General features: G+C 34.7%; 3 protein-coding genes and 1 pseudogene across 3 annotated transcripts; 1 reads left to right on the top strand and 3 right to left on the bottom strand.

The window, feature by feature from the left end:
• Window positions 1–32,653: 32,653 nt before the first annotated feature.
• Window positions 32,654–37,219, top strand: LOC120090308 (putative serine/threonine-protein kinase PBL19). Its single transcript, XM_039047884.2, has 4 exons — window positions 32,654–33,564; window positions 34,264–34,524; window positions 36,159–36,281; window positions 36,463–37,219. Exons 1-4 carry the CDS (start codon window positions 33,214–33,216, stop codon window positions 36,931–36,933), a joined length of 1,206 nt encoding a protein of 401 aa, XP_038903812.1. The 5' UTR covers window positions 32,654–33,213; the 3' UTR covers window positions 36,934–37,219.
• A 700-nt stretch (window positions 37,220–37,919) lies between these two features.
• CT-BMY (chloroplast beta-amylase) lies at window positions 37,920–40,740 on the bottom strand. Its single transcript, XM_039047882.2, has 4 exons — window positions 40,031–40,740; window positions 39,697–39,907; window positions 39,383–39,493; window positions 37,920–39,031 (listed from the first exon to the last, which is right to left on the bottom strand). The coding sequence occupies exons 1-4, from the start codon at window positions 40,537–40,539 to the stop codon at window positions 38,246–38,248; spliced, it is 1,617 nt and encodes a 538-aa protein (XP_038903810.1). The 5' UTR covers window positions 40,540–40,740; the 3' UTR covers window positions 37,920–38,245.
• Window positions 40,741–45,446: 4,706 nt separating this feature from the next.
• Window positions 45,447–47,751, bottom strand: LOC120092020 (uncharacterized). The gene has a single exon (XM_039050211.2). The coding sequence runs from the start codon at window positions 47,484–47,486 to the stop codon at window positions 46,116–46,118; it is 1,371 nt and encodes a 456-aa protein (XP_038906139.1). The 5' UTR covers window positions 47,487–47,751; the 3' UTR covers window positions 45,447–46,115.
• A 533-nt stretch (window positions 47,752–48,284) lies between these two features.
• Window positions 48,285–63,533, bottom strand: LOC150032320 (serine/threonine-protein phosphatase 7 long form homolog; annotated as a pseudogene).
• Between the last annotated feature and the right edge of the window lie 8,556 nt (window positions 63,534–72,089).

Genomic DNA, 72,089 nt, shown 5'->3' with positions numbered 1-72,089 from the left:
AAATCCAATAAACTAAAAGATCCATGACTATTATATGAGTACTTGAACTTTATGTGGAGATATAAAAGTGGACCAGGTTCAAGTAAATAGTCAAAATGATCTAAAATATATGAATAAGGTTGGGTGCCTTATTCTGGTAACACTATCGGATGTGGTCCACTCTGTAGTTGTTTCAAGGAGTTGTAAAGTGCTATAGATGATGTGATCCTAATTCGTACATGTTATGACATGAGAAGTGAGGGCGTCACGTGCAATGAGTTTGTACAAGATCGGACCAAGAAATTAGTCACTCTTACTTTATAACGTTGTCTACTGTTTAAGACTGACTAGTTCGAAGCGATGACCTAAGTAACTTGACCTTAATCCTGAGCTAACTATGAACTCCTGTTTATTCGGGATTATCTTTAGATTTGTATAGGTGAGGGTTGGCTCAACAACACTGGCTCAATAAATCTCCATTTCAGGGGTAAGACTGGGTAGATAGTTGGGGACATAGGGTGCAAGATGGAATTTACTCCTACTCGCTTCTAGGGATAGTAGAGAGGTTGTTCCCTTAAGTGCTAACTCCGGGTCTTGAATAAGGGGCCCCAACCTCTCATTGGCCCAAGAGGGACTCAGTTTGATGATCAGATCATAAACCAATTGTTCATTAGAGGATCGGTGGGACTTAAAGAACAAGAGGTAATCTCGGGGGTAAAACAGTCATTTAACCCAGTCGTTATATGAACAACCCGTGAAGGATTATCTTAGTAATCATAGTTATATCGAGTGGATTAAAATTTCTATAGTGAGGGGAATGCAACTCTGAGCTTTAATGAAGTGACTCAGTAGTTAACAAATAGGGGTTAATTCGGTGTAAAGAGTTTAGCCAATTATTCTTGGATCATTAGAGCCCATGATCTGTAGGTCCACGAGGTCCCCCTACTAGCTCGAATAGATTAGCCTTAGAGTAGCGTGATAAAATAATTTGAAACATTCAAATTAGAATTAAGAAAATTAGTAATTATATGTGATATAATTATGCGTTTAAATTTGGAATTAAATAGAAGTGGAAATCAATTAATATTTAAACATGATTTAAATATTAAATTCATGAATTGGGATTCATGATGGAGGAATTTTTGTTAAATCAGTTTAATATTTGATATTAAATTAATTAAATTATTTAATTAATTATTTTTTATTAATTTTATTAGAAAATTAATTTTGTAAAATTAATGAAGTTTTCATTTTTGAAAATAGATTTTGGAAATCAATTTAGAAATAAAAATTGAAAGAATGATGGAAAATGGAAAATCTAAAAAGTTGGATTTCTCCACTTTCATCCTAGTTGCTCACTCATTTTTCAACCATTTTCTTGAGTTAAATTTCCAAGCATGAGCTTCTTTTCATGTAGCAATCTTCATTGCATGATAGTCTTGCAATAAATAGAGAAGATTGAAGTGGAAATCGAGCATGCAACTGATGCAACATATGAGTTTTTGCTGAAAAACTTTATGGTTGAAGGTCTTCTTCCTTGGTACAACAGTATCTTCTTCTCCAAATTCCCTTTATTCAAGCTTATTTTGAGTCACACAACTCAATCTAAGGCACCAAAAGAATAGTAGGGAAGACCTTGAGGTCGTTCATAAGTAGATTTGAAGAAGATTTGTAGCTGGAATCGAGATTCAAGTGGTTCTATAAAGGTATGTTATGAAACCCTCTTATTAGTTTATGAACATGCTTAAGTTATAACCAAAATTAATGAATTAGAATGCTTATTGATCCGTTGCGTGCTCTCTGGCTCTAACAATTCGTATCAGAGCATCATTTAAGCATCCACTTTAGTTTAATTTTGGTGTGGTGGGTGTTTTTTCATGAGATATATGACAATGGTGCACTGATATGGTTTTCTAATATTTGACATTTAAATTCTCTTTAATTCATTTGTTAAATTTGTAATTGACTCTTGATTGATGAGCTTATATGTGTTCTCAAGAATCTATAACTTATTTGGAGTCATTAGAGTTGAAATTAAGTTGTAATTGAAGAAAAAAGTGAAGAAGGCCGAGTTGAAGAAAACTGATCGTGAGCTTCTGTCTAGGCAGCGTTGCAACGCTGCCCTTGAACGTCGCAACGCTGCCCTTGAACGTCGCAACGCTGCTCATATTTGAGCGAGGATTGAGTTTCATCGAGGAGCGAGGATTGAATTTTCAACTAACTAGCTGTCGAGTAAGTGAGTTCTAGTCCGGTTTGACGAGCGAGGAAGCGAATTCTGATCCAATTTGACGAGTGAGCGATCAAGTTTTGAGCTGGTTCGATCGATTTTCTTCTTGGCTAGTTCGGTTTAGTCAATTCTGGTCCGATTCAAGCTGTTCGGGTCCAGTCTGGGGCGGTTCGAGCGATTCGAAATCGTTTTAGAGTCGTTTCTTGTTGTTTTTGTAAGTTGTTATAAAATTTGACTAGACATTTAAAATCCATAACAAAGAACAATTGCATGCTCATAGGTTAACAACTTGTTTTAATAGTTAAAATAGGTCGTTAAACTTGTAAAACTAGGGTTACAAACTCAATCAGTATATAATCCTGTCAAAGGCTGGAGGTATTTAAGTTGACGGTTTACAGAACATCTCCTACCTGGGGATTATGGCCAAATAATTGAGCGTTGTTAATTGATTTTATGAGCAATATATGAGTGATGTAAGGTTTTAAAACTGGTTTATCACCTAGACATCGTAGGTTAAATCCAAATATAAACGTTATATTTGGATAAATACCTAGACTTAGGTTATTTAATTATCCGGAACAAGTATAAGGAAATGTATACCCTCTTTAAACGTTAGAACACTTCAGTGGGAGTTTAATAAGATATATGATATACGATTAGAACACTTCAATGAAAAAATAACGTATATGATATATTAGAACGCTTCAGTGGGAGATTAATAAACATATATGATATGATTATTTTTAGCATTCACTTCCCTAAGAGTTCACGATCAAAATTCATGTTTCACTTCGTGTCATCCTGGGAGTGACCTCCATTCGAAAAGTGTTTACATGAATTGAGATTTTGGTGAATAGGGGAAGTTGTTCACCTTAAAATCAAAAGCGATGTTTTTTATTTTAATTTTTACATTCTCAAGATATTCACACCGAGAGGTCCATGTGGCACTTCGTGTCACCTTGGGAGTGATCTCCATTCAGTAAGTGTTTGCGTGAATTGATCAAGGTGAATGAGGGGAAGCTGTTCAATGGAGAATTAAATATACGATATATTGATTTCAATTCTCATGTCCCTAGACAATTACCACCGTGAGATTCGTGCAACACTTCGTGTCATCCTGGGAGTGACTTCCATTTGGAAAGTGTTCGTCATGAGATTAAGATCAATGCGAATAGGGGAAGTAGTTCATAGTAAGTGGGTGAAGGATATGTGTCAACATATCCTACGGTCTCTTTTGTTGGTTTGGACCGTGAGATTCCTATGTTGCGCCAACTTGTTGTCTTTACGTCGCCCTCGCTAGTCATTTAACGATAGCTATCCCCGCGAAAGGTTTTAACATAGGATTCAAAACAACTCAAACTCCAAAAATGGATAGGATTTCTAAAGTTGGTTTTAACTTTGACTTTCCAAATTCAGAAGCATCATTGGGTTCGGCTTCTGAGGTCTAAAAATAGAGGGTTACGCTTACAAAATTACTAAAGAGTTAGTAATCTTTGACAAAAAACGGTAGTTAAATGAATATCGGAATAGGAGTGATTCTGGAGATGGTATTTAGTCAAGAATATCTTGTTGTAGTATCGTTGCTTGGGTATGTTATTACTTTGCTAAAAATTTGATTGGGTTGAAAAAGCAATTCACTGGTAAAATTTGTTAATATTTTTCAGAATGACAAGTTCATTAGTATAATTGTTGGCATATGATAAACTGATTGGGGATAATTTCGCCACTTGGAAAACAAACCTGAACACTATATTGGTAATAGATGATCTACAGTTCGTTTTAATAGAGGAGTGTCCTCCCATTCCTGGCTCAAATGCAAACCGAACTGTTCGGGATGCATACGGCAGATGGATTAGGGATAATGGCAAAGCTCGTGCCTATATCCTAGCCAACATATCCGATGTCTTGAAGAAGAAACACGAGAGTATAGGTACTACCAAAGAAATTATGGAATCTCTCCGTGGGATGTTTGGACAGTTGTCCTTCTCCCTGAGGCATGATATTATCAGTATCAAATACGTTTACAATTGTCGGATGAAAGAATGAGCATTTGTTAGAGAACATGTCCTGGACATGATGGTCCATTTCAATATGACAGAAGTAAATGGGGCTATCGTTGACAAAAGAAGTCAAGTTGGTTTTATTCTAGAATCTCTTCTGAAGAGTTTTCTGCAGTTTTGCACGAACGCGTTATGAATAAAATAGAATACAACTTGACTATTCTTCTAAATGAGCTACAGGCTTACCAGACTATGATGAGAGCAAAAAGTCTGGAACTGGAAGTAAATGTTGCTACCGCTGAGAAGAGAGAAACGTCCTCCAAAAAGTTTGATGTTGATTTCTCTTCATAGAATAAGAGTATTCTTATGAAGAAGAACAAGGGGAAAGGGAAGAAAAAACCCGCTGGTAGAAAAGGCAAGGCTAACGCTGCAGATAAAGGAAAATGTTTTAACTGCAACGAAGAAGGGCACTAGAAGAGAAACTGCCCTCAGTACCTTACTTTAAAGAGAGCAAAGAAAGCAAAATAGGGAAACTAGTTCTTGAAGATTGCTTGTTGTCCTCAATATTGACCGGCGGGAGTTGTTGCTATCTGAAGATAATCTTATTTACTTTTGTTATTGAAATAAAAGTTATTTTGGCTTGTTGTAAAGAACAAATTGTATACATTTTGGTAAATGTGTTCATTAGCGAAAGTTATGTTTGTTCTATTGCAAAGCAACTTCTGTTAGAACCAACCTAGTTATAAGCAATTTGCAATTATTTAGATATTTAAAACAACTAGAAATCAATAAAAGCAAGTAGTTATTTAATCTAAGTGATAATTTTAGATCACTTAAAAGTTCTAAGTGTACAAAACTTGTTAGGTAAAATAAAACCGAAAATCCAAGTATAGAAAGTTTGAGATTTCTAGGACTATTTGATAGAACATGAAATCTAATGAAAACTTTCTACACCTAGTTGCCTTAATTATTTTTGAACATCATTTCAATTTTAAGGTATTTCTGAAATCCATATGAGATATAGAGAACTCATAAAAGCTATTTATGATATGTAAAAGTTGTTTACATAGTTCATAAATCTGAAAAGATCGATATAAGTGTTAATATCAAACCCTTAATATTTGGAATATTATTCGAGATCATCTTGTATTATTTGTTTCCATAAAAGCTTATATATATCAATAAAGAGTTATTGATTAAAACCTACACTATAAATTCAGACAAGTCAAGTACGCCTTACTTAAAGAGTTGATAGTACCTCGATGTAGTGGGAGGAATGTATGACTTTCTAGCCATTATTAAGAAACAAGAGTTGTAAAAATAAGATGCATTCCCCATATAGTTTAATAATAAGTCTATTGTACACTAACATGTTTACAACGATTCTCTCGGCTAAAGTGTTTGAGAATCTCTTAGTAAGACTAGGAATACTAGGTAAATAACCTAGGGCAAGTGAGAGAAAAACCGGGCATCGGATACCGAAATGTAAACGATGGGTATGTGATGCCTTAGTTTATTGTATGTCTCAATAAAAACTCAAAAACTCATATTGTATATTCAGATATATATGTTACCACTGGAGTTTTAATCAAAGTGGGAATTTGTTGGGTTTTATGTCCTAAAACTCGTGGTTTGTAAACAATAAAACTTATTCTGAAAATTCAATAAGTTATTATTGAATATATGAATTGCTTATTTCATTTTAGAAATAAATCCAATAAACTAAAAGATCCATGACTATTACATGAGTACTTGAACTTTATATGGAGACATAAAAGTGGATCAGATTCGAGTAAATAGTCAAAATGATTTATAGTATATGAATAAGGTTGGGTGCCTTATTCTGGTAACACTATCAGATGCGACCCACTCTATAGTTGTTACAAGGAGTTGTAAAGTGTTACAGACGATGTGATCTTAATTCGTACATGTTATGACATGAGGAGTGGGGGCGTCTTGTGCAATAAGTTTGTACAAGACCAAACCACGAAATTAATCACTCTTACTTTATAACGATATTTACTGTTTAAGACTGATTATTTCAAAGCGATGACCTAGGTAACTTGACCTTAATCCTAAGCTAACTATAAACTCCTGTTTATTTGGGATTATCCTTAGATTTGCATAGGTGAGAGTTGGCTCAACAACGCTAGCTCAATAAATCTCCATTTCAGGGGTAAGACCGGGTAGATAGCTAGGGCCATAGGGTGCAAGATGGAATTTACTCCTACCCGCTTCTAGGAATAATAGAAAGGTTGTCCCTTAAATGCTGACTTCGGACCTTGAATGATTTCGGGTCTTGAACAAGAGGCCCCACCCTCTCATTGGCCCAAGAGGGACTTAGTTTGATAATCGGATCACAAACCAATTGTTCATTAGAGGATCAGTGGGACTTAAGGAACAAGAGGTAATCTCGGGGGGTAAAACAACTATTTGACCCAACCGTTATTACGAACAACTTATGAAGGGTTAACTTACTAATCATGGTTATATCGAGTGGACATAACATATTTATAGTGAATGGAATGTAAATCTAGGCTTTAATGAAATGACCCAATAGTTAACGAATGGGGGTTAATTCAGTGTAAAGAGTTTCGAATGGGGGTTAATTCAGTGTAAAGAGTTTAGCCAATTATTCTCGGATCATTGGAGCCCATGATCTGTAGGTCTACGAGATCCCCCTACTAGCTCGAATGGATTAGCCTTAGAGTAGCGTGATAAGTTAATTTGAAACTTCAAATTGAAATTAAAGGAATTAGTAATTATATGTGATATAATAATGCGTTTAAATTTGGAATTAAACGAAATTGGAGAATTAATTAATATTTAAACATGATTTAAATATTAAATTCATGAATTGAGATTCATGATGAAGGAATTTGTGTTAAATTAATTTAATATTTGATATTAAATTAATTAGAATTAATTAAACTGGTTAATTAATTATTTTTTTAATTAATTTTATTAGAAAATTAATTATTTTTTTATTAATTTTATTAGAAAATTAATTATTGAATTAATTTTGTAAAATTAATAAAGTTTTTATTTTTGAAAATTATTTTGGAAATCAATTTAAAAATCAAAATTGAAAAAAGGATGAAAAATAGAAAATCTAAAAAGTTGGATTTCTTCACTTTCATCCTAGTTGCTCACTCATTTTTCCACCATTTTCTTGAGCCAAATTTCCGAGCATGAACTGCTCTTCATGCAATCTTCATTGCATGATAGTCTTGCAATAAATAGAGAAGATTGAAGTGGAATCGAGCATGCAACTGATGCAACTAGGGGTGTTTATGGGTTGGGTTGAAAGAGTTTTTAGACTCAACCCAATTGTTCGGGTTGTAAATTTCTTCAACCCAAATAACCCTTATTAAAAAAATGAACCCAACCCAACCCAACCATGAAATATTTGGGTTGGGTTGGTTTGGGTTAATCAAGTCATTTACTTAAAATTTTGATCTAAAAAGAAGCAAAACATAAATATGTAAAAATCTAATTTAATTATTTTCATATATTGAATAAGATTAACAACTCAATTTTAATTTATATAGTGAAAAAAGTGCAACTACTTTTAATAGTCGTTGAAGAATAAATTATTAAAAAAATATATTGGAATTAAATAAAACTAAAATCAATATATGTATAAATAATTGTGTTATAAGTAATAAAAAAAATATTTTTTAAAGTTAATAATAAATTCGGATTTGTTTGGGTTATATTAGGTGAACCCATGAGCCAACCCAACCCATAAAATTTTCATTTATTTAAACCCAACCCAACCCAAATGAGTTGATAACCCAACCCAAGCCGCATGAGTTGGGTTGGGTTGATTGGTTTTTTCGGGTCATCGAGTTTTTTGAACACCCCTAGATACAACATATGAGTTTTTGCTGAAAAACTTTATGGTTGAAGAAGGTCTTCTTCTTTGGTGCAGTAGTGTCTTCTTCTCCAAATTCTCTTTATTCAAGCTTATTTTTGTTGAAGTTGATGCCCTAAAGTCTCGTGTCCTGTAGTTTGTAAACTATTTGTACGAACGCTTGTGTTCTATAATATATGATATTTACTTCACATCTTGATTTTGCTCAGTTGTATGTTTTATTTGCTTTACCACAAACCAATAAACATAAAATCCTTGGTTATCTGTATGTAACTTAAGCATGTATGTGGTGACATACAAGTGGATTATGTCTTGAGCGATAACCAAAATGGTCTGTAGTATATAGATATATGAGGGAAACCTTATCCTGGTAACGCTACGGATACAACCCGCTTTGTGGAATGGTCACAAGTGTTGTGACTTGTCACAGATGGTTTGATCCTGATCATTCGTGTAGGGGACATGCGAGTGGGGGCGTCCTATACAAAGAGTTTGTATAAGACCTGACCACGAAGTGTTAACGTCTCGTTATATAATACCGTTCATGACAGAGACTTCATTTTACTAGGATAACCATAGGTAACATGACCTCAATCCTGAGTGAGTTGTGAACTCTTGCCATTGAGGGCGGTCCTTTGATTTATATGGGTGCAAGTGGCCAGGTTGCCGATTCAAACCTACCATTTTGGGGATTCGTCTGATTTGGGAGCTGGGAACTCAGCTACATAAGAAGGAATTCACTCATTCCCCGAAGTTGAACTATGTTGTATTGTTCATTAGAGGAATCAGTGGTACTTAAGGAGTGAGATGTAACTACAGGGACAAAACGGTAAATTGGCCCAGTTGTACTTACAAGCATCTGTGAAGGATCATCGTACTCATGATTGGTTATATCCGATGGACACTGAAATATATCTGTGGTAAGTAGAGTTCAGGTGTTGGTCTTTAGTGGAATGTCTGACAGTTAATGGATTGTGGATTTCGTGACTAAAGAGTTTAGTAAGTTATTCACATACCGTATGAGCTTCGAGCCACAGGTCCATTAGGTCCCTTGGGTTGCTTGGATAAAGTCGAGAATCAGTGTTTGGGTCAGTTTAAAATGTTCAAATTGACAAGAGGGAGTTCGATTATATATGATATAATTGAACTGGTTAATTATATATGATATAATTGGCTAAATGTATGAGATATATTATTTTGGAGGAAATTAGATATAAATATGATTTATATCATTTGAAGGAGAAATTACTATAGTAGATATGTGATATCAAACTATAGGGTAAGAATATAATATGATTATATTTATTTATTATTAAATTGGTTAATTATGAGATAATTGGTCGTATTATTCTTAATCGTGCGTTAGTGGGAGCAGCCGCATTCAGTTATGGTAACCGATGAATAAAATGAAAATTGGTTTCATTTTGCAAAAAGTTAAAAAATTCGCAATCGGTGTGAAAACGTAAATGATTGCCTAGTTTGAGAGCCTATATGATAGTAGCTTATCGTCTAAACGATCGCACAACTTTCCCTAAATGATCACTTAAGTTTCCTAAACGATCGCATAGCATGCGATCTTCTACCTTTTATTAAACGATCACTTAGTAAAACCTACACGAATAAAATGAAAATTGGTTTCATTTTACAAAAAGTTCGAAAATTCGCAATCGGTGTGAAAATGTAAGCGATCTCCTAGTTTGAGAGCCTATACGATAGTAGCTCACCATCTAAATGATCGCACACCGGCGTCTAAACGATCGCACGACTTTCCCTAAACGATCGCTTAGCTTTCCTAAATGATCGCATAGCGTGCCACGTTTTCTAAACGATCGTCTACCTTTTATTAAACGATCACTTAGTAAAACCTATACGATCGTGTAGCTTCATCTAAATGATAAGCATCCCTGCTATACGATAGCTCTTTCTCTCCCATTTGTTTATCATCTACACGACCTGTCTTTTCTCCTACCTCTACCAATTCACCAAAGACCACACTTTGGATTCTCACTCTGAGAATACCAAGGGCTCCAACGGATGGTGTCATCCCTACTATGTACTCATTTGTGACTGTTTGTGTTGCTACCGTTCATGTAGACGATCGTGCTGCCGCAGCCGATTGATTTGTTGGGCGATAGAGCATGTAGAAGTTCTTCCGTTGCTTTGAGTTCGACGTTTGAAGAGAGTCTTCAACTGGTATGAGAACTCTTTCCCTTGTGTTTTATTGTTCAAAGCATGCCATTAATTAGTGTTAATTTGCGTAACTATATGTTGGAATGTATTTGTTGTATATCAGTCACAATGAAATCGGAAAGATCCAAATGCACTCATGGATGCTCTTCTTTAAGAGTTCCTTCAATTTTAAGTCCCACAACTCAATCTAAGGCACCAAGAGAATAGTAGAGAAGGCCTTGAGGTGGTTCACAAGTAGATTTGGAGGAGATTTGTAGCTAGAATCGAGATTCAAGTGGTTCTACAAAGGTATGTTATGAAACCTTCTTATTAGTTTATGAGCATGCTTAATTTATACCCAAAATTAATGAATTAGAATGCTTATTGATCCCATGTGCTTCCGCTACGCACTCTATGACTCTAACATTCTTTTTATGAGTTTTGTTCCTTCTTCTATAGCTTCGATAGAAGCGTGACTCTTTCTGGGTGGAATTTGACCGTCTTATCTTTCAACGAGTCATGAGGATCCACTCTTTGTCGTCATCTTCAACAGGCTCATTTTTTTTCTAGGAGTTCTTCATTTAACTCTTTTATTGGAATCGAACAACTATAGTCTTGAAGGTTTCAAATTGGATCATGCTTTCTCTTTGATCATAAGACGTAGACGGTTTTGGAACACTTGAAGTTGTCACTACTATGGCGTGATTTGTTTGAGCTACTTCATCCAAATCTAGCTCAATCTTCTTTTCACGAGCAAACTTCAGAATTAGCTCTTTCAACATAAAGCACTTCTCATCTGGGTGGCTAACGACTCGATGATACTTGTAGTATTTAGGATCATCTACTTTTCCTGCTTGTTCCGGTCGCTTGCATTCTGGCAACTGAATAAGTTTCTTCTCTAGCAGTTGCTCCAACATGTCTGCAACATCAGAATTAGGGAATGGATAAACCTTCTTTTGTCTTTCTTTAAGAGTTTGGCGATGCTTCTTACCCTCATTGTGTTTTCTTTCAAGTTTTGTTTGTTTTCCTTTAGAAGAAAATTTCATTGGAGTTGCATGAATGACCATAGATTCTTTAGTAGCACTATCCACAATCTTTTCAGTGCCATTGGTTTCATTCTTGTGCTTTATCCCTTCAGGGACTGGAAAATCTTTAGTTCCTCTTTTGGCAATGCACAGCTCCATGTCATGAGTGCATGTTGCCAATTTCTCAAACATATGAGGTCTTATCCCTTATAGAATATAGAAAAACTCCCAGTGCATGCCTTGGGTGCATATCTTCACTGTGGACAACTCTGTGCTCCTATCTTTGCAATCCAGACTTAGAGCTCCCCATCGGTTGATGTAGTCAATGACTAGCTCTTCCTTTCGTTGCTTGGTGTTGTCAGCTCCATCATGTTGATAATACGCCTAGTGCTATAAAAGCGGTTGAGGAAGTCTCTTTCCAACTGTTCTCAACTGTCAATCGCTTCCGATTCTAGATGGGTATACCAATCGAAAGCATTTCCTTTCAAGGTACGAATGAATTGTTTAACTAGTAGGTCTCTTTGGGTTTCTGCATTTTCACAGGTTTTGATGAAATGAGCAATATGTTATTTCAAATTGCCTTTTTCATCAAACTACTGGAACTTTGGAAGTTGGTACCCAGTAGACATTCTCAAGTTGTCAATACTCTTAGTGTATGGCTTAGAGACATAAAAGAAGTCTGAGACGGGCCTCCATACTGAGCTCTGATGGATTAGTGATCATATCCTGCAGTTGCTAGACTGACAAGGAGGCAACAAAATTTGATTGTTGCAATTAGTTTTCCTACAACATGGTTTTCCTTTGTTATTGGCTTTAACAACAAAAGTTTGACTCGACTCAATAGCTTCACGAGCCGACATCTGTTCTCTTAAGGCAGTGATTTCATGATCTCGCTTCTCTACAGCTTTCATTAGGAAATTTATCTTCCTCTCCATCTCTGTCATGCCCGATTTAGCCTTTACATCGACTATCATGACAGACATTGTATCAAAGTGTGGTTCTTTCTCTAACAGATCAAAAGTAGAAGCAGAGTTGTCAAAAAAAGAATTTTCTTTAATGGTGATCCCACCTTTAGGAAATTCCATAAGTTGTTCCTAAATTTTCTCCTTGATGACAGAGCCTTGTTCTTGTTCATGTAGAATCTTTTTTGAGTGACTGCGGGTGACAAGTCCCATGTAGGAGTCGCTTGCAATAGTAGCTTTGGATGAAACTTTATTTGTTGCAATATGTTGATTTTTTTACTTGGATGATGAGAGAGAGATGAGAGGTATAGAGGTCCCGGCGTGCCAATTTGTTTGTATGAGATTTCCTGAGAAATTTATTTTGTAGATTTGAACTTTTGTATTTGTATCAATTTCAATATAACAAGTACAAACTCTAACATAATAATTCTGATTGACTTTTGGGCTTGTTGATTCTTGGATGATCGATCTTTGGTCTTGTTGATCTTCTTGGATGATTAGCCTTTAGACTTGATGATCTTCTTAGATGTCTTTTGGGCTTGATGATCTTCTTAGATGATCGGCCGTTGGGTTTGTTGATTTTCTTGGATGATCGACCTTTGGGCTTGATGATCTTCTTAGAGGATTAGTGTTTGCACGAGGCTTCCGAAGAAACTCATTTCGTGGATTTGAACTTGAGTTGGTGGTTGATGTTGATGTTGATTTGATGCGATGTGGTTCGATCTCTAGTACTTGATCCTCTGATTCTCTTTCAGTTGAAGGTGTGCACTTGACTTGAAGAAGTAGAGCACGTGATGTTCTTGAAGTCAAAGTCTTGGAAGAGTCTTTGCATCTTCAGAAGACTTGTGTCTTCAAGGAGTGTGCAGCTTCAAGAGTTAGGAGTCTTTTGATTGTTGGGAGAGTTCTCCCTAGGCTCTTTAGAATTTAGAGAACTTATCTATGTATAGAGTTATTAGGTGGGCTTCGTAGGCTTGGGCTGGGTTGGTTTTGGGCCTAGCCCTTGGACCCAATTAGTTGGTTTTGGGCTTGATTTGATATTTGGGTCCAATTCAGCCTATTTTTTTTTAGCTTAATTGGACTTTAACCTAAATAATAGTATCAAATTGGATCATAATTTTATCCGATTCAACGGTCATGATGAAAACACATGACGTCATCGTAATTTGTCTTTAACTTTAATTTGGAACACATGTCAACTCCTAATTGGTCCCAAATTTGACGATTTGAAATTTCGCCATTAATTTAGTAAATGACGTGACAATTTGTGATTGATCTAAAATTTCTCCTTCAACAATTAGTTCCCTTTCTTAGTTGAGTTTAATAGAAAGTTAGGTTTTCATAATGAAAGTATGTACCATACTAACTAAGGTTCAAATTCTCCCATTTATTGTTGAACTTAAAACGAAGTTCTAAAATTTTAGTTAGGAAGAAAAATGAAAGGGCTAAAAATTAAAGGTATGTTCGCTAGACAATAATATGTTTTATATATTTTTTTAATTCATTGAGTTCATTGAATATGCATTTGGTAGATGTATTTTTAAAAACTTATTTTGAATTATGTGATCAAATAGTATAAATTCTGAAAACAACATTTTATGTTAATAAATATATTCAAATTTTCAATTTAAAAATTTAAAATACATAATTATAATGAAAAAGATTAAAACTGTATAATAAATATAATATCTCATGTTATAAATGGTAAATTCAATTCAATTTTGTGAAAATAAAAAAAATATATATAATATATTAAAACGAAATGCTAATATAGTTTTGTGAAATATATATATATATATATATGATGTTATAAACTAATAATCGAATAATTATAGTTTATATTCAACTTAAAATCTAATGGGTCTTTTATAGTATATTATAAAATAATATAGCTCTAGAATGTTTAAATTGCACTACAACAAAAGTGTGATTTCATGACATTTAAAAACTTTATTACAATTAAAATTCGTGACAATTATTTTCTATCATTATATCCCTTGTAAAGGTATGAGTACCAACAACAAAACTTTGATTATTGCATTTTTTTTCTCAACAAGAATGCGCTGTTTTTTTTTTTTATTATTATTATTATAATACTTGAAAATAAGATACAAATTTTTTACCATTATATTATATCTCTCCCATCCAAAATTCTATTTCAATTGCAAAGAATTTACAAAGAATTTTCAAGGTAGAAATTTTGTTTGTATCCAAATGAAGCCAAATTTAATAATTAGAGTAAAATTTTGGTATATTTTATTTTCCATGGAGAAAAAGTCTTTATTTTTTAAGATTAAAAAAAAAACAGTCAAGAAAAAGTCTTTTTATTTTTTAAGATTAAAAAAAAACAGTCAAACTTCAATTTCTATTTTAATGACTCAAAATGAAGACTTAAGAAGAGGTTTTTTTTTTTTTTTTGGCGATTTCTTATGGTTCTAAGCATTTTATTTCATATATTTGAACCCTAAATTAATCTAATTAAGATTGTAAATCTGTTTGATTATTTGATTTGATTTTTATTCCAACTGTTTGAATCAAATTTGAATTTTTGTCAAATTAGAAGACTTTTTCCAGTCTAAAAATATAGAAAGGGATTCTATTAAATCTTTAATCAAACTAATATTAAGGGTTGGTTTGAAATTCATTTCGATTAAGACATTTTTGTAAAATCATTTTCAATAAAAATGTTTTTTTTTTATGGACAATTAAAATGTTTTTATATCTATTTTTCAAAATAATATTTTAAATGTCTTTTTGATGTAACATATATTTTCTTTTTAAAATATAGTATAATATTTTTGTAAAATCAGTTTTTTTTTTTTTTTTTTTTGAACTATATTCAAAGGTGATTATATAATTAGTTACCAATATATTTTTTCTTACTAAATATCTTGAAGATTGACGGTTAATCATTAAAAGACATGAATTTCAGAGTTTATTTAAAAATAGCTTTTAAATTGTACTCTAAAAAAATGACTTTAAATTAATTTAACTTTTAATATAATTTTTATTTATAACAGATTTTTTTTACTTTTATTTATAATAAAATCGTCAACTTATTTACAAATATGGAAAAATAGCAAAAGTTTTCCCAGTTCATTGAAAACAAATTTTTTTTTCTATATCTAAAAATATTTCCAACAATTTTACTATTTAAAATAATTTATATTTTTAATGAACTAAAATCATTAATCGATACTGTGATTATACTTTTTTTTTTTTTTAAGAAATATATGATTTTACTTTTAATTTTAAACTTTAATTTAAATTAAAATAATATTTTTCTATCTTTGTATAAAATTTTGCAATAATTTTGTCTTAATATTTAATTATCCTCCTGCTTTATTTTTTTTTTCAAATTTTAATTTAAATAAAAATATTATTTTTCTTTGCAAACGGAAACCCTAAAACTTAATTTTTTTTTTAATTTTTAACGATCATCTTTTTTTTTTTTTTTTTAAAAAAAACACTTTATTTCAAAATTTTATGAATTGATGTGTATTTACAACAAAAGTATGTAAAAATAATAATAAAAAATATTATAAACATCTAAACTCATTGGTGTGCTTTTATAGAAATTTAAAGGTGAAAAAAACTACAAAAACATAAAATAGTCAATCACTCTATTAATCAGTTGGTGAATCTAAATGTATAGAAAAAACTACAAAAGCACGTAAGAAAATACATCAAACTACTTGTAGGTTTTTACAAAATTGAAAAGTGAAAAAAATTCAAAATGAAAACATAAAAAAAAAAAAGAGAGGTGATGTCTTTTTCTAGACCTACAAGAGATACATGAAATAGAAAAATTAAGCTTCATAAAGAATAAGGAAAAAAATATTTGAAAAGATGTTACTATTAACGAAATAAAAAAATACTTAATACTACAACAAAATTTATATTAAAAAATGAGTTAACAGAAAATTTAGATTTCAAATCATAATTTTACTTTATTTTCGATCAAATTATATTAGCGGAAATGAGATTTGTTTTATATATAAAATGTGATTTTCTTTTTCTTTTTAATGTGAATTAGAAATAAAATGTTATTTTTTTAAAACTTGTGAATACCAAAAATAGGAGAAAATGTGATTATTTATTTTTTTATTTTAATTTTAACAAGTGAATGCGAAAAATAGGGGAAATGATGTTTTTTTTTTTTTTTTTTTTTTTTTTTTTAAATGTTCTTTTAACATGTGAATGCCAAAAAATATATATTTATTTTATTGAAAATCTAGTATCATTTAATGTAAATAGTGAGATTTTTTTAAAATTTTTTTCCCTTTCTAAAGTAGATATTAGAGGATAAAATGTGATTTAAATTTTTTTTCTCTCTATTTAACGTGAAGTAGAGGTTATTAGAGATAAAATGTGTTTTTAAATTTTTTTCCTTTATTTAATATAAAGTAGAGATTAAAGAAAAATGTGATTCTTTTAAAAGAAATTCACTTTATTTAACGTGAAGTAGAGATTATTAGAGATAAAATGTGATTATTAATATTATTATTATTTTGTGAATTAAAGATTAGAGGATAAAATGTGACTTTTTTTTTAAAAAAATCTCTTTATTTAACATGAAGTAGAGATTATTGGAATAAACTGTGTTTTTTTTTTTTTTTCAATTTTTTCCTTTATTTAATGTGAAGTAGATATTAGTAATAAATATGATTTTTTTTTCAAAATTTTCCCTTTATTTAAAAGGTTATTAGAGATAAAATGTTATTTTTTTTATTAAAAAATCCTTATATTTAACTTAAAGTAGAGATTAATATAGATAAAATGTGGTTTTATAAGGATTTAAAGATAAAATTACGTAAGATATCGTCCAGACAATATAGAAATAATGTTACTCGAAAAAAGAAATCAATGGTCTACAAGTACAAACTGAGCTCTTTTTTCGATACAAAACACCACCTATTGAGGCGTAATAATGTATTTTACTTTAAATTTTTGAGTTGAAACTAAAGGTATATATAGTTGATGGTATTTGTACTGATGGAACTATCATGTTTGTCGACTTTTAATTTGATTTATTATACAATTACCCTAAATATAATTCGGATTATAGATTTAGGCACATAACACTTTGTTTATTTATTATTTTTTTGTTTTAAAAAAAATCTAACATTAAATATACAATGGAAATGATAGCTCATCATTTCTTGAAGGAATGAACTAAGATTTCTAACTTTTAATATAATAAGTGTCATCAATTACAAGATTGAAAATTCGAATGTATTGCGTTGATTTATTTTATAAAATATGGTTGATGGATGAGAATATGTTTTGTTCATGCATTAGATGAATTCCCCTACCGTCCACAACTATTATTAATTGAACAAAATCTAGGGTTTGATTGAAGATGGATTTGGATGACTTTTTTTTTTTTTTAAGAATTAATTTATTTATCAAAATAAACCTAATTCAATAGTTTTTTGAAGTTAGAAAATTCAAATCTTCATATTTGTTGACTAAAAAAATCACAACTAAAATAATAATAGTCAATTCTAATATAATTGAGTAAATAAAGACGTAAATTATTATTTCAGATGTCGATAATTGAACTAAACAAAAATTAAAGTATAATTGTTTTAATTAATTTTTAACTATATTAAAAGAAGAATATATGTTTTGTCGAGGAAACAAAGAAAGAATAGATTCTCTAAAGTTTCAAAATTATTCCATTTAGATCCATTAACTTTTAAGATTATTTTATTTTAGTTTATGTTTTCTATTATAGTTTCTTTTTTTATTATTATTATTATTATTTTCTAAGTTAACCCGTACAATGTGAGGGCATGCCCATTATCAATTGTCAAACCGTCATTTTCCTTGATACATTTGAAAAACATGAATATTCTATAAAAAGTCCTGACAATCATAAAACAACAAATAAAGTATAAAGAACAAACTAAGTGAATAACACATGGAGGTTGGTAACTCAATTTGGTGATATACCACCTATGTCCGGAGATAATGTGCTCGAAAAAGATAAATTTACTAATATAAAAAGTCAAGTGTTTACGACATTGTACTTTTCTGTAAAGTAAAGTAAAGACAATTACAGTGGCACATATAGAGCTTAATTTATTATTGATCACCTAGGCTTCCTCAAGATGTGAGGCTCTTTCTCAATAGAATTTAAGCTCCACCTAAGTGTGTGAATATTAGTGATGAATTACTTAGGATCACCCTAAGTGTGATGTTATTTTATCATGTTCAAATGAAGATCACTCCACTTGATAGACTTGGACTCCTCCTAAGTTTGACAACTTCTTCTCGGTCAACGTTGCCTTAGGATCCCCTAAGGATAAGAATCCTTTCTTAATAAATAATGCCTTAGGCTCCCCCAAGGTCAAGGATCTATTCTTAAGATTGATTCAAACCTCAAGAACTGCGAAACAATATGCCACAAAATACTGCTTAAAATTTTTGCTTCACAAACTCGAGAGCACTTGGTCGTTTGGCCACAACATACAATTTCACTAAACTCAAAACTGAAGTAGCAATCCTAGCAAGACAACATCTTATCCTTAAATAGGCACAGTGGAAGGAAGGAAAATACCTCATTCAAATTCGACATACCATAAATAAAGAAAACATCCTAGAAAAATAAATATACAAAATATTCTAGATAAGGAAAAATAATTTGCAGAATCAATATCCAAAGAAATATCCCATGGGACATTTTCTGAGACGACCACCAAACTAAAGTAACGACAACCCCAAACACTCTTAAACAAATATAGTCAATGGCTAACAAGAGAAATATCAAATTTTAAAGTTTCATTTGAAAAAAGAACAAAAAAGTTTTAAAATTATAAAAATAGCAAAATAAATTTATATAATTAATAAATGACAAAACTACCCTAAAATAGCAAAATTAAGTACAAACGAGAATGCAAAAATACACTACTTCAAAAACAACTCAAATATCACAAATACATTCTATCTAAATATTCTAGAACCATAAATACACATCATCTGAACATTCCAGAAGCAAAAATTAAAAATCACCCATTATGGTTCTTAACGCTTCCAGCTGCGTATAGAACGCGTGTATGCGAGGGAAGATGACGACTAGTTGGTGGGAGTCATTAGAAACTTATAGAAGTCTACAACGATGGACTTCCTCCAAGGTGAGAAAGAAAAAAGGTTATTGTACTAATGAAGTTGTTGTTGGCAAGTGAGTATTTGAACGAATTGCAACTTCAGGAAAATGTGACTATTGGAAATATGATTGTGTTTGACATCAAACCAATTAAAGGGAGTTTTATCGTCTTCATTCCAAGTGACCATTTTGCTCATAGGATCTTGAGAGCCAACTTTAAACACTATCAATTCCAGAAAATCATTGTTGAAAACAATGTTTAAAGTAGAAACAAATGCAGGAAATATGTGTGCGAGCGAAAAAGGTTGACGACCTAGGAGGGTTATCGTCAAAAGCTAACAAAGACGATGGAATTCAAGAAAGGTTGTTGAACCAATGATTGCAAACCTAAGATTGAAAATGAGGAAAAGATATTTTGGGGGCAGCTAAGTGAAGAAGATGAGATTTAGGGTTTTTTTTGTTATCTTATTTTAATAATAATGATGATGATGATGATGATGATGATGATATGAACAATAAATTGAACAAAAAAGATATATTTATATATACACGCACATGTTTCAAACATTTAAAGTTTAATTCACATTTGTATGTTTCTTTTTAAGTACAACAAGTCATTTTTACGTGTTTCTATATGAAAAATTGAAAACAACGAAAATATATATATATAAAAGGGATCAAATTAATTTGATAACAATATGTATAAAATAATGAAAAATATTCAAATACAATTGAATTTATAACAAACATTTAAACAAATCGAAAGTTAGTTAGATAATATCAAATTTGATAATAAAAGATAAATTCAAATATAAATTGGAGAGAAAAATTAGGAATTTTTTTTTTTTTTATTGTGATTAACTCGATAAGTAGTTAGATATAATCTAATTTGGTAATAAAATATAAATTCAAATATAATTCGGAGGAGAAAATCGATTGTAGAAGTGAATACTTATTTGTTTGTCAAAACTACAAATTAATGGTATAATAATATGATAAGATGATAATGAATAAAAGGTGATAAAAAAAATACAAAAATGATAAAATTTAATTGAAATATACAATTTTTTAGATGATAATATGTATAAAATATTAAGTAAAATTGTAACCAGGATAAAAAAAAATTAATCCAAATTTAAAATAATAAAAAAACAAATAAAAAAATGTAAAATCTACAAATATATTATAAATTAAAAATCAAAATAGTGATAAACAAATTAAAGATTGATTAATTCTGAATATTTTCGAAAAGTGGTCAAAATCAAACCAAAACATATATGAAACCGCCAATTCAAATTTTAAAATAGGATAAAAATCCGACACCTTTATCTCTTGAATCTATTAGGTTGTCCATATCAGACGATTTTATTTACGCTGTAATTCTATTGAGAATACACAGTATAACAATTACACAGTACTCGAGAAAACTGTTCATCAACCATACTAGGGGTAATTTGGGGATTAAAAAATTATATGTCATGTGCGCGATGTCACGGTCATGCTTGTCCAGGGCATCTTGTTGATGGCCACATAGCTGCCTCTACTTCTTTTTATTATGCTTTCATCCTATGTATTTCCTTTTGCTAGGTAGTTTGCTTATGTATTTTTTTTTAGTGTGTGACCGCTCATCCATTTCCATATGCAAGGGTGACAGATGTGTTTTTGTTCAGAATATACTATGTGAGGGTAAGACTAATTATCATATCCTTATACCAGTGAATTGCATGTTATAAAGCCGTGTTGTTGCTTATTGTTTTCTAGTTGTACGACTAATGTTCATTGTTTACACATGCTTTCAAATGTATGTGAAAACCTTTTTCCTCTAAACCTATTTTCTAAAACCTTTTCTCAAGAACGGGGGTGGAGGTTGTGAGAAACAACCATTGTGCCATCAACTATTCAGATTTGGATTGATTGACTTGTTCGAGGGCGAGAACAAGTGTCGCACAATCACCTCGAGACCCTTACAAAGGTGCGATTGTGACAGTTGGTATCAGAGCTAAGTTGGCTCACGGAGTTGAGAAGTTGTGATCATGTCTGCTACAAAACAGTTGGGCAAGTCTAGGAGAGCAAATTCTCTATCTAATAGAAGTCTCTGGTTTGGTTCCTAGAAACTCGGTTACAATAAGTTGCTGACAAGGCCGATGAGATCGACATGGTAGCTGGCCGCTTGGACAGGATGCCCGTTAGGGAATTGTTGATAAGGGTTGAGACCCTAGAGACAAAAGCTATGAAAATTGGCCTCTCAAGCGTGGGGATGGCTCGTCGGTCTCTATTGTTGTGGAAAAACATGTTGAAGAATTAGATAGATCGCAGAAAATGATAATTCAGATGGTGACTGAGTTATCCAAAGACTTTTGAGCCACCATTGATGTCATCCGGGCAGAGATTGCGGACATTAGTGCAAGAGTTAACCTCACCATGAGAGTGGTGGGAAATCAAGCCCCAGTCGGGAGTATAGTCCAATTCAATAGGGTAAAAATACTCAAGCCTAAGCCCTTGTAGAGCTCACGATGTGAAAGTGCTACAAAATTTTATCTTTGACATGGAGCAGTATTTCAGGACTACAAACATAGTGACTGAAGAGTCGAAGATCACCCTAGCGATGATGCATCTAACAGAGGATGCCAAGTTATGATGGAGGTCCCGTTTCATGGATGTCCAAGAAGGACTGTGCACCATCGACATGTGGAAGAGACTGAAACAAAAGTTGTGTTCTCAGTTATTCCCTGAGAATGTTGAGATTTTGGCAAGACGTAAGCTATGAGAATTGAAATATACTGGCACCATTAGGGACTGTGAAAAAATTTGTCGAGTTGATGTTGGACATAAGAGATATGTCCGAAAAAGACAAAGTTTTCTGTTTTGTCAAAGGTTTGAAACCGTGGGCAAAGACAAAACTGTATGAACAGAGAATACAAGATCTCCCAGCTTCATACGCGGCGGCAGAACGATTGTTCAACTTAATTGATGAATCTCAAGGGATGAGGCAACACTCAAGACCCTCTAATAGAGGGATAAAGAGCAACGGTTTAAGCCCATCGAGGAATAGTGGGGAGAGAGAGACATTAATGTGAATGGAAAACCACTTTAGTAGATGGCTAGAAATACGTGGAGAATCAACAGAATTTCTATCGACCCCTTTCCTGTTATATATGCATGGGGCAGCATAAGGTGAGCAAATGTCTAAACGAGCAGTCTTTAAGGCTTTTCAAGCCTTATTAGCCTCGAACTGGAAAGGCAAAGCTGTTCAGGTAGAGGACGAGAATGTACAAGCCGAAAAATATGAGACTCCGTGATTCGGGCCCTAAGATTTTTAGCTGCTCTCTACAAGAATACAAGAGAAACAAATGAGCCCTGAAGAGGCGAGCTGATGTATGTAGATGCTTAAGTCACCATAGATCAGCCAAAAGTACCATGGTCGACTCGGGAGCCACCCATAACTTTATGTCTGTAATAGAAGCCAGACGGTTGAATCTCCATCGGGAAGGAGGCGCAGGTAAAATGAAAATTGTGAACTCTGCGGCCTTACCAATTATAGGAATGGCAAAGAGAACAGTCGTAAAATTGGGGGATTGGAGTGGCCCTGCCAATTTCGTGATCGTTAAAATAGATGATTTTGACGTGGTGTTTATTGAGATGATGCTTTAAACTCTCGTTGGGTCCTGTAGTTTGTAAACACTATATTGAACAAACGCTTATGATGTAATAATATATGATATTTTCTTCACTGTTGTCTATGAAACATGAGATGTTTTATTTGCTTTACCACAAACCAATAAACTAATATCCCTGGTTATCGTTGTAACTTAAGCATGTATGTGGAGACATATAGGTGGATCATGCCTTAAGTGATAACCAAAATGGTCTGTAGTATATGGATATAGGAAGAAAACCTTATCAGGTGGATCATGCCCAGCTTTACTTACGAGCATCTGTAAAGGGTTATCGTACTATTGACTAGTATATCCGATGGACACAGAAATATATTTGTAGTGAGAAGAGTGCAACTGTCGGTCTTTAGTGGAGTGCCTGGCAGTTAACAGATGGTGGATCTCGTGGCTAAAGAGTTTAGTCAGCTATTCATGTACCGTTGAAGCTTCAAGCCACATGTCCATAAGGTCCCCTTGGTAGCTCAATGGATTCAAGTTGAGAATTAGTTTTTGGGTCAGTTTGAAGCGTTCAGATTGACAAGAGTGAGTTTGATTATATATGATATGATTAAACTGGTCAATTATATATGATATAGTTGACATGATGTATGAGATACATTAATTGGAGGAAAAGGATATAAACATGATTTATATCTAGTAGAGAAGAAAAGAACTATGGTTTAAATGTTGCATATGATGTGATATGAAAACTATAGGTTATAAATATAATATGATAAATTAGTTATTATATTTATTTATAATTAAAAACAATTATGAGATAGTTGGTGATGGTTTTCTCCATAACTGTGCGTGAAAGTGGGAGGTTTCATTCAGTTTTCATAACTGAAGGATAAAATGAAAGTTGTTTTCATTTTGTAAAGGATCAGATAATCACTACACAAAATTGTACACTACCCATCGTATAGCTAACGAGAGCCTACACGATAGCTCAAGTTTTCCTAAACAATCGTGTACACCTGCAGTCGACTTAAACGATCGTATAGCTTTTATTAAACAATCGCGCGCGAGAGCGAGATTACCTAAACAATTGTGTACCTTTTCTAAATGATCAAGCACCCATCTATACGATAGACTCCAAATCTCTCCCACTTGTTTGGTTGTTGAATACAATCATGTTTCCTCTTTTCTTCTACCAAATCCAACAGAGCCTACACCTCTTGGATTCTCACTCTAAGAATACCAAGTTCACTGAGTGGTGGTGTCCAACTTGTTGCTTATTCGTGTAGAAGATTGTTCGTTTGCTGAGCGACAGCGAGATTTGATAGACGATTGGCTTGGCGTTACAACGACAGCGAGAGGTGTTGTTCCTTGACGAGTGTTGAAATGCCTTGAATCTATTTGTTGGCGCTTTGAACAACCAAGTACGGGGGTCTCGCTGATCGGGTGCTGTTCCTTGACGAGTATTCAACATATTTATTTGTTTTTAGTTATTTACGTTTACGACCCTAGGGTTTAGAGTAGTGCGATATATAAACTCTCTAACCTTAGAGGCACCGTTTTGATGTAATTTCTTAAAACATTCTCTCTAATAATATTATTCTCTCTCTTCCTGTGGACGTAGCTAACACACTGTTAGTGAACCACGTATATCTTTATGTCGATCTTCTCTATCTCTACGTTCCTTTTTGTGTTCTTTAATTGTGGATTTCGTAACAACGAGAGTGAGAAAAAGACAGAAGAAGTGTTCTTCAAAGGTGAGTCTCTCGATCCTTTGTATTTATTGTTAAAAGCATGCTATAGTTTATTCTGAAGTGCATAACTTATATTTATGTTTGTAAATGTTGTACTTCTGTCACAATGAATTTGGAACGACCTTGCTTCCGCTCATAGGTATTCTTTGATAAGAGTTCCTTCAGTGTTGGGGATAGAGTTCTTTCTTGAATATAAGGTAATATCGATACTTCTCGCCAAATGTTTAGTGATCACAGGGTCCATGCCCACTGTTATGCATGTTGGGATCAAACAGTCGAAGGGGATAAAGATGATCTTGACCCTCTAGTTAGAGAAGGACCTTACCCACGAGCTAGTAGAAACCACGGAAGAGAAGATCCCTCAAGACATTTTGTGTGTGGAAAAGTGTCATGTTGTGGAGCAAGACAGTTTACACGTCTCTAACTCCAAAGAAGATGAGAAGGAAAAGAAGGAAGCCAAGACACCAAGAGTTCCTACAGGGACAGGGTTCGGGTGAACTTATGCCTAAGACAGTTTCGAAGTTGAGGACAAAGAGAACGTTGCCTTATGATCAGCTTTAGAGGACTAGTGGAAGTCATCGAAAGGGTTGGAAAAGCCTCTTATCGGGTTCAGTTACCATCGTGGATGGAGATTCATCCCATCATCCACGTAAGTAGACTGAAACCCTATCATCCTGACCATGTCGATGAACGATGTACGGTGGTGACCTGTCCGCCTACCACAACGAAGAGAATGACCGAGGAAGAAGTCAATGAGAGACTTACTAGAAGAAGCGACTGATTTGGAAGACCAGAACCAAGTTGGGAAGAGTTCTTAGAGAGGTGGAAAAGCCTCAAAGACAGAGAAGTTCTTTGGGAGCGCGCATAAGACCTCAAGGCAACTGCTTAACAATTGCTAAGTTTGAACAGAGTTGGTTGACGGGGACATCAACCAATTTAGTGGGGGAAAATTTCACGTTCATGCTTGTTCAGGGCGTGTTGCCCATGGCCACATGTTCGCCTCCACCTCTTTTTACTATGCTTTCATCCTATGTATTTTCTTTTGCTAGGTAGTTTGCTTTCTATGTACTTTTCTTAGTGTGTGACCACTCGCCCATTTCCATATGCAAGGGTGACAGACGTTTTTTTGTTCAAAATGTACTATATGGGGGTAAGACTAATCATCATATCCTTATACAGTGAGTTGTATGCTATAAAACCATGTTGTTACTTATTGCTTTTTAGCTGTACGACTAATATTCATTATTTACACATGCTTTCAGACGTTTGTGAAAACCCTTTTCCTCTAAACCCATTTTCTAAAACCTTTTCTCAAGAACGAGGGTGGAGGTTGTGAGAAACGCCCATTGTGCCATCGGCTATTCGAATTTGGATTGGCTGACTTTCTCGAGCGCGAGAACAAATGCTGCACAATCACCTCAAGACCCTTATGGTTGTGGTGATGGCCATGTTCTGTAGGATGAAAAGATATCTCTTGTTAGCGGAGGCAAGAGGATGCCAAAGATTTTGTTGTGCGTATATTGCAAAGTCTCAGAGGCCAAGTCCTAGTGTGGAATGCGAGGAGGCCCGCGGATAGGTCGTATATATTGGCACTTTCCATACTTGGTCCGATGCACATTATTTTAGCAAGTCCGCTAGCAAGCCAACCCGAGTTCAGATCGTCATCAGGACGATGCCGAGATTAAATGGGGGGAGTATTGTAATCCCATGAAGATAAAAGTGGATTGCATCCCCAAGTTTGAGATAGTAGATTGTGAACCCACTTATGCAGACAATGCAGTGGTGACACTTGAGTGTCGACACATTCGACAAAGATAGAAGGCTAAGAAAAGTGCCATGATGCGACCAAGGAGGATGGTGCATTATTCAACACACCAACAAAAGTGGGCAGGCATGTCATGTTGAACATTAAGTGAAAAGACAAGCAACCATTTCATCGGTGGTGTTAGTGACAAGCTTTGTGGGGGCCAAATAGGGTCCTGGGTCGTGACCTCGGAAGGTAGGGTTCCCTCGCGAGTTTGGACGAGTGGCTCTAGAGTTAGATGCATATTGATAAGATATGCAAGCACGTCGAATTTCATGTCAATTGGAGTTTAGATGGGTTCTTTACATTGGTGAGTCACAATTCACCACGTTTCATATACATGGGTGACAAAGAAGAAAATGTTCAGAATGCACTATAGGGAAGACATGGTGTCAACTTTCCCTCATCTTTGGGCCCTATGGCCTAAGTGAGCTACCCCATGGCACATGCGTGTGTCATGGTGAGGGCGAGCGTTGCAAGACAAGTGTCTTGGATTTCTTTCATTGAGAATGGAATCTCATGGACAGTGTCGGGCGACACAGGTGTGTCGGCATTGCACCCCTTCCCATGGGCCGGAGGTTCAATTTAGCACCCGGTATACTGTTTTGATTCGACAAGGACTTAGAAGGGTCTAAGTCTCGATTATGTCCGGATTGATGGAAGTTCGGGAAGTCCCAAGTTAGGTAGTTGCCCATGGGTTGGTTGACGAGAATTAAAGATGAAAGAACCTCTTCTAAGGCCCGATGTAGCTTCAAAGAGTCAAGCAAAAAGTGGGTCGGGATTTGAGTTTCCCTTAAAGCTGACCATGATCGTGTGAGAATCATGATGTCGCATGGTTAGAAAAGCACGACCGTGACATGCGATACCTTTTGCCAAAAATCTTATTTTTTCCATTTTCTTAACAAAATAAAAAAAAAAACACCCCCAATTTTACTATTTCCTCCCATTTTCCTATAGTCAATTTAGAACTCCAACGACATTTTAGAAGTTCCGTGACAAAATAACATAATTGCAACATATAAGATGAAATTGATAGTTTTATAAAAGGTTAAAGCATGAAGAAAATGAAGAAAATAAAAAGGTAACAAACTAAAGTAAAAAGAATCATTTTTTATTTTTTAAGGTTTGTATCACAGAGGTCTTTGCGCTTTATAAAGGAACACTTGCAAATTTAATGGATATTAATAGGAGATTACAAATCTAGCAAATACTTCTATTTATTACATTTTCATTTGAAAAAATAGTAAATTACAAAATTTTTTGGATTATAGTAAACTGTATCTTTTATACGTGATGTTTCTCGAAATCCCAGAATGCCCTCCATAATTCGCAAATATAGTGTAATGAAGTTTGATATTATAGATTTCATAATAAACAGAATTTGACTTTACCAAAAAATCGAGATCATTTGACTTGAATCTTGAATTTTGATCAAATCTTTATTTTCAAATATTAATTTATCTAATTATTTTGTTTTATCCATGTATTTTTTGTGTATTTTAGATTTTATTTTCAAATGTCAAATAATCTCAATTTATCTATTTATTTTTTGTTTCCTTCTTTTAATGTATTTTTGTGTTTTTAATTTTAATATTTTAATATTTTATTTCATTTTATCTTATTATTTTGTTTTTTTTAAATCTATAATAGTTTGAACTCTTTAAACACTTATATTTTATTGAAATTTTGATTTTTTTTTTCAAATTGATTATCATATTTTTGTTGTTTTTTCTAACCAATTTCAAATAAGCATTCATAATCTTCTTGTTTTTTGAATCAATTCTAATATTTCTAGTATTTCCAATCCTTTCCAAATAAGTATCCATAGATTTTTGTTGTTCTTGCTATGACTTTTCAACCACAAAGATTTTCTTTTTCAATCGCATCATTGATTTCTTTTTAACTTCTTGAAGAACAATGAAACTCGATTGAAGAAGAATTTATTTGAGAATGGAGGTCTACGGATTAATCGAGGATCCTAACTTTAGGTTTGTCTTCCTTCTTTCCAACATTGTAAAAGTTGTTGTTGGTGCTAATATCGCCCTTAGGTCCAAAATTTCGTTCAAATTACCCATAACCCACAATTTTGTTTAAGTTTTGTAATGTGCATCTTTGGTTGATCTTTTAAATTTATTTTATGATCTCAATGCTTTAGATTCTTGAAAAATTTTGTGGGAAAGGGAACTTTTGGAGCGGAATTAAAGTGTAATTAATTTTTTCTGCCAACCAATGTTACTTTGCAATTAAGGGTTTCTTCAAATTTGGAGTTTGAATGAGATTTCTATGTTTGAATCTTGAAGAATTACATTTTAATGAGTTCTTTCATGATCTCAACATCAGATATTTTTGGTGTTGTTAGGTCGGTCCTTTATTTTGAAATGCTTACATCACTTTAGTTTGTTAGGAGGTTAGATAATTTTTTTTTAATAAAATCTATTTTAAATACCAATAAAATCTAAGTTGTTATGATTTTAAAAAATATATATTTTTCAAATAAATTAATGGTAGATACTATTTAGGATATTTTTGTAATCTAATAATTAGTAATTAATTAAGTCCGAATTAGATTTTCTATTTTTCGTAACCTAAAAACATTTTGTTATTTTCCAAAATGATACTCTAGAAAATGCTATTTCTCTTATTAGCCCATCTTTAAATCCATATACACTTAAACGAAAGACCTATGAATTTCAATATACCACTAGTATAAACCAAACTTTGGTCTCTAAAGGCCTGTTTGTAATCATTTTGTTTTGAAAGTTAAGTCTATTAAATACTATTTTCACTTCTAAATTTCTTTCTTTATTATCTATTTTTTACCAATGATTTAAAATTCAAACCAAATTTCGAAAATTAAAAAAAAAAAAAAACAATTTTTTAAAAATTATTTTTAGGTCTAATTTCCATTTAGTCTCTATGTCTCAAAATTTAGCATTCTTATCCTTAAATCTTGAGTTTGATTTTCCTTTGATCCCTAAATTTCAAAATGTTACATTTTTAATTTTGAGTTTTGATTGTTGTTTTCATTTATTCCTTATGTTTCAAGATTTATACTTTTACCTCTTATTTTTCACTAAATATTCATTTTTATTGTCCTTATTGTTAATGTTAACTGATTTAATTATAATTGAATTAATTTTTACTAACATTTTAAATTAATTAATTGAAAGTTAACGTTGGAGGCATATTTAAATCTCTAAGATAAAGAGTTTGATATTGAAACCTAATAACCAAATTAAAACTAAACATAAAATTCAATGGTAAAATTGTAAAATTTTTACAAATGTAAATTAGTGAAAATGTAACCATACGGAACCTAAGAACTAAATGAAACCTAGACTCAAAACGGACTAAAAAGATATTTTTAGACTCAAAATTGACCAAAATGTATTTTTATTTTTATTTTCTTTAAAAAATTTGATATATTTGTAAATTAGAGGGTTTAACATTGATATTAAAGATTTATTGATATCTTTGCTGTCTTTTATGAATGTTCTTAAAACATAAAAAAATGGCATCTATTCTAGTCTAATATAAATAAAAATACTAATAACAATATCAATAACATACTTTGGAAGTAAAAAAACTTAATACCTAAAGGTCGGTTTGGTAACTATTTGATTTTTTTTTTTTTGGAAAAAATTAAGTCTATAAACATTACTTCCACCTCAAAATTTCTTCATTTGTTATCTATTTTTTACCAACGAATTAAAAAACCAAGCTAAAATTTGAAACTAAAAAATAGCTTTGAAAAACTTGTTTTATTTTTTGAATTTGACTAAGAATTCAACCATTAAACTTAAGAAAGATGCAAATTATGGTAAGAAATGGGGAGGGAATAGGTTTAATCTTCGAAAACCAAAACAAAAAATGAAATTGTTACCAAATAAGCCTAAATAAATATTCGTTTATATTGATATTTTATCGATATATTGTCCACATATCTGTAGAATTGAAATCTTGATATCGATATCGACATTGATATTTTAATAATTGTGTATGAGTTTTTAAATGAGCAAACTAAACACGTACAAAAGTAAATATGAGGGGTAGGATTAGGGGAAAAAAATAAGTGAGAACAAGTATGTTTTTTTTTAAAAAAAAAAATTACTTTCTTTTGTAATTTAACCCAAGTAGAATTAAACCAATAAGAGGGTGTTTGAGGTGAGGAGATGAGATGAAATGAATTGAGATATGAACTAACCTTATTGTTTGAGAGGCCAACTTTGTATGTCACAAACAATTTATACCATGTCCATCAATAGTGCATTCAGCCCTTATCACCACCAATGCCTCATTGCCCAATTTCAGCGACCACGCGACCACCTTTGACGACCAACTCCGACAACCACCTCCGACAACCAACTCCAACAATGTGACCAACTCTGGCAACATCCAATCACCATTGTTGACAACCAACTTTGAGGACCTCTGATGGCGACCACTCCACCAACTTCGATGACCATTATTTTAAATTATGGTTACTATAAATTTGGCCTTTGTTGACACACTGTCTTTTTTTTTTTTTTTTTTTTGTTGACACTTGTGACATAAAACTGTCAATAAAACCTTAATTGAAAGATTAAAAATAACTATTAACTTAAAAATACATATAAAACATCAATAAATGTTTATATTTTTAGTTGAAGCACAAAATGTCAATTAAAACACATTTGTTGATACAAAAGTATGTAAGATCCATCAAAATGGTGAATTCTCAATTTTTTGGTTGGTTTATAGTATTTTATAGTCGTTATTTATAGTAACTTAACATTAATAAAATCATTTTTATCATGTAAGAAATCAAACAAACATGTATATAAAAATACTTTTGAGAAAAATTTGTCACCCACCTGAGTGTTTTTATTTTTATTTTTTTAAAAAAATCAAAGGTGTTAAAATAAAAATGACTTAACTAGAAACGTCACAGGCACAAATTTATAAAATGATTGCTTAAATTAAAAAAAAAATTGAAATGCATGATTCAAAACTATACTCTAGACCTCATTTCCTAAAACTCTCTCAACCGTATATATGTGCTTAAAAAACAATAAAATAAAGTGCAACCTATAGTTTATTCGAAATATATGTAGAATTATTGAATAAAAAATATATAAATAAAAAAAACCATCATATAAACAAATTATTTGTATATAAAAAAAACTACACCATATATCCTTACATGTGAATTCAATTCGGCACAAGCCTTAAAAGACCTGTTTGTTTCATAAGTTTTCCTATGGAGTTTCATATAGACATTTAATATATTTGTTTGTTTAACAAAATTTTAGTTTTTAATACTCATAATATTGTGATCTAAGGGAACTTCAAAATCCATTTGATGTGGGTATTTTAATATTCGCAAAAGTGAGATGACTAATAAAAATATAGCTTAATTAATTAATAAATTTATATCAATTATTCATTATTATTAATTTTAATTAATTATTAAATACAAATATATTAATTAGACTTAATAAATTTCAACTAATATATTTACGATTAATATTTTATGTTATCTTAACTATTTAATAGAAATTATTATTATTAGGACGATTATCAATATTCTAATTGATTTATAATAATTTAATTATTTTAATTAATTAATTAATTAATAATATTTAATAAAGATTTGATATAAAAGTATTCATTTGTTTGGTTGATTAAATAATGCTAAATTTATTTTATGACTACAATAATTGGTCTCATGTATTTAATTCTAATTCTAATTTCTATATATAAAATTTATAAATTTTTATTGAACACATATATTTAAGTTTGAGATAGTAATTATCTGACATAATTAAACACAACTATTAATTATTTTAGACATCCAATATCTAAATATTTAAAATCTATAGTAACACCGGAAATGGACTCCAAAGTTATAAAACCCCAAATCCAAATCCCCTCGTTTGAAATGAGTAAGAAATTAAGCCAGATATAAGCGTCTTTCTTTGTTCTTACGTCTTAGCCTTACAGTTTGACGTATTAAACAAAAAAGAATGGGCGCGTTCAAATTTCAGTCGCAATGTTTTGGCATATATGAACAAACCCACCGCGTTAATGTGACGTTATGATGATTGCAAACCTTATTTGATTGATCCCACATTTGAAAGGTCTTCTCTTCGGTCTTTGCCTTTGTGGAAATTCTGGTATTTTACTTCTGTCCCTTTCTCCCCCCTTTTCCTTTTCATACACGATACTTGCTTTTATGCCTTGTATTTTAATCATCTTTACCATCGTTTCCGTCCTATTTTCTTCTGTTTGCCACTTATTTGCACGAGGGTTTCGCCTTTTCTAGCAATCCCTTTTCGATCTCGTTTCCAAATTTCTACTACTTCACTTTTATTCTCTTTTTTAGGTCTTGAATCCATCTGGGTTTTCTTTATTTGTTCACATCCTGTTGCTCAAATGTCTGTTGGGTGTGTTGGGTTCCTCTGTTTTGCCTTCTTCTCTATATAATTGCTTTTCTTGCTCTACTCTGTCTTCTGGGTTTGTGGGTTTTTCTCTCATGGGGTTCTAGTTCTTTCTTGCAATTTTGAAATCCCTTGTGTGTGTTTGTTTTTCCCCTCTCCAGGGTCCATTGAATTTTTTGTTTCTCGTTGAATTTGTGACTTTCTTACTTTTGACCATAAGAATTGGCTTCTGGAAGAGTGTTTTTTCATTTCATTTTTTATCCTCTGGCTTTTGAAAGATGAAGTGTTTCTTTAATCCCAAGGGAAAATCCAAGTCCAAAGGGATATCAAAATCCGCTCCAGAGTTGAACCAAGGAGAAAAATCAGACAAATCAGCCAAGAAAAATGGTTTCAGACCATCCAATTCATTACCTTCAAGGAGTATTCCTGAATTGTACAAAGAGAAGGAGCACAATTTGAGGGTTTTCTCTATCCAGGAGCTTGTTGATGCAACAAATGGCTTCAGCAGGATGTTGAAGATTGGGGAGGGTGGTTTTGGGTCTGTATACAAAGGAAGAATTAAGCCCACAACTGCCAATGGTGAACCTGTTGTGGTTGCCATTAAAAAACTCAACCAGCATAGCTTGCAGGTATTGCCTTCTTTCTCAGTTATTTCTCTCTCATATCATTCTAAATTCCCTTGATACATTTCTTTTGTCTGAATGCTTTGGAGTGGACCTGGGGATTCAATATTTTATAAGCAATGTCATTAATGATATAATAATGTTTATCAATATTCTAATCATCTGCTTGTATAGAATATAGAATATTCTATAAGCAACATATTAATCTAAATAATGAAACTGAAAGCTAGCTGACTTTCTCTTTCATCTTATGTTAGATGCATTCCTGGATTTGTGCTAGTCTTTGTTGTTTGGTTGATATTTATTTAGTACATTTAGGTGTCAAATTAGTGTCTCTTGATTTATACATATCGCTTATGGGCCGTATTTTTGTTCTTAATTTTATCCTTTAGAATATTGGAATGTTCTTCTCAAATCAAGGGCCATTGTAAAAACAATTGAAAACAACTCTGGAAAATGTACCATCCAAACAGATTTTATTTAACATATTTGTGGTCTTGTGGGCTTGGCTTTTTATATGCCTTTATATTCTTTCATTTTTTTTTCTTTCTCAATAAAAGCCATTGTTTCTATTAAAAAATGACCATTAAATTTTATAATATGATCTAAAAGGTAATTAGATTATTTCTAAACAACATGAGTTGAACTTTGCACTGTCTATTTGTTTAGTAGCGTTTCTTATAATTGAGTTCTTCTGTTGTGTAGGGTCATAAAGAATGGCTTGCAGAAGTTCAATTTCTTAGTGTAGTTAGTCATCCAAATCTAGTTAAACTTCTGGGTTACGCGGCTGAAAATGGTGAGAGAGGGATTCAGAGGCTTTTAGTCTATGAGTTCCTCCCAAACAGGAGCCTGGAACACCATCTTTTCCTAAGAATGTCACCAACTCTGCCATGGAAGCAAAGATTAGAGATTATCATTGGTGCAGCTCAGGGCTTGGCTTACCTACATGGAGGATTAGAAGCTCAGGTACAGAAATTTAGGTGCATTGGTTTTTGTTAGTTGACCATATCATTAATTTCAAATTTCGGTTGGTCTCGGAACTTTTGAGCTTAAAAAGTGTGTTGGTAAAATTTCTTGCTGGCTTACTTACGGCGTTGGAACTGAAGTTCCTGTCATGTGTTAGTAAACTAGGTAATATAGTTTTGGTTAGTGGACAACAAGAACCAAATCCTTGAGCATCTCATTACATTTATAATCCACATTCAGATTGAATTGGACAATTTATTTAGAATCCTAATTAAAGGAATTTTAACCCCTAGTTCAGAGAACTTAGAGCCCTGTTTGAGAGTGTTTTTTGTTTTTGGTTTGTTATTTTGAAGAAATTATGTTTGTATATGAACTTTTTTTCCTTTTAGCTTTCAAATTTTTGTTTTTGTTTTGAAATTTTGATATGATTTTAAAAAATGCAGCTTAAAAGGTGAAGAACTCTAAACATACGAAACAGTCAGTAAACCATGGTAGAAAAGTGAAAACCAAATATATTATCTAATAATGACTCAGATATTATAATTAAGGTGCCATTTCTATAGGAAACCATTCTATGACCACCCATAAGAGGTACAAAAGAGGAATTTGAGATCCTCCCTCGAAGCCAAGGTGCTTACAAAAAATTAAATAAATGAACAAACCAACCAATTGACATGAATAACATGTTCATAACATTATTATGGCTAAATTATGAAAAATATCCCAAAACTTTGTACTTTGTTTAAAAAGATACTTGGGACCTAGGCACTTCTAATTGTGCAGGGAATCAGTATCAAGTACGTGACTAGAAGTATCCGTTTTAAGTTTTCAGATGCATGTGTTTCTTTCGAGATATGTGAAGGGGACACGTGGGTCATTTTTTCCCCAAATTTAAGCCTAGTCACTTAAAACCTCAGCCCACAACCTATTTTATTTAAAAGGCCGATTAAATTTGGCAACCCTGAACAAATGAAATAGGAAAAAAAAAGAGTAAAAGAAAGAACCCTAAAGGCAATTAGACCTTCATTCTTCTCTCTTAATCACGATTCACGGCACCCTCCCCCCTTCATCTTCAGCTTTATTCTTCAATCTTCATCTTTTATTCTTCATCGTTGTCTGCCCTACACCCGTCACCTATCGTCCAACCACCACTCAGCCTCGCCGTCGTCACTACTCTTTTTATTTTTTGTTTTTTCCCTCCAATTTTCACCCTCTTTTTAATTCTACTTTAATATAACTTAAAATTAGTATTATAACACTAATTGGCCATTATCATTATTTTGAAAAAAAAAAGGAAAAAAAAAAATACTTATCCTTAACATAGTTGTATCTTAATTTTCTAGAAATTGACTTATCATTGTATCTTATCGTATGTGTATTTGTGTCTATGCTTAAAAAATACCTTTGAACTTTTAAAAGTTTCAAAATTACTCTTAAATTATATATATATGTATAAAAAGGCTAAAAAGTACCCGTACCATTAGACTAAGAAGCACGGACACAGTCATAGATACGGCATACCAATTTAAAAAGACTAGGACAAGGACAGGTCGAGGATACACTTTTTTTAAAAAATTTATTTTTTAGGATATATAAATTTGTTGAGATCATTTTTTGCTTATGTAATTGTGTAGGTGATATATCGGGATTTCAAATCTTCGAACGTACTATTGGACGAGAACTTCAAGCCTAAACTCTCAGACTTTGGTCTTGCTAGAGAAGGACCAAGTGGTGATCATTCACACGTTTCTACAGCGGTACGTATAGTAGCTTAGTTGCTCCTAGTTTGTACATTATGTATCTCATACAAAATATATCATGGCAATGGGATGTGAATTAGATGTCTCTTTCGCTGGATTGTGCCTTTTTTATGCTTACGTTACACTTGCACCTGTATTGTATAATCAAATCTCAAATGGCAGTTTCTTTGTTTGTCAGGTGGTTGGAACACAGGGATATGCTGCTCCTGAATATGTTGAAACGGGTCGTCTAAAGACCCAATGCGATGTATGGAGTTTTGGCGTGGTTCTGTATGAACTCCTCACGGGCAGACGAGCATTGGATAGAAACCGCCCCATGGGAGAGCAGAAACTTCTACATTGGGTGAGACAATTTCCAGTTGACAGTAGTATGTTCACCATGTTAATTGATCCTCGACTCAGAAACCAGTATTCCTTGTCTTCCGCCCGGGAAGTTGCAATGTTGGCAGACCGGTGCCTAAACAAGAATGCGATGAGTCGGCCAACAATGACAGAAGTAGTTGAAAGCTTACAGAAAGCGCTACTAATGTCGGAAGAGAAAACGGGCTCTAGTAGTAGTAGTAGTCAAAAACAGTCTCCTGGCGTCCTGTTATCTCCAAGATTTGTTGATCAAAAGCATGTCATGGTTAAAAGACGAGGAAAGGTTTGATCTTTGGAATAACTTCACTTTGGTTACTGACTGAAGTATCACACTCTTCAGGATGAAGTATGAAAGTTTTGACCTTCTGCAATCCCCAAAAGTTCATCTTTTTTTAGCACATTGTCTTGGAAAGGTTTGATCATGTAAATCTTGTCCAATTCACAGAGAAGCTATACAATTGTTTTTCCTTCTTATTTTCTTCTTGTTACTGTGTGTTTGGAATCAAGAATAGATCTTTGAGAAGGTGTTATAAATCTGGTCTACGTACCATATAATATATCATTCTTGCAATTCATACTCTCTTGTCTCGATTCTCTGTTATGCTTTAGTGTGACAAAAACAAATGAAAATGTAAGAGAGGAGCGAACAAAATTTTTAACGTTGCTATATTCACGGGGCCATGCCCAGAGAGTCAAATTAGTAACAAATATGATAAGTTACACTTCAAAGAAAGAATCTTCTTCCATTATACTACACAATGGTGGCAAAATTAGTATTTGCCATTTCTCTTATATTTTTACTTGTTCAAGTAGGTGAAATAGGACCAGGAACAACAAATCTCTTTATAATAATTATATTTACATTTTACAAGTTCGTTATCACGAGTAATTCCTACAAAAGATTGGACTAATGGAATATCCTAGAAGGTTACAAATAGTTTGAATGAACTTAGTAAGGTTTACTAAAGTTTAAAATTACTCTTCAAGAAGTTTCTTTACAATACCTTTCTTATAAGAATGTTGAAAGGGAAAATTGACAAGTCTTTGAAGCAAGAATTGCTTGGAATGCTCTTGAAAATCTCCCTTTAGGAACCTTCCAAAGATCTTCCCCAAAGTCCTTCCCTATATGTGATTAGCACAGCCAAATTGCTCAAAATTTGTATTCCACTAGGAGCCCCTTTCATAATCTTATTAGACTTGAGCTTAGATTGAGCCTATTTGATGATTAGATTACACTAATCCAATCCTTCCGTACCAAGAAATGTTGGACTATAATTGAACTAATGAAGTTCATTGTAATTTACAACTTATGAATATGTATATAATTGAACTACATATGATTTTGGATCTTAGAAGGTTTGTCCACTTCATTCACTTACCTATATTTATACATAGATCCCTTCTTGATCCAACTTTTTTTCTGAGGGACTCAATAATTACAATTTTGGAAGTATAAAGATTACCTCATCACAAATAAAAGTATGAGGGTAAAAAGATTATAAGAGTTTTGACAGTAAGTTTATGGCTTTTCTATTCTCTTTTTCTTTTTCTCCCTTTTTTTTAACTATCACACTATCATAACTATGTGCTTGTTTTCATTTCTACATCACAGCAACCTCCTTGATCTTCTTCTCCTTGATGAATCCAACATGAAGATCACTGCCACAGCAGTCGGACTCTGGAAGTTTCCGGTTTCGACCACCTTCCGACATACTCTTTACGAACTCGACCAAGTTTCTCCAATTGTTGGGTTCAAAAAGGTTCTTGTTCATTCTCAAATAAGTGAATGCTGCCAAACCATTTCCAGATTCTGACCTACTTGTGGCTAAAATTTGCTCATAAGCTGCTCCATCATACCTTTCCAATGCATTTTCACCAGCAAGTTCAGCCTTTGCATCCCTTGTAGCCATTTTCACTTGTCTAACCAATCCTTCTGGTGAGCAATTTGCATAGCCAGGCTGCTGTCCATCTCTCATTTCCATACAGGTGAAGTTGAATACAACTCCATGTTTAGCCAACATCTTCGCAATAGGCGAGTAACCGTCTCGGTTTCGAGTGTTGTAGTACCCGGCGGTTAACTCGGCAGCATGGGATCGAGTATTGTAATGCCAGTGAATTCCAGCTACTTTTGCTGATAGTTTTGCACCAGTTCCATGGAAAATTCCCTTTGCAGCTGCTAGTATTCTATCACCGTGCTGTAATAGCTTGCTCGAGTACCACGCGAGGAAGAATTCACCATATTCCGTTTTCCATGTTCCTTCCTTTTTGAAGAAGCCAGTATCTTCAGGGAATTGGTTGTATTGACCAGAATCATGAGGTCCTCCACTGCTTCCCCAGTCTCTTTTTCCAATGGCCTCTGCTGCTGCCTCAAGGGAAGCTCTCATGTACTGTTGAACGCAGAAATCACATCATACTTCGTCAAATTCGAAACCGATTAACCGGTAGAAAAATCATTCTCAAAAACCGTTTTCCATTTCTCAGAACTAACTACTTCTCTAAAAGTTGTTATCCACTGTTTCTCCTCATCTTGTTCTCACTAATAGACTATTCAAAGATTGAACCACAAGTTATGAATGGTTGGATAATAACATTTAACATTTACAATTGTGTAAATCAAGTTGCTGAACATCCCCTAGTTTGATATTGCTGTAGCAGGATTATCCTGTTACGGTTTTCTTCCGAAGAGAAGTTCAAGATTATTACGAAACAAGAAGTATATTGAGTCTATCATGCATTACCTTGTCATAACATTGGAATTCCCCAATTCCTGGAAATCTCCAAGTCCCATTGCTCTCTGGATAAGATGGATATCTGAGTTCCCCACATGGACCAGCCCCAACTTGGACTTCCTGCAAATGCAAATGTACTTCAAACGCGTTCTAAAGACGACTTAAATTCTAACTATGTGACCGAGTCGTGCTCGGTTTCTGAAGCTATATCATTTCCAACAGATATAACTAAGCTAAGCTATCATGTTGCAGGAGGATTAAGGTGTTCGGCGCGGCTAAGAAGATAAAGGATTAAGAGAACTAAATGAATTATAGATCCATACCATGATAACTTCTCCCAAGTAGTCTCTAAATCGGTCCCGAAAACTCCTCATGTAATCAGCATAAACTTGGATTGGTGTTCTTCCTCTAAGAACAGGTAAAGAATCACAGCCCAATGAGATGTATTCCGGATTCCTCCTGCCTGATCTGTCAGTGTAAACGAGATCCGGGTTCTTGCTTATTTCTTCAAGCACCCATGGTGGTAAAGGAATGCTGAAAGATGAAAGAGAGAAGGTTAACCGAATTTCACAAAGTGGAGAAGGATTAGGAACTGTATACAACTGAGAAAAGTGGTTAAAAGCGAGAATCCGAAAAGCTTGGTTGGATTATCTTTACCTGCAAGAATCTCCAACATTCCCTCCACACTGATGAAAAGACATAACTACTTGGAGCTTCAAGCCATGCTTTTGAACCATCTGCACAAGCTCAGCATAGCCTTCCCAATTGTATTTCATAGGTCCATCTTTCTCTACCAATCCCCACCAAGCATCCACCATAACTCCTTCCACACCTGCACTCTTCAACGCCATTAAACTTGCATTCATCGCGCGAGGTTTGTTCAGACTTCCTCCAAGAGTAACCGTGTCAAGTGGAAGCATAACAAACACAGGAACTCTCAAGTCATTTGTGTGATGATTCATAGAGAGAGAGTGAAGTTTCTCCAACTTTTCACTCCCTCTTTCCATCTTAGTCTCCTGTAGGGAGCTTCTTATTCGAAGACGGCTCGGTGGCTTCGCTTGCTTGAATGAGATGATGCCATGGAGATCTTCAACAAGGGGAGCCTTTATGATCTTGGTATCTTTCAGATTGATGAACGATGTCGAAGAACGTAATGTTAAAGGCATTTTTTCTTAGAATATCTTGGAAAAAATAAGAGAAGGTATAGAAATGTATCAAGAAGCTGCATATTTATGAACAAAGATCTCTCAAAAAGTTTGTACACTTTTCAATTTTGAAGCTGACAACAAAGCCTGTGGGCTCACATTCAGAAGGAAAAAGTACATAAAATCAAAACTTGTTGGCTTTACCTTTTCAACTTCATTTTCGAAATGACGCAACTTTTACTTTCATTTTATTCCAATTGTAGAACTCAAAATCCCGAGTCAAGACCAGACATCCTAATACAATGCTTAACCAGTCCATTCCCAATCAACCCAATTCATTAGCAATATGCATTCTTCATTTCAATCATATCTAATCAATAACAATCCAAAGGCAAGCACCAAACCATTCTAAATAACAAAACCGTGTCCAAAAAATGTTCTACATTTCCCTTTTCACTTTTGCAAGTTACATATCTAAGAAATCTCAAAAGGGTGTAATCTTGGTTTAATTTGTTTCTTCAAGATTCTGTTTCACACCTGAAAAAAATAGCTGCAAAATCTGATTCATTTTAGAGAGAAAATATCTTCAAAGTGCTAAAATCTTTCTGATATTTGTTTGGGGACCAATAACTGTGAACTAAACTTGTCTTGATCCAAGCTTTAAGGCTTTCTTTGGTAACCATTTGGTTTTTGATTTTTTAGATTTTGAAAATCAAGCCTACAAACACCCTCTTCACCTCTAACTCTCTTGCTTCGTTATCTACTTTTTACCCATGTTTTATAAAACCAATCCAAAAAACTAAGAAAAATAGTTTTTAAGAACTAGTTTTTATTTTTAGAATTTAGTCAAGAATTCAACTCTCGTACATAACAAAGATACAAACTACTATAAGCCTATGAGAGAAAATAGACTTAAATACCAAAAGGGCCTAATATTTTAGCTAGTCTCTAATTTCAAGTGATTATTGTAGCTCTAAAACATCTTCTTCAAAGTCTATACTAAGAATTTTGAGAGATATAAATGACTAAAATATCTTACTTTTTGCTTCCATTTTCTGCTTTTTTTTCCTTTTTTGATAGACCAACAAAAAGGCAAAAGAACAAGTGGAACTCTCTCAATCTCTCCCTAAAGCTGAACTATATCTCTTCCTCTGTTAAGCAATTTGCTTGGCCAAAACTTTGTGAAACCCCACAAAGAAAGTGATTTTGTGGACTATGTTTCTTTTCTTCACACTCTATTATATGTGGATGGAAAAAAAACCTTTGGAAATATTGAATTTTTATTGGTATTGGTTGCATTAGGATAAGAAAGACTAAAAGAAAGCATCTTTCAGCTATGTACACACTACACATGTGGCTGAAAACAAATAGTTCTCTTTCATTTCTTGGTTTTAAGTGTTAAAAAACAATCATGAAAAATCCCCTTAGTGACCCACTCATGTAGGATTCATAATTTTCCAACTTTGCTTAATGATAGGCTTCCAAGGAAATGGTAATATTGAGCAATGTGTACAATGTGGTGTTGAGATCAAAATCATATCTACAACAAGATATCTTCATCATTTTGTTTTTTTGGTATGAAAATTATCAAAGATACCCATTAGAGCAAGGTTCAAGGAAATGCATCCTCAAGGTTGAACCTTTCTAAATTTTGGGTTGATTGTATAATTTTGTCCCTAATGTATGTGTTTGAAGTTTTTCAATTAAGTCCAATGTAAAATGATGATCCAATTTTTTAGGGGAAAAAATGGCACTTTTGATAAGGTGATTAGTTGTCAATGTAGTAACATTTTCAATGGGTCTATTTCTTTAAGTATCAAACCATTCTAGGCTAGATTGTGTGAGGTGGGTAGGTTTTTGTTTTGTGGGTGGAGACACCCGACTTATAGGTTAAATTATAAAAAGATATTCTTTAACGTTGTCCTTTGTTTAAAAAGTACCTCTATTCTAAAGTTGTACTCTTAGATCTTTCATAAACATCTCAATTTATTAGAATGATAGATGAAAATTGGGACATGAAATGGTGAGAGACTGACTTAGAACATAAATTTCAACCCAAACACCACTACACTATTCTAGGTCTCTAGTTTTACCACATTTGTTTCAAGCCTCAATTTTCATCCGAAACTATAATGGGTTTCTACTCAAAGGGTAGTTTGAAACATTTTCTTAAAGATGAAGTGTAATAATATTGAAGCTTTTGAAATAATATGAGTATTTTTAAAAACAAATGACATATTTACGAGTTATTTTTTTTTTATTTTTTTTTTTATTTTTGTATTGTAGCCTAATTTAAAACCTTATGTTTTCAACTAAACTAATAAAATGTATTTTAGGATCACATCCTTAATGCATTCACTAAACATTTAGGTGAAGTAGAACTCAATTAGAAAAAAACTTAATACATTATACTCATGAGGGACAAAATGATAATACTTAGCCTAAAAGTTTCAAGAATTTTCAAACATTGGAGTCCAAGGTAATGTTAGGATGAGTTTTATGTTGAACAATCTTTTAACACCATTCTCAAACAACGTCGAAAACCTCTTTATCGTCCGTTCCAAATTAGATGAGTATCTCTAATATAGAAAAGAAAACAACTAGGAAAATGCTTCTTTCTTTTTTCTTTTTTCTTTTTTCTTTTTTTTTCTTTAGTCCTACAATTGCAGAGTAGGGTTCAAACCTTTGGCTTTTGAGATGATAATTAGTGCATTTATCCATTAAACTACGATCAAATTGACAAAGAAACACTCTCTCTTTTATGTTCACAAACAACACTATGTTTGCTCTTTACTCATATCTCTCTCTTGTGCAAGAAACTTACCTTTTATTATTATTATTATTATTAAAACAAAGACATTATTTCCTTGAGGTGTCAGGTGACTTCAAGGCTTATTATTGTTTTTCTTTTTAATCTTATAACTCATGAAAATGAGAGTGTGAATATGAAAGATGGAGACCAAAAGATTCTCATTGTGTTGGCCAATTAGATTGCAAATTAAAGGAAGGCAGAAACTTGGATTGGGAAAGATCCAAACTTTGATTTTGATAGTTTAGTCTTTTATTGTAGAAGAGCCTACAAAGCTGAGCTGTGGCCATGTAATTGTTAGGCTAACCATTAGATTTTTATGTGGAGGCCATTAGTTCTTATCTCTTCAAACTTTTTTTTTTCCTTTGCCCTTTAATGAAATCAAAAAAGAAAAAATGAGGGGGAAAAGAAAATAAGGTGGAAAGAGAGACAATAGAGATGTGTAAATAAAGCTAACCACTTGAGACTTCATTTGAGGACCAATGACATTTTCCACTTTGGGTAAAGGAAGAAATAATATTATTTTTCCTGTTTTTTAACCGTTCAATTATTTTTGTTGACGTTTGAATCTCGCATGTATTCATTGTCATTGCAGACCTTTATGGGCTTGAGTCAAGCCCACATCACCTAGTATGGTCTTACTTTTTGAAATGACTTGCATAAAATTCGATGTCTAAGTTAGTACAATGAGTGAATAGTTCAATTAAGCACGCAAGAAGGAAGATAAGGATTTTTGTTTGGAAATTACTTACTCCTCCCCTTTGGGAATGTTGAATGGGAATATTTATATCTTTCCTTTGAAATCGTCTGTGGTTAGTGTTAACTTTGGCGATGTTAAGATAGTTTACAATGTTTGAGGCTGTAAGACACCTCATCGAGTGCTACTCGGTTATTTCTCGACTAATATATATTTACTAGTTCGGCTAGTCGACCCAGAATCCGAGGCTCCGACTTTTCTCTTTTGAGACGTGCATTCCTTCCCATTCCCCTTGAGTTTAGGCCCACCCATCCGTGAAGACGTGGACTTTGGGCCTTGACTGGAGCAATCCTCAACAATCTTATGCTAGAAACTTTACGTTCTCTTTTGATAATCATTGTTGTATAAATATATTTTTCAATTTCTTGTGTTTAAAATGGATGATCGTAATCTTGAAGAGAATAATGTTTAAAATGAATTTGTTTCTGTTGAAAACTAAGAAGAAAAGTTAGTTTTGTTTTACTTTTTGGACGAGGGACAAGACAACTATAGTCTCTTCCTTTTATATAACATTGGGTAGGAAATTCTAAAGGAAAATTGTATGATCCTATAATGTTTTGTATTGAAACATTGTTGTAAGTCGTAAGATGTTTAACAATCCAACAAACGAACATCAAATTTTAAGCTCGTGAAAAACAAGTTTAGTTTTCGATCATAGTATCCATGTTCCTTTTACATTTTGAACTAATGTAGCTGAAAGTTTGAATATGGATAAACACAACCACCAAAAAAAAAAAAAAAAAAATCATAAAAACAAAATGGTTATAAGATATTCTTTTCATCTTTGGTTATAATAGATGTCAACATAAATTATTTTTTTAATGAAGAAAGGTAAGTTTACACTCCCAAATCCTCATGGCACTCAAAAATATACTAATTTTTAAATTTTTAACCCTTTTTTTTCCCTTTTTTGGTGGGATGTTAGTGTACAAGTCTTATACTCAAGATCTCAAGGATCTTCATTTTAGAAGTTTTCATTTGGCCCACCAACTCTGTTTTCACATTGAATATTGCTTTGGTTTCAATCTGAAAAGCCTAACAAAACAAATGAGAACCCAAATGACAATAATTTTAATGGTATTAAAATGGAGAGAATACAAACTCTCTAGCCTCCTCAAAAGCAAAGTATAGAGTGTATTTTATGATTCTTTCAAAATCACTTACGAAGCTATACTAAACACATTTTAAATTGATTTTGTTCATACAATCAGCTCTGCTTGGGAATAAAAGAAGATCATTTTCATTTCACTAAGAATGAAACTACAGTAGCTGTGCAACAACCAAAAATTGGGTTATATGAGAGCCCCAGTTCTCAACAATCACAGAAGCCCACAAGATATTGAAATAAACCAAATGCCAAACTTTATCCCAAAACCTGATGGCTTGAAAAAATTTTGAATTCACCAAAATTTGGGTTCATGTAAGTGTAGATAACAAACTCTTTGGGTCTTTTTGTACAGATAACCTTGATTTGAAAATGATGAAGTACAACCTTGTGTCATTGTTAGAACGGACTAAGAGCTTGTTAATTATCCATATTACATGCAATTTTAAAGAGCGGGAAATTAAGGTCTTTCACACTAGGGTACTTCCTCCCTTCCTCCCTTGCGCTCGTGTTCAACCAATAAATACAATAGTGCTCTCACAAGCTATGATTCTTCTTTCCTCACTCCCTCAGGTTGCTGCTCCTCCTTGCTCTCTCACTCACACTTGTTGCTTTGAAGCCTCGTGTGCAAGGGAAAATATGAAAGACTAACATGCTCTTAGTGCATATTAACAATGGTAAGGAATCAATACTTCACTATTTTCAAAACCTAGAGCAGATCCAAAATTAAGGTCATCAGTAGTCCGTACAAAAAAACCCAAAACTCTTTGATCAAGAAAAAAGAAAAGGAGAGAGAAAGAACCCATGAATTGGGTCTCAAGTAAAATCATTTCTTCAAGCCAGCAGTCATTTATGAGCTCTAGGTTTGAAAGCCATTATCCAGGGATCAAAACACCATCTTCAGAAGATTCAGTTCTCAAGAAAATTCATATCCTTTTTATGGAGTCCATGTATGCTCCTGAGAGGAGTAATCTCAATCTGGATGAAAAGCTGTTCATCTCATTCTTTGTAACATTAGGAAAAGACTTGATTGGACACATAGAAGCAATAACAACAAAGTTTTCACCATTATCAACATTTATCTGGAACAAATCATCAAAAACTGATCTCAATTCATCTACCAATGTCTCAAAGAACAACTTGTCAAGAGGAATCACATTCATTACAAGAATCCCATGTTCAGAAAGAACTGATCTAGCACTCAGAAGAACATCTCTTCCAACAAACTCCAATGGCGGCGAACTCATGCCATTTCGAGCATCACTTGAATCCAAATCAACCATGATCACATCATACTCGGAAGACATATGAACACCAAAGGATCCACACTTCTGTTTCTTATTTGACTTTGAAGCATTTTCAAGAAATTCAATGGCATCTCCAATGGAGATGTGAAGAAAATTGTTCTCTACCAATCCAAAATAATGTTGTGCAGCTCTGAGAACCTCCATGTCCATTTCCACACCCACAACTTCAAAATCCAAATGGGTTGCAAGGAAGGAAAGCAGAGCTCCACCACCAACTCCAACACACAGCGCTTTCGGTCTATGACCAGTTTGAATCTGTTCGTCAATGGAGGAGGCAATCAATGAAAGGCTTGCCGCCATTGGAGGTAAGTACGGATGAACCAAAACCCTAGTATCTAGTTTGAACTCGATATTTTGAATTTCAATGGCATCTAGATTAAGATTAGCCTCAGGAATTATACGAATTTCTGTTTGAATCAAGTTCGGCATCCTCTTGAACCTCAAACGTCTCCTAAATTCCCTGGTTTCCAACGATTCTCGCTCGATTTCCACATTCTCAACCAGAAATTCACCGACGGAAGAACCAATGCTTCTCTCTAAAACTACACTACATATCACGTTATCGACGAAACTAAGAATCGGGACTTCAGGAATTCCATGTTGGAAACATGATTTGGGAAATAAAGCAAGAAAAAGTGGCTGTAAACTCACCACCAGTCGACTCCAGGTCGAAGCCGAATCCTGACGATTGTAGACCAGAAACGAATCATGACCGGTTACCGGTTCTTGATCTCCAACTAGAATCAGGCGCGAAATTTCAGGTGAATCGAACAGAAGATGATAGTGTCCGGATTCCGTGGAAAAAATCCAGTCGGTTTCAAGGCCCGGCGGAACGAACATGGCGGCCACGGAAGGGGAACCGGTGGGTTCGATCGGCGAATCGAGCACCGCGATTCTGAGAGAAGAATGAGATTTACATGGATTGGGAAAAGAGAATGATATGAAACGAGAAGGGTTTAAAGCTTCGAACATATGCTGATCAAGCGCCATATATTTGATTTTCTTCTTCACCGGAGAACAGAATTTATTGACAAAACAAAACCTAGCGGCGATGAGTGTGAGAGGACACGATCTCACCGCCGGCGACGGTTAGAGGCTGAAATGCGGCAGCTGTGAGAGCGGCGTGCGGCGGGGCAGCCGCCGGGACTGTGTCTGGCAGGAGCCCATTCTTTCAAATTTGCGACATGATGAAAATTGACGTTATAGCTTATGGGTAAAATTGAAAGATATATTACCATTGTCTTCTGAGATAAAATAAACGGTAACAATAATCTAAAGATGAAGTTAAAAAATATAGTATTTTTTCAAACTATTGACAAAAATAGAATATATGAATTTTTTTTTAAAAAAAAAATAGGTGAGAATGGAAAGTATTGACAAAAATAGGATAGTGAAATCGTGTACGGGGTACACGATTAACGTTTAATCCACGTCGGCTAACTTGGTTGACCGGTCGCATGGAGACTCGTGGATCAGGTCCACGATTTTTTTTTAAAAAAAAAAAAATAGATTGACTAATTTTTTTTAATCGAGAATGTACAACAATATTAAGACTTTAGGACCACAGTCCACAAATTCCTTCATTATTAAACTTAATTATATATTTAATCTACAATGAAAACATAATTATTTTGCACTCATATTAAAAAAAAGATGTCATAATATTAAAGAATATTTACAATTAGTTCTTTAATTTGAAAATAGAAGTTTACATGAAATTTAAAGATGACTCGCCTGGCCTTTACCCCACATGGGTTGTCTTCGTGTCCCTCTAAATTCACCTTGCTATCATTGTCGTCTATGACGAATACATCTTCGATTGATGTCAGCAACATTGAGTCGTCTTGTTTGTTGAATAATACTTTCTATGTTGATCAATGTTTGGTGACACATGGAACCCAATTCTGGTAAGTTATGTTGCACCGAATATTGTTGTACATCTCTGATAAAATTATTCTGTACGATGAAAAAAAATGAATATTAAACAATATTCATATCATATATATGAAAAATATATGATTTTAAATCTCTTACCATGTAGTAATAGTAAGCGTCATCAGATGTGATAAACGCCTCGTGATTGAATCGTACCAGGAAAAGTAGTCATCTGATACAGCTGGCCCATTTGTTATTTCTCCTTGTGCACAATGATCATGTCGTCCATGCCAGTAGGATATATATTTCGCGTTGATTCGATGCCAGTCTTGGTCGTGCTTACCTCTCAAATCAATTTGGTGTAGTGTTGGTATATAGGGCAACGAAGGTATCATTTGTCGCAGACCAAACTGTCTCAACACACGATCTGAATGATGCCACTCTACTATATGGAAGCATATAAGAGGGCTAACGGTCAACCAAATGTCTTCACCATCACGACAGTAATCAGGTAGTGATGACTAAATCTGTTGTGTGTATGGCGTCCAATTAATCTGACAAAAAAAGGAAGATAAGTATATATCCAAAATGTTTAAATATTCATTTATATGTTACCTAATTGTGCATCAGCCTGTCAAATATTTTTTGGTATACTAGCAACATATTTGCTGACTGTTAGAGGCAGCTAATATACCAGTCTATCTAAAATTATAAAAAATACAATTAATTTATATTCTTACATAAAATGATAACGAAATAAATATATAAATGAAATAATATCTGGCACTAATTGGAAATCTATCATAAGCCCATACCTGTAGTAGTATCAGTGGCCCTACTATTTCCAACACTTGTGCATTGGTAGCCCGACAAAGTTCTCTATATAACCATGCAAGACATGTATCACCCCACGAGTACATACCAGCATGCCCGAAATCAAACAGTAGCGGGAGGAACATGAGATGCACTAGAGTATTTGACTTGTCAGCGAAGAAAAATCCTCCAATAAGCTGCATAATGTATGCTCGTTCATACTTACGTACGCTAATATCGTCGGCATTAGGAGGTAATTCTGGAAACTGGGACACCGACCAGGGGATACTCAATCTTGAGCCTTTCAGATCATCTGGTAGAATGCCTAAGAACTCTTTACAAACATTCTTCCAATCATATTGTAGTGAACTTGTCAATGGTTGCTCGTCCACTCTTAACCCAAACTGTATGGCAACATCTTGCAGCATAATTATACATTCCCCACAAGGCAGATGAAATTTGTGGGTTTCTGGTCTCCAACGTTTAACTAGAGTAGTAATGAGCTGCCAATCAAGTTGGATAAATCCAATTTGTGCAACCCCAAGAAAACCTGTTTGTTCAATGTAGGGAATAATACGTTGATCAAATGGGATAGTATGTTGTGCAAATGCCTCCTGTTCTTTTTAATATGCCAACGCAAAAATGATATGCAATGTCTTAATCGCGCTAATAGATGATAAATGATGTGCGATGTTACAGAGTTTGCTGTAAAATACCAATTGATGTGTTCAAATAGGGTTATACGCGTCACAAGTTTTTTCGCGATGAAACCAAGTGTAATTCCACCGCGAGTTTCTCAGAATGATCCAAGGTCGAACACGGGGATTTGCGATGTTTGTGCGACAATGAGATGATATGTGCGATCGTAAACAAATTATGATTGTGAAGTGCTAGAGAGTAAAATGCGATGATAAATGAACAAACAGGTAACAAATAAAGCTGAAATTGTGCAAGGTGTGCATGAGTGAATGTGATGGCAAGTCTTGTGGATAAAAACGTAGGGTGAAACGGGTTAGGGGAAAAGATTATCGTGAGTTTGTCAATCTTGTTAAGGATGCAACTAAGGTTTCGTCTTCCCTTGGCTTACACCTCTCGGTGATCGCCTATGTCACCATATTTCTATGATAATCAGGGACGAATATTTCCAAACGCAAGGTTGTTTCCATCTCTAGAAATACTCCTTGCTTTAGTTAACGTATTCTATCAACCTTTTTTCAAGAGGTGGATTAACATCTTCACTTCTACTCTCGTAGGTGAAGACGTCATTGAGCATACATTAAATAAACTTAGCTGACATCTTCAACATGGATTGACTCACTTGCTTAATCCTTCTCCCACACCCTAGAAGTTTAGTGACTCATGGTGAAAGAAATGAAAGATGGATGCATAATGGTGAACAGAGAGATGAAGATGAACATGGTAGAGATCTTAATTGGTAAAGCGTTTGTTACAGAGATATGAATGATAGACAGAAAATAACAAAAAACGATGAACAGAAAGTAAGAACAGTCGACAACTGCATGTCAATGTCTTGGTGCGAATCCCGATCGGAGCTGCTTGCTTATTGGCGCGTTGGTTGAGTGGACGAATGAGGTGGTGAACTTCTTTCTCAGGAGAGTTCTTGCGAGAAGAATGTTCCTTGCACAGAACTTCTTTTTGTTATTCTCCCCCATCTCTTCGTCTTCTTTCTCTCCTCCAACTTGTGCTAAGTTTTCTATTTATAGATTTTAGCGCCTCTTGCCTCAGTGGTCCCACTCTGAAAAGTTAGTTTTTCTTTTCACGGCTGGTGGGAAAGTCCGGTCTGCTCCACGTTCCATTTGTTAGGCTGTACGTTAGAAAAAGCTGTATGATTTCAGAAATCCCCAAGAATTCATTGATCTTATTGTCCATGAGCAATTACCGCATGCGGTGATATTTGCTACCTACAAAACAAAGGTTTGGACATCCTTTTAGCCCTCGCAATGTGGTTAGCAGGTGTGTTTGGGATACTCTTACAAGCTTCACGTTTCTAAGCCAATTTTACTACATTCGACGAAACTTTTTCTTCCTATTGCCGCATATTCTAATTAAGACGATATAAATAACTTGTATTTCTACAAGTTATCACACCCCCAAATTTAGAAGTATGCTTGCGCCGATCAGCTACTCAGAGTGCTATTCCTCTACATAATTTCTTAAAATCACTTGTTCTTTATATCCTTTGAACATTTCTTCAGAATGTTCTACCTTAGTCTTACTTTAGACAAACCTCTTGCTCAAAGTTCCCTTCTTATTTCAAAAAGATGTTTTCTCTTTCTTGTAAAAATGGAATGCACCTTTTATGTCATAGCCTGGTTTGCGTCATATCCTAGAGATCGTTGATCATGGTTACACTCTTCGTTTGGCTTGCTCTCACGGGTTTCATGCGAACATCCAACTTCGATTGTATACCAAACTCAATTTCAACTCTTGTCCCTTGGCCAAGTTTTTACTTTAGCTGGACATTGGAGTTGTCTCTTCTCTTTTTTTATTATTATTTTTTTGTTGCGTTGATCCTGGCAATCTACCTATGTTTTGGCTTACCTGCACGAGTGTCATGCGAAGTATTCAATTACGAGCAGGTTCCTTTCACAACTTAACTCTTATCAGGTTGGGATTTTCCCTTACGCGGACAGCGGAGTTTTATTTGGGTTTTCCTTTTTTTTTTTTAATTTTGATCACATTTGCTCAGACCCTTCCTACCCCCAAATTTTAAGGGTTGCAAGGTCCTCATTGCATTGTTTGGAAAGAAGAGATAAAACACTTAGTCAAAATTTTGAAAAGAAGGTTTGAGCAGAGTCTTGTACTAAAGAAGGTAAAGTTGAGCTACTGCGAAGAATTGTCTGAGTGTTAGGCAGAACATGCGATGTGTAAAAAAATTGCGTTAAGGTTACGCATAATACTCATCATAGCAGCGTAAATAAACAGCGCAAAAGAAGAAAAAAGAAATACAACATTGAATTGACAAAGGATGAGATAAACAAAGAGGCCAAGCACAAGGGATAAGGAAAGATAGTCATTCAATATTTATAAATTGACTAAGTACGGAAGATTGTAATAGCAACAAACATAAAAATTTCAAAAGATAATAAAGAAAATACAAAGGTAGGGAAAGTGGTACACCCCCAAATTTAGATCTGAGGCAGGCGCTCATTATTGGGTAGAGGTTGTAGAGCTCCAGGCGGCATCTCTTGAAAATAAAGTGGCTATCGTAGATGGGGAGGCACCACGGGGCCATGTAAATATGTGGTTAAGAAGTTAAAGTACTTGTGGTTGCATTCTGCTAACTGCCTCTAATTCAGGCAAATGGCAAAGATGTTACGTTGTATGTTAATCATCGTCTGGTGCAGCTCTGTGTTGCTTTCATGCAACTACGTAAGGGTTGATTCTGGCCTTAACTTTGAGGATGAAAGCCTAGAGGATTTGCTCTATTTCCTGAATAATTGGTCTGCAGATTCCTCTGGCTTCCCTGGTCAGTGTTCCCTCCCCAATTAAAGCTGGGATGATTCCTCCAACCTGGGTTATAAGTGTTGCTGAAGGGGTTATTGTCGATCGAATATACTGATTGTTGATTTGACGGGCAAGCTTCCACTGAATGAGCCTCTCCACTTTGTATACAACTTATTACTGCCACTTGCGTTAGTGCGTTGGCTTGCATTGCATTATGAGATAGTGCTCCTTGGTTTATGGCCATAGTTTATAGAAGCGAGGTGACTGTGGCCAGAGTTGTCATTGTGTCCACTGGTACAATGGCGCTGTTTGTTTTCCTTCGTTTCGTGCTCCTGCCTCCATATCCATCGTTAACCTAATCATCCATATTTCGCGATATGCGATGTAGGATAACTTTGGCTTCGGTACATGTCTTATCCATAAAACCTCCAGTTGTTGAGGCGTTTGCGACTGCTTGCGTCGCTCTGTTCAGGCCATTATAGAAAGTTTCCATAAGAACGCAATCTGGGATTCCTATATTGATGGCGGGAAATTAGAAGTCAATTTTACTCGACAACTAAAATCCCTTGGACACGGTATGCGATGCATGTTCTTAAGATATGCGTTGATAGTCACGAGTCGATGGTCATGTGTTGGAATGATAATGTGTTAACGAATGTATGCGATGACCATGCGTTCTGTCACAAGTTTTCTTGTGCTCACACCAAGTATAACGCGAACGCAATTTTCTCGAGTAATCCGAGGTCGAATACAGGAACTTGTAGCTATATGTATGCGGTAATGTGCATGCGGCGGTTTTAATAAAAGAATGGAAGGGAGGTTGCTAAGTTAACTCTACTCCTACTCCTATCTAACAGACAACGCAATGAGAATATGCATGAGAGGTAGAGACACGAAAACACTTGACATGAATAAATGAATGGGAAAAGAGATAAAATGCGGAGATGATTTCATTGCAACCCTTAAGAGTGACCGCAAGGGCAACCTTAGTCAACGCAAGCCATGCAATCATGCTACACACACATGAACCTAACTCTAGGATGTATGCAGTGTATCTGCGATATTGCTGAGAAGCCTATGCCTGCCTAGACCTCCATAACAGCTCACTAGCTTCCGCCGCATAAGCGTGGCTGCCGCATAACCCCTTATCCTACTTTCTAGACGCATGCAATATCCAATCTGTAGGGTGCATACGCTGTGTAATAGCAAACGGAGCTTATCTCTAAGGTCTCTATTCTTGCCTATGCATTCCAATCCGCTCTTCTGAGTCTTAAATTTGTATTTTAGACTACTCTCTCAAGTATGCCTAAATGATGAATGAAGCGCTCATAGGACAAGGTCACCGCATGAACTTTGCTAACCTAAGATTGTTCCTATCCCTTGTGAATAATGCATACATTACTTAATGCGACCAACTACTTACCCTCCTAGGCAATTGGTTGTTACTGACTTTACTCATAGACAAACAATGCATTAGCCTATAGACAAGCGTTGCCGCAACTTCACACTAAGCAAATAAGGTTACTCACACACTCACCAACGCACACCTCTCAGTGGGTTGCTACATGCTTCATATCCCTAATCCACATGACTAAGTATGCGATACCCAAGCAATCCCACTAAGTGTTGCAATGAAAGTAAAGATGCTAAGTAAAAAAGATGGAGATGGAATCGAAGGAAACAGAGAAATATATTGAACACAAAATGCATTAATTCTTTAATCACAAAATGTATACAATACAGTATAAGAAAACAAAGGAAAATGAAATGGTCGGTTGGAAGCAAAGACTTTCTTCCAGTGGATGTGCGTCAAGGCTGCCGGTGGTGCCATGGATGGGCGGAGGAGCTGACTCTCTCGAGATCTAGCTCCGGTCGAAGGCTCCTATCGTCACTCGGAATGGATGAAGGAGGTGAAGAACTCGTAGCGTCTTCTCACACATTTTGTCTAGATCGTGGGGAAAATCCCTAGATCATAAGGATTATCCCCGGATTACTTGAATTTCTGCTCATCGGCTTCTATTTATAAAGCTTGGGTCGCCGACAGCATTAATTGGACTGCTCTGAGTCTGACATTCAGCGCATTAGTCCTTTATGAACCTCTGCCACTAACGTCGTGGTAGGTGAAATGTCAACATCATATTTTGGTTTTTCTCGAGGTAGATGCATTGATGCGTTCATTCCACCAACCTTACGTTGATCCCATTAGTATGCATTGTCGCGTAGCCGCAATCATTTAATGACCACATTCTCTTAATACCGCAACTCTACACGATGACCGCAATCGCTAGGCGAGCGCAACTCCCATGCGATGGACGCATATGACTGATTACCACAACATCCATGCGTTGATCGACGCGTTCGGCCTTGTGATGGAGTTTCTCCACATGCGGTCCTCTATGTGGTGGCCCGGTTTCCGCGTTTGCGTCCATTTCCTATTTTAACTACAAAAATAGAACATTGAATGCATAATAATGCATAATAACAGGTTAGCTGAGATTCAACATGCTGATCGACGCAAGCTCATTTTCTCGTGAATTCCTATCATGATTGACGCATATTCTGCTTAACGACCTTTATAATTCTAAGTAAAAGGCCTAAGATGACATGCATTTCTGCATGTCATCACACCCCCAAACTTAAAATCATGTTTGTCCTCAAACATGCGTTATACTTGTAACATCCCACACCTTTTTATTTATTTATTAATAATGTAAAACTTTTCCCTTTTCAGTAATTGTCCTTAATTGAAGGGCATGTTTGGAATTCTGAATTTAAAGTATAAATGCGAGGATTTAAGTGTTGTCGTGGAAATTATTCAATTTTCAAATTCAATTTGGAAAGTTATGGCAGGAATTAATTATTTTTGGAAAAATGAAAGGGATTAAATAGTATAAAGTGGGTTGAGGAAAGGATTTAATTAGAGATATATTATTTTTTTAAAATAAAAAGGGCACCCCATCTCCTTCACAGCCATCTCGCTCGAACGTCGCCCCTCACAGTCGCCTCGCTCGAACACCGCCCAGATCGGACGCTGAACGTCCGCCGTCAGCCACGAATTCTAGCCGCTCGCATCTCTTTCTCTCTCGGCAACCCTTGCCTAACGGTGCTGTCCGCGAGCATCGGCGACCCAAACCGTGCGACCTCTCCCTTCTCAGTCGCGTGTTCGTGCCTCGCCTCGCCGTCGGCCTTTTGCACGCCTCTGCTCACGCCGTGATGGTCGTCGTCGACTCTCAGCCATCCGTGGGTGCCAGATCGAAGATCGTGGGTTCGACATCGTTGCTGATCCGTCTTGTCGTATGGCATCGCTTCTTCGTCCAATGCCGCCCAGCTCCTACCATCGTTGCGGTTGCTGCCATATCTCTTTTGGGTAAGATTCTTAGTTTTAGGTGTTTTCCTGGGAGTTTGGGTGTGGTTTTTTTTGGAATAATTTTGGGTTAAAATCCGTTAAGTTAGTCTTGCAGAAGCGATATTCAGAGGATTTTGAGGACGTTGCTCATCGAGGAGGAGACTGATTTTTCGTCAGGAATTGTTAAGTTTGGGTGAGTAGTTGGGTTGTTTGTCTTTTGGGTTAAGGGTACCTATAAGAAAATTAAGTTACTAATTTGGGACTAAATCATGTTCAGATTGGTGTTTTGGTATGAATTCTAAAATCTGCTAAGAGGAAATTTTGGAGTCGAAATCTTGCGAGTTTCGTTTGGGTAAGTTTTGATGACCGTCTGATTTAAATTTTTATGTTGGTCCTGATTCCAAAGACTGAAATTTAGTATTATGTTTGTATTAGGGGACTTAATTCAAGATTTATTTTGTTGAAGAGCATTAGCTTGGATTAATATCTGAACTTGACTTCGAGTTAAGTAATCTTATCACTGGAACTGCCCACGGGCCAGGCTCTAGTTGTATGCTAGCATGATAAGTGTATGTTATGGTAAATGATAGCATGTTGATTGACAGTATGACTTGAATCAAAGTATGTTCTGACACAAATTCTGATTTGTTTACATACACACCTAAGTGCTTGATCGTTAGTATGTGATAGTATGTGTTTTCATATGTCAATGTCTGATCTGCTGGCATTGAGGCATACTTGTATGTTGTGGATTTATGATATAAGTTATACATGGATGATGTATAATATGTTGTTAAGAATTATGGGTATATGATGCAGCCATGGTATTAAGGATTTTTATGTATGCTTTAGAACCGTACAATGTTGAATCTTAGCACGTTAAGACTGTGTGAATATCCTCATTGATTAGTTAAATGCTCACCAGTTTTTGTTTCCTTCGGGATTCACCAATTTGTGTTTCCTTCGGGATTCACCAGTTTGTGTTTCCTTCGGGATCCACCAGTTTGTGTTTCCTTCGAGATCCACCAGTTTTGTGTTTCCTTCGGGATCCACCAGTTTTGTGTTTCCTTCGGGATCCACCAGTTTTGTGTTTCCTTCGGGATCCACCAGTTTTGTGTTTCCTTCGGGATGCACCAGTTTTGTGGGCATACTTAACTACAATAGGATAGGACTCAGTCTCTTATATGTTACATGTATTTATGTGCCTTATGTGGGTATCTAGAGGACATAGATGCCTAGCCTGACCCCAGTGGTGGGGTTACTTACTGAGTATTTTATACTCATTCTTTCTTATGTTGATGTTTTAGGTAAGGGTAGAGATGAACCAGCGACAGCGTAGCGGAATTCATGATCGAGCCACTGGGACTATTTTTTTTTACGCTTCCGCATCATGAGATTTAGAGTTCTTTTCATGTTTCCCTTAATGTTTAGTTTTGATGTTTGAAACTTATTGTTAAGAATTGTTTTTCATATGTATTTATTAACTTTTATGATTTATGGGTAGCCTATTATTGTTTTTAACAATTGCATTTAATAAGTGTCTTTTGAACTTCTCTTTTTTTTAATTAGCATTTATTTCAAATGACTGAGCGTCATTTTAAATTCTTTGCATGTATTTATTTTAGTAACAGCCTTACCTAGGTCCTAGGGGGTTGGGTCGTTACAATACTTAAGAAATTCTAACTCACCTTCATACTTTCCTTTGCGATGAACAGCGTCTCAGAATATAATTTATACACATCTCTAACCATCACCGCAATGCTCTCCTCCACTTAGGTTGCATCTCCAAAAAGATCTTTTCTAAGTTTAAATCCGGCAAGCCTTTGCTTAAAAACTTTTTCTTCATTCACTGCAACTTTGTGTTTAGATTTTGAGAATGCATTCATTTAAAATGCTTCAAAAATGTGTGATGGCTTATTCAAATGCAGCGTTGAACTTGGTTACGCTCTTCGTTTTGGTTTACCCCCACATGTATCATGCGGGCATCCAACTTCGGTTGCGTTCCATATTCAACTCAACTCTTGTCTCGTTTGATTTGGCTTACGCCAGACAGAGGAGTTGCGCTAATGCACTGATCCTGGCAACTTGTTTTCATTTTGGCTTGCCCCCACGTGTGTCATACGGACATCCAACTTCGAGCAAGTGCCTTTCATAGCTTAACTCTTATCAACATGGGTTTCCTCATTGCGTTGACAGTGGAGTTATTATTCTCAAAAGCTCGCTTCACTTTTTTTTTTCAAATGATCGCAATATAATGAACGCAATTCTCCGGGACTGCTGCCACCCTCAAAGTTAGAGTTGGCAGCGTTCTTACCGCAAAGCTAAAAACAAAATTACAAGAATGCGATAATAAATGTTTGAACAAAGGTTTGCACAAAATAAAACTTAAGACTTTCAAATTTTGAAGAAGCTAATAAAAGTAAGGAATACCTTGCGTTGATTAGTTAGAAGATGCGGTGAACTATACGTACCATCATAGAAACTTCGTAAAACAACGCAATCGGAAGAAAGAGAATTTCAAAAGGATAAGGCATACAAGATAACAGGAAAAGACCTTAGGCGGAACAACGCATGCGATCATGTGTTGGAGTCCACGCGATAGAAGCCATGCATTGGAGGATGAAAGGAATTCTTCCGTTGAACTATAAACCGATGAGACTTATTGTTGCACCTACAAGAGCAAACGTACCACAACCAAGGAAGCAGCCATATATCCAAAATAACAATGAAAATAAAAATAATCTATACTAAGAAAGCAAAGTAAAGATAGAGTAGAAGACGTCCCTGGAAAAATAGGAGTGTTGTCACCGCAAGGAGTCTTCCATGAGGAGATGGTTCTCAACTGCTTGGGTCAAATTTCCTTGACCATTGGAACTTCTGGCAATTGTTGGGCGCATGTTAGCCACCATGAGCTTAGAACTTCCTTCAGCTCTTGCGACTGATTGCCCTTCTACCTTGAGGTCAACATTGGCTTTCAGCGCATCTCTTACACTTCAATATTGTTTGCAACCTAGTCGCACAAGCTGCAATACTCCCAAGATAAAAAGTTTGCTCGCAGAGACACAAAACTTAACAAACATTTAGCTGCCAAGTCCCTGGCAACGGCGCTAAAAACTTGATGGCGGGAAATTAGAAGTCAATTTTACTCGACAACTAAAATCCCTTGGACGTGGTATGCGATGCATGTTCTTAAGATATGCGTTGATAGTCACGTGTCGATGGTCATGTGTTGGAATGATAATGCGTTAACGAATGTATGACCATACGTCCTGTCACAAGTTTTCTTGTACTCACGCCAAGTATAACGCGAACACAAGTTTCTCGGATAATCCGAGGTCGAACATAGGGACTTGTAGCTATATGTATGCGGTAATGTGCATGCAGCAGTTTAAATAAAAGAATGGAAGGGAGGTTGCTAAGTTAACCTACTCCTACTTCTATCTAACAGACAACGCAATGAGAATATGCATGAGAGGTAGAGACACGACAACACTTGACATGAATAAATGAATGGGCAAAGAGATAAAATACGGAGATGATTTCATTGCAACTCTTAAGAGTGACCACAAGGGCAACCTTAGTCAACACAAGCCATGCAATCATGCTACACACACGTGAACCTAACTCTAGAACGTATGCGGTGTATCTGCGATATTGCCGAAAAGCCTATACCTGCCTAGACCTCTATAACCATCTCACTAGCTTCCATCGCATGAGCGTGGCTGCCGCATAACCCCTTATCTTACTTCCTGGATACATGCAATATCCAATCTATAGGGTACATACGTTGTGTAATAGAAAACGGAGCTTATTTCTGAGGTCCCCATTCTTGCCTATGTGTTCCAATCCGCTCTCCCGAGTCTTAGATTTATGTTTTAGACTACTCTCCCAAGTATGCCTAAATGATGAATGAAGCGCTCATAGGACAAGGTAACCGCATGAACTTTGTTGACCTAAGATTGTTCCTATCCCTAGTGAACAATGCATACATTTCTTAATGCGACTAACCACTTACCCTCCCAGGCAGTTGGTTGTTGTTGACTTTACTCATAGACAAGTAATGCATTAGCCTATAGACAAGCGTTGCCGTAGCTTCACACTAAGCAAATAAGGTTACTCACACACTCATACAATGCACATCTCTCGGTGGGTTGCTACATGCTTCATATCCCTAATCCACATGACTAAGTATGTGTTACCCAAGCAATCCCACTAAGTGTTGCAATGAAAGTAAAGATGCTAAGTAAAGAAGATGGAGATGGAATCGAAGGAAACAAAGAAATGTATTGAACACAGCATGCATTAATTTCTTAATCACAAAATGTATACAATACAGTATAAGAAAAGAAAGGAAAATGAAATGGCTGGCTGGAAGCAAAGACTTGCTTCTGGCAGATGTGCGTTAAGGCTGCCAGTGGTGCCATGGATGGGTGGAGAAGCTGACTCTCTCGAGATCTAGCTTTAGTCGTCACTCGGAATGGATGAAGGAGGTGAAGAACTTGTAGCGTCTTCTCACGCATTTTGTCTGGATCGCGGGGAAAATCCCCGGATCACAAGGTTCATCCCCAGATTACTTGAATTTCTACTCATCGGCTTCTATTTATAGAGCTTAGGTCGCCGACAGCATAAATTGGACTGCTCTGAGTCTGACATTCGGCGCGTTGGTCCTTTCTAAACCTCTTCCACTAACGCCGTGGTAGGTGAAATGTCAACATCATCTTTTGGTTTTTCTCGAGGTAGATGCATTGATGCGTTCATTCTACCAACCTTTCACTGATCCCATTAGTATGCGTTGTCGCATAGCCGCAATCATTTAATGACCGCATTCGCTTAATACCGCAACTCTACACGATGACCGCAATCGCTATGCGAGTGCAACTCCCATGTGATGGACACATATGGCTGATTACCGTAACATCCATGCGTTGATCGAAGCGTTCGACCTTGGGGTCGTCTATGCGGTGGTCCGATTTCCGTGTTTGCGTCCATTTCCTGTTTTAGCTACAAAAATAGAACATTGAATGCATAATAATGCATAATAACGGATTAGCTGAGATTCAACATGTTGATCGACGCAAGCTCATTTTCTCATGAATTCTTATCATGATTGACGCATATTCTACTTAACGACCTTTATAATTCTAAGTAAAAGGCCTAAGATGACATGTATTTCTGCATGTCATCATATATGTGGACAGTTCTTCACCAAACGTTGAAAGCGCACCCATGTTGTGCTTAGAGTTTCATTGTCTGCCTGCTCAAAATTTAGTGCTTCTCGTCGTCTTCTAGCGTTAACGACGGAAAGGAAGAACTACTTCATAAATATTTCTACCAGCTGATCTTAGGAGTTAATTTCGTGTGGCTCCAAAGAATGGGCCCACTTTTTGGCTTCATCTTGAAGTGTGTAAGGAAATAGATAGAGTCTGATGCCTTCGGGTGTCATGCCAGGAATGGAGAACATATTGCACATCTCGATAAAACTGGTGAGATGTGCATGCAGGTCTTCTCCTTGCAAACCTCTAAATTGGCCCGCGTTTTGTATCTTTTGGAGCATAACAGGTTTAATCTCGAACCTGGTGTTTTCTTCTACCGTTGGTCTTGCGATACCAGGTGAAAAATCGTATAAGTTGGGGCAGCATAGTTACGCATAGGAATATTGCGATCAGCAGCCAAGAAGACTAGGTCTTGCGGCAGCTGATTCATTCCTTGGTTTACTTTGGCCCTGTCATTGTTGTTGTTCGCCATATTTCTGCGATGCCTATTACGATTTTGGCGTGCTCTCTTGCGAAAGGTTCTCTCGATTTCTGGGTCTGCGTTGAATTCGTGATCCGTCCCAGTACTCATACACCGTCAGTGGCTCTTCGCTTAAGCACACCGTACTCTAAAAACTTGTCCTGCACAATATCACAAAAATATCAACACAAAGTCGTGAAAAATCCCCGGCAACAGCTCCAAAAACTTGTTCTTTTTAATATGCTAATGCAAAAATGATATGCGGTGTCTTGATCGCGCTAACAGATGATAAATGATGTGCAATGTTACAGAGTTCTCTGTAAAATACCAATTGATGCGTTCAGATAGGGTTATACGCGTCACAAGTTTTCTCGCGATGGAGCCAAGTGTATTTCCACCGTAAGTTTTTCAAAATGATCTAAGGTCGAACGCGAGGATTTGCGATGTTTGTGCAACAATGAGGTGATATTTGCGATCGTAAAAAAATTATGATTGTGAAGTGCTAGAGAGTAAAATGCGATGGTAAATGAACAAACAGTTAACAAATGAAGCTGAAATTGTGCAAGGTGTGCGTGAGTGAATGTGATGGCAAGTCTTGTGAATAGAAACGTAGGGTGAAATGGATTAGGGGAAAAGATTATCGCGAGTTTATCAATCCTATTAAGGATGCAACTAAGGTCCGTCTTCCCTTGGCTTACACCTCTCAGTCATCGTCTATGTCACTATATTTCTATGATAATCAGGGACGAACGTTTCCAAACGCAAGGTTGTTTCCATCTCTAGAAATACTTCTTGCTTTAATTAACGTATTCCATCAACCTTCTTTCGAGAGGTGGATTAACATCTTCACTTCTGCTCTCGCAGGTGAAGATGCCATTGAGCATACGTTAAATAAACTTAGCTGACATCTTCAACTTGGATTGACTCACTCGCTCAATCATTCCCCCACACCCTAGAAGTTTAGTGACTCATGGTGAAAGAAATGAAAGATAGATGCATAATGGTGAACATAGAGATGAAAATGAACATGGTAGATATATTAATTGGTAAAGCGTTTGTTACAGAGATATGAATGATTGACAGAAAATGAACAGCAAACGATGAACAGAAAGTAAGAACAATCTAGAGCTACGTGTCAATGTCTTGGCGTGGATCCCGATCGGAGTTGCTTGCTTGCCGGTGCGTTGGCTGAGTGGAGGAATGAGGTGGAGAACTTCCTTCTCAGGAGATTTCTTGGGAGAAGAGTGTTCCTTGCACATAACTTTTTTTTGTTATTCTCCTCTGTCTCTTCGTCTCCTCTCTCTCCTCCTGCTTGTGCTTAGTGTTGCTATTTATAGATTTTAACGCCTCTTACCTCAGTGGTCCCGCTCTGAAAAGTTAGTTTTTCTTGTCGCGGCTAGGAGAATGTCCGCTCTGCTCCACGTTCCATTTGTCTGTAGATTTTAGAAATCCCCGAGAATGCGTTTTTGTCCATGAGCAATTTCCGCATGTCGTGATACTTGCTACCTGCAAAACAAAGGTTTGGACGTCCTTTTTGCCCTTGCAATGTGGTCAGCGGGTGTGTTTGCGATACTCTTACAAGCTTCATGTTTCTAAGCCAATTTTACTACATTCGATGTAACTTTTTCTTCCTATTGCCGCATATTCTAAGTAAGACGATAAAAATAACTTGTATTTCTACAAGTTATCACCTCCCTTCTCCGAAAACTCAAAACTACTGTAGAAGAACTACCACATATTGATTGTGAACGATGCGTATTTTGTTGATATAGTTGTACAGGATTAAAAGGACCAGGTTCCATTACCTAAGAAATTCAAATTACATTATATAATAAAATTCATCACATAACAGAAACATAAAAAGTACATAAAAAGATACAATTACAAGAAAAATAAATTCATTACAAAAAAAGTACAATTACATAAATTGAAACTACTACATAAAAAATATAAGTACATAAAAGATACCATTACATGAAAAATACAAGTACATAAAATATACAATTATATAAAAAAAAAATATAAGTACATCAACCAAATGCTCGTTTTTCCACCTCTTAAGTTTTCTCAGGGCATATTTTGTATACATGTCCCCACGATTGAGTGCTTCACTGATTTCTTGTCTTCAACGTTTAAAATACAGTATTGTGTGATAAAATGTTAGCCTAACCAAAGAAGTAATTAGTAATATTCTAGCACCTTTGAAAACGTCATTCATGCATTCAACTGCATTGCTTGTCATCCACCCATAACGGTACCCAACGTCATGTGATTGGGTCCATTTTTCCAAGTCAATATTTGAAAAATATTCAAGGCATTCAGGTTTCAATTCTTTCAATTCTTTCATGCACCGAATGAACTTGCGCCTTTGGTGTTGATTTCCTGCCTTAAACACCAAATCTTTTAGTTGATTTGATTTATATTTCGTATTGAAATTACTGGCAACATGGCAAAGACAATATCGTTGGTACGCTCTAAGTTCACTCCAACTAATTTCCTCATTATTAATTGCAACAAGAATGCCCTTATGTCTATCAGAAATCAAACAAATACTATCTCTTTGGGTAACATATTTATGCAATGCCCAAAAAAACCATGATCAACTGGACGAATTTTCACCTTCAACAATAGCAAAAGCAAGGAGAAATATATGCCCATTTGCATCAATAGATAAGGCAGTCAATAATTTTCCATTATACTTTCCGTAGAGATGAGTTCCATCGATCTGGATTAATGACCTATAATGTTGAACCCTTCTCTTATAGAACCGAAGGACCAAAAAACTCGACAAAAATAGTCGTACCTGGCACATCAAACGGAAGAAAATATCAATCTGATCGTGTTCCTAAATTGTAATGAACAAGAGCACTCAACCAATACAGAAGCTCTGAATATGATTTCTCCCAATCACCAAACAAAGCAATCAACACTTTTCTCTTGGCTTGCCACACCCGCCTATAATTAACATTATAGCCATATTGTTTTTTAATTGCTTCTTGGAGTAGGGCCATAGGTGCCCCAAGATCAGCTCTAACCAAATTTTGGATTTCGATATTCATAAAATTTGAATCAAGCTGTGAATGATCCTGTGTCAATTCTAAAAACAAACATGAGTGTTCCCCTTGAAGTTTGATGATTTCGAACATCCCATGCGTTTTACTCCGACATACCTATAACCTCCAATCACAACCATCCTTCCATGATTTACATCTGACATACCAAAGATCTTGATTTGATTCCACTACAATAATCTCGTAGTGTTCTGTCACACAATATTGTTTTACAGCAAGCTGTAAATCTTCTTTAGTATTAAACAACATTCGTTTCTATATTAAACTACAATTATCTACACATATACTCTTTTCCTTCAAAGTAGACCCTAATTCATATGTTGAATTTGTAATTTTTCAATCTAGTTGGGTGAACATATCCGACGGTACCAACTCAAGATCATGTTGCCCACTACTATCGTTTCCAAATAATTCATCATCTTCAACATCATTATCATTGTCTCCATCATTTCCAGGTTCAAGAATAACTAAATCTTCAGGACGCGTCGACATATTTATTATGATTTTTTCAACGGTTATAGTTGACAAAAAATATATTAATATGTTAACCCAACAAAATCCAATTTCTAAGTTCAACATATAAGATCTAAATATTATAACATAAATCTAAGATCCATAAACTATACATTTAAATCAGCCCAAATAAAAACAAAATAGTATATCCATGAATCATATATTTAATTCCAGCCCAAATGCAAACAAAATAATATATATATGAAACAAACTTCATTTTTATAAACATATACATATATTTCTAAGTTCAACCCAACAAATACATAATTATCCAACAAATTAATCATAAAAAAAAATAGCCCAACAAATATGCCAACATAATCATTCAAAAAAATAGCCCAACAAAATCAGCCTAACATCTAATTTCTAAGTTCAACATATACCCAAAAATAAATCATGGATCCATAAACTACACATTTAGTTCAGCCCAATTGCAAACAAAATGATATATATATGTATATGAAGATTATACATTTAAATCATGAATCCATAAATTATACATTTTCGAACTTGATCCTCATTTTTATAAACAAATACATATATTGGGAAAATTAAAGAAAAACTTTACCTCAATCAAAGAAAATGCTTCGGATGAAGAAAACCCTTTGATAGATCGACTCACAGTGGCAGAAACAAGAGAAAAAGCGGCGCTGCAAAGGTTTTTAGATGGTTTTCGAATGATGTTTGGATGGAGGAAGAACGATTCGGATGGAGGAAGAAGAAGAGGCGTCGCAGTTTAATGGAGAAGGAAATCGTGACCAGACTGCTCTGGAATAGGTTAATCGCCGAGAGTTCAGTCTACAAGAAGCTAGTCAACGTTGCATGACTGCCACATTGGCAGTCTGCGCGTGCCAGATCACAGGCACGGTACACGATTTAGAGCTAATCGTGTACCGGGTACACAGTTTAAGCGTAATCGTGTACCGAGTACACGATTAAAAAACCTATTTTTATCAATCTTTTTAGCCCTACCCTATTTCTGTTAATATATATTAAAATAACATTTTAAAAAATTCATAATCTAATCCGAAAATAATATAAACTTATCAGAACACCTTACAAACCTAGTACATTTTGTTAAAATACTTTAGAATTGTTTTTCTCGTCTATTTCGTTAAAAATTATCGAAATTTTGTTTAAAAAATAATTTTTTCTAACTTAACTATGGTTTTGGGCATTCTTCCTACATCTCGTGAGAATTACACACCAAATTTGCTAACTTTTCCAAATGTTATGTAAAATCTTTCTAAGATTTAAAAAATCACATTGCCAAATATTACATAATTTGGGGAATTTTGAAAAAATAATTGATAAATTTTTTAGATAATTAGTAAATCAATTTAGAAATTTGGTAAATAAATTGGGAAGTTCATATAATTATGTGGATCTTGATGTTAATCCCAGATAAAATAACACTTAAATTCTATATATTTAAACTTTGTTCGTGAAATCTGGGCATAATTAACACAGAAATTCGATATATTTGAGCTTTCTCGGTGAAATCTCAGGGAGGATTTGTTGGGGTTGATACCCTAAATCTCGTGGGTCATGTAGTTTGTAATTGTAATGTGCAAAAAAATTCTTTTTCTAGTAAAATCTAAGACATTTTATTTGACATTTAGTAGCATTAACACACAAAACCAATAATTAAGATCCAAGGTTATCTTCTGTCACTTAAACATATATGTGGAGACATACAAGTGGATCATGTTTAAGAGATAACTGATGCATTATTTTATGTGATGAAATTATGGAATGAGATGTGGTGATGGAAATGTATTGAGCAACAAGTTTTCTCAGGGAATCCAAGTATAAACCCCACCGAGTTTCCTGGTAAGTTTAGGGTCGAACTCATGGACTAGGGAAAATAGTATGCAATGATAATTTCTAAGAAGACTTTGCAGTAACCAAATAAATCCAATAGTTGTTTGGGTTATTGTTTGCGGTATAAAAATAAATGTATGCGGCGGATTTGAGAAAAGATCGATTATGCGGAGGAACGGGTTGAGAAGGTCCTTAGCTAGCATTTCCCAGGAATGCGTCAAACTATGCGATCATGCTACACTCATGCGCCAGCAAGTCATATTCCAATGCAAATGCGGTGCTCCTAGTTCTAGGACGCATGTGTTGAATGCAAAAATGTTCATAGAGCTTATTTTTAAGTCTCTACTCTTTTCCTATGTGATGATGCAAGATGCACACAAAGACAAGGTGACCGCACACAATCATATCCTATCTCTAGGATGCATGTGATGCGTTAATAGCAAACAATACTTATTCCTAAGCTCCTATCTCTTGATTATGCATTCTAATCTTACTCTCCTGAGCCTAGATTCTAACCTGACTTTTCCAAGCCTAGATTCTGCCCTTAGACTACCCTCCTGAGTATCTCTAATGGACGAATGATGCGTACATAATACAAGATAATCACGTAGAATGAAGATCCTCAGTTATACTAGTTAAGTGCTTCTCAACCCATTCGACAGATTTAGCTACTCATGCGTAATAAACAGAGAGTGAACAGATATAAAGAAGTAAATTCCATTTCTATAGTTAAGTTTAAGTACAAAATGACAATGGAAGATAAGGATAGAGAGCCCGGTAGCAATCCCTTGCTTTCCAAGGCTTTTACACTATCAACTCTATTCTGTTCAAAAGATATTCCTGCTTCCGCAGAAGCTGGCCCTCTCTCCAATCTTGATGCTTCTGGTACTCTTCCAAGTTCACCGGAACAATCTCTCGGCACAATCTTGCTTCTCTCGCTTCCGCCTTAAATAAAATAAAAACTAAGAACAAAGCTATTCTAACTATGAAGAAAATTATCTATGTGTTCGAACTCCTTCACTGAAGGTTGCCTTCGGTATTTATAGAGCTTGGGGGTGAAAGGCTACTTATCTCTTATGATTGCACTGATGGGATGGTATTAATTCTCTGTCTGATGCGCCGAATATTTGTCACCAAAAAGTTGAGTGTACTTGCTACAGTAGTTCGTTAACGGCTTGTCAACTTAATTCGGACTCGATCGTCATCAGTTTTCTGTCCCATCGCGATTTATTATGCTTTTCACCCAGATGCGCCCACCAAGTTGTGTCGGCTCTATGCGGCAATCCTTCTTGAACAGATGTTTGCGAGCACAAATCACCGTAAAGTCTTGCGGTAACGCTACGCTTGACCGTTGCTTTCTTGTGATCGCATTTTACGCTTTGCGTTAACACATATTCTGCACAAAAATACAAAAGTTAACTGTTTCTATGCGATAGACGCATACGACCGCAATGTTATAAACTTAATGCGTTTTGGACTCAATTTTATATATTTTATCAACGCAAACTTGCATTGTTTAATAACTTAATACTGTAATAACGTGCATTTCTGCCTATTATCAATAACCTAAACGGTCTATAGTAAATGAATAAGGTTGGATACCTTATCCTGGTGACACTATGAATACGACTCGCTTTGTAGCTATTACAATTGTCGTAAAGTGCTACAGATGACCTGATTCTAATCATTCATGTGGAGACATGAGAAGGATGTGTACTATAAAAAGAGTTTGTATAAGACCAAACCACCAAATGACTGGTCTCACTATAACATTGTTGATTGAAGAGACTTACATTTCACCAGAATGACCATAAGTGACTTGAAGTGAATCCTGAGTGAATTTGTGAACTCTTGCCTATGAAGGTAATCCTTTGATCTACATGGATAAGAGTGGCCAGTGTGACTGACTCAATATACCTACCATTTTGGAGGTTCATCTAATTAGGGAGCTGGGAACGCAGCTACACAAGAATGAATTCACTCCTTCTATATAGTTAGAGTAAGTAGAGAAATTACTCCCATAAAGACTAATTCCGGGACTTGAACAATGTGGCATTACACCCTTTCCTGGCCCGAGAGGGGTTTGATCATAGTTGGACTATGAATTATTGTTCATTAGAGGGATCACTGGTACTTAAAGAGAGACTTACACCGTTGATTAGAGTGATCAATGACTAGTCTCACTATAACACCATTTATAGAAGAGACTTACATTTCACCAGGATGACCTAGGTGACTTGAAGTGAATCTTGAGTGAATTGTGAACTTCTGCTTATGAAGGTGGTTCTTTGATCTGCATGGGTGAGAGTGGTCAGTGTGACTGACTCAATATGCCTACCATTTTGGGGATTCATCTAATTAGGGAGTTAGGAACGCGGCTAAACAAGAAGAAATTCACTCCTTCTCTATAGTTAAAGTAAGTAGAGAAATTGCTCCCATAAGGACTAATTCCAGAACTTGAACAATGTGGCATCACACCCTCTCTTGGTTTAAAAGGGGTTTAGTTATAGTTGGACTAGAGAACAGTGGTACTTAAGAAGTTATATGTAACTATAGGGAGAAATGATAAATTTAGCCCAACTGTACTTCTGAGCAATTTGTGAAGAATCAACGCATTGTTGATTGGTTATATCTAATGGACACAAAAATATATATGTAATGCGAAGAGTGCAACTGTCGGTCTTTAGTGGAGTGACCAATAGTTAATGAAAGTTGGGTTATTTAATTAAAAAAGTTTAATTATTTATCTAAGTACTATCGAATCTTCAATCTATAGGTTCATAAGATTTCTTCGGTAACTCAATTGGGATTATTGAGAATCAAAATAATTTTTGGTTAATTTGAATTGTTCAAATTAATTGAGGGAATTAATTATATTTGATATAATTAAGATAATGTATTTGATACATTATAATATAAAGTTTTATTTGAGAGGAAATAAATATTTGAGTATGATCCAAATATTAACTATATGAATATGATTCATATGAATACTATAAGTTAAATTTAATTTGAATTTGATTTATATTAAATACTATAGGTTTAATGAGAGAAATTCAATCTATAAGTTATATTATATTTGATATAATATAAACTATAGGTTACATATGTTATATTAGATACAACATATAGTAAATATATATTATATAGTAAGTTAGTTTTTATACAATTATATATATATTACTTAATTAAATTTTAAAAAAATAGTTTTTTTAATTTAAATTTTGAATTAAATTAAAGGAGAGAGTTATGAAAATAACTCTCCCTCCCCTTAATTTTCTCTCTTCAACCGTGGAAAAAGTGGTGGTATAGAACTGCTTCTTCGTTATTGATACAGAGAAGTTCTCTACCTTCTCAAGGTTCTTGATTCTACGGTTTTGATTTTCTCTCAAAAATCCTTCTCCCCTTCTGTAAAAAGTAAATCATGGAGTCTATAACTTCTATAGATTCTCACCCTCAAAGGACAATACCAAGGTTACACTGTGGTGGTGTCCGGGTTTTTCGGCAGTTCTGTGTTTTTGGAATTGGTGATCTAAGAAGGTTCTTGACCGAAGAGGATTTCATGAAGGTTTTAGTCTTCAAGGGTAAGTAAATCCTAATCCTATTTCCTCTTTTCTATTCTATAGAGCATGTTATAAATTTTATGCATAATATTTCTTCTTTGAATTTTTACATTTCTATAAAATAATTAAATTGGATCCGATTCTACTTTTGCTATGATTTGTCAGAAATCATCCGAATTAACACCGAGATTCAATATATATTCCAAATGTTGCCCAATTTTTCACAATTTTTTATCTTTCCCAAAATTTAAAAATAACATTGCAATCTTCTTGAAGAAATTTGGAAAATCTATTTTAATAATTGGATAACCCATTTGGAATTTTGGAAATTCATATCATTGTAAAAACATAAATTATGTTAAAGATTTGAAAAATTACATAATAATTTGATATAATATTTAGTATAGATAATTGAATTTGGAGAAAATTTGCAAAGATATAAGAGTTGGGAATATTAATACAAAATTAGTAAATATCGGTGTGTAATATGGTGAGATGTAACAAGAAGGCTCGAAACAATCAATAAGTTAAAAAAAGCTATTTTTTTAACTAAATCTCAATGGTCGATCTCGAGCGAGATGGACCGAGAAAAACTATTATAACGAGTTTTAAAAAAGAGTGCTAGTTTTGTAATATGAAAACTTAAAAATGTTATTTCTGACAATTTCTCGAAAATAACTCAAGTGACATGAATTTATACTATCAACTTTCAGATTTGAAGTTCAACCTCCTATACCACTAATTGTCAAAAAAGAACAATTATCTTAATATTCTATGTAGTTGTATATAATATAAGACATGCCTCTAAACTAGTTAAGTTGTATTAATTTTTCCAAAACTTTTAGTTTAAGTGAATTGCATCCAAGACTTGGATATGTCTTGCAATCATAATCTTAAATTTAAATGTGTTACAATTTTCTCATCAAATTTCTCGTTAAGAACCTAGATCATAAAAGGTAGAATAATTATGGATGAGATTTGTTTCTAATGAAGAATGGAGTAAGATATTTTGTCCACGGGTCACCTTACATTTAAATGGTTAGTTAGCATACTTAAAAGGAACAAGATACCTTAACCTACATAGTTATATAAAAGAACAAGTAGTTAGAGTTTTGGAATATTTTAACTCATCACAATGAGAGAAATAAGATTTTTTTTCCTCCTAAACCATAAGGTAAGGAACTATGCTTCATGCATGAAAGGAACATTTTTAAACAAAACTTTCTTCTAGTTCAACAATTCAGGACAAAGATCAAACCATCAAAATGGTAATTATACTAATGTTTTATTTATTGAATTATGTTTGAATTGATTTATAAAAAGATCTTGTAGCTATCTTGTTCACTTTCAGTATAATCGTAGATGATCTGACAGTTGGCAAGTGAAA

Source organism: Benincasa hispida, chromosome 11 (genome assembly GCF_027475165.1).
Source record: "Benincasa hispida cultivar pf3 chromosome 11, pf3_genome.v1.1, whole genome shotgun sequence".
NCBI classification, from domain to species: Eukaryota; Viridiplantae; Streptophyta; class Magnoliopsida; order Cucurbitales; family Cucurbitaceae; genus Benincasa; species Benincasa hispida.
Note: the sequence above shows the minus strand (reverse complement) of the source record. Positions and strands in the feature narration are given on the sequence as shown.

Bases quoted from the DNA above. Each gene is read 5' to 3' on its own strand.
- LOC120090308 (XM_039047884.2), top strand. From the start codon at position 33,214: ATGAAGTGTTTCTTTAATCCCAAGGGAAAATCCAAGTCCAAAGGGATA. The intron at 34,525-36,158 runs GTACAGAAATTT...GTAATTGTGTAG, and splicing joins ATGGAGGATTAGAAGCTCAG to GTGATATATCGGGATTTCAA. The intron at 36,282-36,462 runs GTACGTATAGTA...TTTGTTTGTCAG, and splicing joins ATTCACACGTTTCTACAGCG to GTGGTTGGAACACAGGGATA.
- CT-BMY (XM_039047882.2), bottom strand. From the start codon at position 40,539: ATGCCTTTAACATTACGTTCTTCGACATCGTTCATCAATCTGAAAGAT. The intron at 39,494-39,696 runs GTATGGATCTAT...TTGCATTTGCAG, and splicing joins ACTTGGGAGAAGTTATCATG to GAAGTCCAAGTTGGGGCTGG. The intron at 39,032-39,382 runs GTAATGCATGAT...TGCGTTCAACAG, and splicing joins AATTCCAATGTTATGACAAG to TACATGAGAGCTTCCCTTGA.
- LOC120092020 (XM_039050211.2), bottom strand. From the start codon at position 47,486: ATGGCGCTTGATCAGCATATGTTCGAAGCTTTAAACCCTTCTCGTTTC.